The sequence below is a fragment of the Petromyzon marinus genome, assembly GCF_048934315.1.
Source record: "Petromyzon marinus isolate PM22_M1 ecotype Great Lakes invasive population chromosome 68 unlocalized genomic scaffold, UKy_Petmar_22M1.pri1.0 chr68_unloc.1, whole genome shotgun sequence".
Lineage (NCBI taxonomy): Eukaryota > Metazoa > Chordata > Hyperoartia > Petromyzontiformes > Petromyzontidae > Petromyzon > Petromyzon marinus.
The window spans coordinates 685,692-748,372 of NW_027422597.1; the positions used below are offsets into that span (position 1 = coordinate 685,692).

Below are 62,681 nucleotides of genomic sequence, written 5' to 3' on the forward strand. Positions count from 1 at the left end.
ATGTAAATACAATGAAACACTATTAGACATTATTGTTAAAAATAAAAAAAAAATGTCCATCCCGTGTGTTAGTGAATTTTTTTAAAATATATTTTAGGAAGGAAATGAATTTTTTAATGTCGATATTTCTCTGGGTTGGGACCCCCTCCCCCTCCCAATGTTGACTCCATGGCTACGGCCTTGATCTGCGCAGAGACTAAAACTAACTAACATTCGTGTTCATTTGACCAGGTGTAAGGCCCCACCCGAGCTACTGTGTAGCCATTTTATCGGAAGTGACCTGGCCATCACCTTCGGGCTACTATCAAAGGTTTGTTCATGAAGCCATCCAGATATATAAACGTAACTTCAACCCGTGAAGATGGATACAAATTAAGCAATCATTGGAAGGACGTCATTAACCAGGTAAAAACCCTGGACGGTTTCATGGCTGTTGCCTTCATATCCGCGTCTCCAGTTTCTTCATCCTCCCACTCCCAGCCACGCCCACTTCCAGCCCCGCCCACTTCCCCAGCCCCGCCCACTCCCCTCCCGCTGTCTCTCCTCCCTGGCTCCTCCCCCCCCTCTCTCTGACCTATAAAGCCTCTTGTCACGTCAGCCCTTTTGCCCACTTCAGCAAATTGTTTATTGCTGCGGTCGTCCCACCCGGCGACGGACGCTTGTGTTGCACCCGAAACGTCGTGATTTGGTTTATTTTATTTATTTTCTACCCAACTACGTGATGACTTCACCCGAAAAAAAAAACAAAAAAACACAAAGAGTATGGATCCCTGCAGTCACGAAAACTTCAAATCACAAATGGTATGAGCTCAACAAAGTGGCTGATATCATCAGCACGTGGAAAATGTATGGCGGGCAGCCAAATAACTCTAAATGCGTGGTGATGTTGGTTCTGAATGTGGATGGGAGAACCGGAGGACCCGGATAAAGATCCACGCGACCACGGGGAGAAAGAGAGAGTGACATGCAAACTCCAAATATGCAGTAGGCGTCATGGCCGGGATCGAACCCATGACCTCCTGTATACCGGGCGAGGCAGATGACATCTTGCCACGTAATTATTTTATTCATGAATGTGTTTTTTTACGTTATGTGGAGTGTTGTCATGAACTTAGCAATGTCGTTCTTTAATGCAGTCGATGTTCGGTAAATAACGCGTCTCATTTTCATAGGCCTAACTGAGGCGTGGCGGTCCGATTGAGTTTGGCACCCCTGCTCGTAACGCATGACGATGATTTTAAATGTAGAGGGAAAAACCCGGAGGCATTCTCAGAGTCGCTATCGGACCCATACCAGACGAGGAAGTTGATGTCTGCCTCACCGCCTTGGCAACAAATGAACGAATGTGATTGGCAATGTTGGTTCAATACAAGCGAAACTCTGGACTGGTTTAGACATCGAGTGTCTGGGCAATATAGTCAGGTGCGGTTTTTTTAACCATTGTGTAGGGGACTGAATAGGGAATAAAACGTTCCATGGAGCTACTAAAGATTTATAAAAAAATACTAGCAGGAAGTACCCGGCTTTTCACGGGGTAAAAAAATGTATTTCAAAACTTCTCTTCTCTTAAAAAAACATCGGTTATACATACACAAATACTAAGCTGTTGTGAAAGCCCGGTGTTCCGTTTGTCTATCCATTTGTCCGTCAGAAGAATTGTAAGAGCCTTTCCGAAGTCCTGAATCAAAAAGTAATAGATGGTGGTGGGGGGGGGGGGGGGTAAATAGTTGATCTAAAATGTTTCCAAAAATTGTCAACCCCCACCCAAAATCATTTTACCGCCCCCAGGAAATTTGTATCTTGTAGACATGTATACCTTACACGACCTACATACAATAGAGTCAGCAGTATCTAGTGACTCTGTAGTAGTAGTACCTATTGATAATACAGTAGTATATACTGACTCTACAGTAGTATATACTGACTATCGTAGTAACCACCGATGGTATTGTCGTAAAATACTGACTGAAATCTAGATTTGAAGTTTCCGTGGCTGCAGGGATCCATGACTTTTGGTTCTTTCGGTAAAGTCACGTGGGGGGGCATAAAATAAAATCAGCTAAATCACGATGTTTCGGGCGCAACACAAGCGTCCATCATCAGGTGGGGACAGCCACAGCAATCAACTTATTGCTGAAGTGGGCAAAAAGGGGGTTTGCTTGTAACAAGAGGCTTTATAAGTAAGAGAGGGGGGATGGGGGGGAGGAGGAGCCAGGGTGGAGAGATAGAGAGAGTTGGGGACGTGGGGTAGGGGGAGTGGAGAGGTGCGAGCTCCAACACCGAGTAGAACACAATGCCGGGGCTGGTGGGTAGGAGGCTGAAGAACTGGAGATGCGGATAGGTATTGAGGCAAACTATGAAGCAGTTAAGGTTGTACCTATATATCTTAGTTTTTTCGGTAAAGTCACCACGTTGAAGAGAAACAACAAAATAATATATAAATATATATAAAACAATAAAAAAAATTCTCACGACGTTTCGACCATAACTCAAACGGTCATCTTCAGGTGTGTTGGTTTGCATAAATTTATTTTTAAACGGCGCATTTATTTATTTATAAAAAACGTTAGCGCCACGCGCAACGATTTGGCAGATTATTTAGGACTAGTCCATCTATATTCTGAAAAGAGGAGGGGGGAGACGAATTTTTTTTATAATGTATGCTGTCTGAAAGCCACTGTAAGCGCGAACAATCAATTAAGACCTGAAATGGTTTATCAAATCTTTCCAATGATTGCTAAGATAGAATCCATCTTCTCGGTTGAAATTGTCTCTGTGCTTGTATATGTGGATAGCCTCATGAACGAATCTCTCATGTACCTGTGAAAACCTTAACACCCCCACTCGCTCTATCCCTCCTCCTTGGCTCCTCCCCCCCCCCTCCCCCCCTCCCCCTTACTTATATAGCTCTCGCTGCGATTTTGGACGATCACATGACGTCACAAAAAGTCAGACCCCCCCCTCAAATATGACGTCACAAAGCTCTGCCTCCCACCCCCCCCCCCACCCCCGCCCAAAAAAATATATGAAACATGCTTCAAATGGCTTTAAACTATTGTCACATTGTAGTGCGTATTTAATGCGGCGCTGCACCTTGATGTTGTAGGTAGATAACATTTATTTAAAAAGTCTATTTAATTAAGTAGAACGTGTTCTTAGTTCTTTCGGTAAAGTCACGTTGAAGGGAAACAATAAAATAATAATAATATATAAAACAATATATATGTAATATATTTTATTATTTTATTGTTTCCCTTCAACGTGACTTTGCCGAAAGAACCAAGAATAATAATTTTATTGTTTTACAATAATTTTATTGTTTTATATTTTTTATTATTTTATCGCTTCCCTTCTACTATGTTCGTGGTTGTGACTTTACCGAAAGAACCAAGAATAATAATTTTATTGTTTTAATAATAATTTTATTGTTTTATATTTTTATTATTTCATTGTTTTCCCTTCAACGTGGTGGTGACTTTACCGAAAGAACCAAGAATAATAATTGTATTGTTTAACAATAATTTTAATGTTTTATATTTTTATTATTTTATTGTTTCCCTTCTACGTGGTGGTGACTTTACCGAAAGAACCAAGAATAATAATTTTATTGTTTTACAATAATTTTATTGTTTTATATTTTTATTATTTTATTGTTTCCCTTCTACGTGGTGGTGACTTTACCGAAAGAACCAAGAATATTAATTTTATTGTTTTACAATAATTTTATTGTTTTATATTTTTATTATTTTATTGTTTCCCTTCTACGTGGTGGTGACTTTACCGAAAGAACCAAGAATATGCTTCAAATCGCTTTAAACTATTGTCATTGTAGTGCGTATTTAATGCGGCGCTGCACCTTGATGTTGTAGGTAGATAACATTTATTTAAAAAGTCTATTTAATTAAGATAGAACGCATTCTTAGTTCTTTCAGTAAAGTCACGTTGAAGGGAAACAATAAAATAATAAAATACATATAAAACAATATATATGTAATATATTTTATTATTTTATTGTTTCCCTTCAACGTGACTTTGCCGAAAGAACCAAGAATAATAATTTTATTGTTTTACAATAATTTTATTGTTTTATATTTTTTATTATTTTATCGCTTCCCTTCTACTATGTTCGTGGTTGTGACTTTACCGAAAGAACCAAGAATAATAATTTTATTGTTTTAATAATAATTTTATTGTTTTATATTTTTATTATTTCATTGTTTTCCCTTCAACGTGGTGGTGACTTTACCGAAAGAACCAAGAATAATAATTGTATTGTTTAACAATAATTTAATGTTTTATATTTTTATTATTTTATTGTTTCCCTTCTACGTGGTGGTGACTTTACCGAAAGAACCAAGAATAATAATTTTATTGTTTTACAATAATTTTATTGTTTTATATTTTTATTATTTTATTGTTTCCCTTCTACGTGGTGGTGACTTTACCGAAAGAACCAAGAATATTAATTTTATTGTTTTACAATAATTTTATTGTTTTATATTTTTATTATTTTATTGTTTCCCTTCTACGTGGTGGTGACTTTACCGAAAGAACCAAGAATATGCTTCAAATCGCTTTAAACTATTGTCATTGTAGTGCGTATTTAATGCGGCGCTGCACCTTGATGTTGTAGGTAGATAACATTTATTTAAAAAGTCTATTTAATTAAGATAGAACGCATTCTTAGTTCTTTCAGTAAAGTCACGTTGAAGGGAAACAATAAAATAATAAAATACATATAAAACAATATATATGTAATATATTTTATTATTTTATTGTTTCCCTTCAACGTGACTTTGCCGAAAGAACCAAGAATAATAATTTTATTGTTTTACAATAATTTTATTGTTTTATATTTTTTTATTATTTTATCGCTTCCCTTCTACTATGTTCGTGGTGGTGACTTTACCGAAAGAACCAAGAATAATAATTTTATTGTTTTAATAATAATTGTATTGTTTTATATTTTTATTATTTCATTGTTTTCCCTTCAACGTGGTGGTGACTTTACCGAAAGAACCAAGAATATGAATCACTGCAGTCACGAAAGCTTTAAATCAAACTTTAAATAGAACGTGTCGTCTGTATTTATTTATAAAGTTGCGCAATTTGATGTGACGTCACATTTCTCAAACCCCCCCCCATCCCCTCCCCCCCTTCGTCACAAACGTCTGACCCCCCACCGCCCCTCCCCCAGGTGCGTGACGTCATTTATGGACGGCCCTTAATGGTCATCAGTGACACGATACTAAAACCCACTTGGCCGCATTCCAGGTGACCGTTTACCGGAAGTACTGAAGCGATCTCCGTATATGGCCAGGCCAATGTGATTCGTTTGTTCGAAGTGAAATTTGTTCCAATGAGGCGCTTTGTGAAGACCCGCAATCGATCACCGCCAACGATGTTCGACAAAGATTGGTGACAAGAGACAGACTGACTGAGACACTCGTTCATACTCACACACACACACACAACCCCCCAATCTCACACACACACAGACATCCATACTCTAAAATCACACTTCTTACAGAGACACTCTCAAACCCACACACACACTCACTCACCCACTGTGAAATACAACACACTCACCCACTCACTCACCAACCCCCAAATACACACACTCACCCACTCACTCATCCACCCTCACATACACACACTCACCCACTCACTCACCCACTCACAAATACACACACTCACCCACTCACTCACCAACCCCTAAATACACACACTCACCCACTCACTCATCCACCCTCACATACACACACTCACCCACTCACTCACCAACTCCCAAATACACACACTCACTCACTCATTCTCAAATACACACACTCACCCACTCACTCACCCACCCCCAAATACACACACTCACCCACTCACTCATCCACCCTCACATACACACAATCACTCATCCACTCTCAAATACACACACTCACCCACCCACTCATTCTGAAATACACACACTCACCCACTCACTCATTCTCAAATACACACAATCACCCACTCACTCACCCACCCCCCAAAAACACACACTCACCCACTCACTCACCCGCTCTCAAATACACACATTCACCCACTGTCAAATACAGACACCCACTCACTCATCCACCCTCACATACACTCCCTCACATACACTCACCCACTCAATCTCTCACACCCACACTGAATCCTTCACACGCTCATCCAATCTCAAATACACACACTCACTCATTCACTATCAAATACACACACACACTCACCCACTCACTAATTCACTATCAAATACACACACTCACCCACTCACTCATTCACTATCAAATACACACACTCACCCACTCATTCATCCACACTCAAATACACGCACTCACCTACTCACTCATCTACCCTCACATACACATACACACACTCACCCACTCAATCTCTCAAACAAACACACCCACACTGAATCCTTCACACGCTCAAACACACACACACACACCGGTCCACGCTCGTCCAGCCTGAATCTCACACGCACATTCATACTCACACTCAATCACACACACACACAACAGCCTCACCAACCCACTCGACATCTCACACACTCAAATGCACCCCGCACATATCGATCCACTCACTCGTCCACACTAAAGCCTCTCTCACACACACACAACACAACACAAACACACTTCCACTCAATCGCAAGACCGACGGTCAACGCGTTAACGAGAGACTGTGACGAGGAGTCTGTGACGAGGAGAGGAGAGCGTCATGACCCCGGGGACAGAGACGCTGCTCTTATCACAACTACTGGTGAGGACGAACGCTCATCGTTCATTCACCACCATCATCATGGGCGTCGCGGTGGCTAGGAGATGTTGACTACCTCGCCCGGTGTACAGGGATGCTGTGTGGGTTCGCCTGCTGCTGGAATATTTTCAGTCTGCGTCTTTCTCTACCTTTAGGTGGTCGCGTGGATCGTTCTTACCGGGTCCTCCACATTTAGAAACACGCGATTGGAGTGATTGGCTGCTTCTATACATTCCCGCGTGATAAGCCACTCCGTTGAGCTATCATTTGTACCTGTTAACATAACAAGATTTTTTTTAAATTTTGATTTCAAGCTTTCGTGACTGCAGGGATTCGTATTCGTGGTTCTTTCGGTAAAGTCACCACGTAGAAGGGAAACAATAAATTAAAAAAATATATAAAACATTAAAATTCTCACCACTTTTCGACTGCAACACAAGCAATCATCATCAGGTGTGAAAACCACAGCAAAAATAATTGAAAAAAGTGGCGTTTTTTTTATAACGTTAGCACCACGGACAGCGATTTGGCAGTTATTCAGATCGACGAGTCCATCTATATTCGGAAAAGAGGAGGGGGGAGACTAAAATAATGGATGCGGTCTGAAAGCCAACCTTAGCGTGAACAATCAATTAAGACCCGAAATGGTTTATTAAATCCTTCCAATGATTGCTAAGCCAGAATCCATCTTCTCGGTTGAAATAGTCTCTGTGTATATATGTGGATTGCCTCATGAACGAATCTCTCATGCTGGCCAGATGGCTTGCAAATAACCTCTGTCTTGGAGAAGTCAATGGCATGTGAGCCTACTGAATTATAACAGTGATCTGCCACGGCCGAGGTGTTGGTCCTACCGTGTTTTAGGTCTGCTTTGTGTTCACGGATGCGGTCCGAGACATGGCGTTTGGTTTCTCCAATGTAACTACTACCACAGAGGCAACTTAGTTTGTAGACGCCAGGGTACTGTATGTCCGGAATCACATCTTTTACAGACGGAACCAGATCACGGATTTTATGTAATGTGTTGAATCGGACCTGGATCTTGTGTTTATTCAAGATTTTGGATATATTTTTTTGTGATCCCCGCAATGTAGGGTAAAGTGATGGTTTTGAATGGCTCCTCAAGAGGGTCCTTCTTCATGGTTGGAGTGATGGCTTTGCGGATTGTATAGTCGGAGTAATCATTAGCCTTAAGAGCTTGGTGTACGTGCTTGAGTTCACTGGCTATGTGTTCCTGGTCGGATATGCATTGGGCTCTATGATACAGAGTCTTGATGAGTTAATTCTTCTGGGATGGATGGTGGTGGGAATCCGGTTTCAGGTAAGCATCCGTATGGATAGCTTTCCTGTAGACAGAGTGGCTCATTGAACCATCAGGTCTCTTTTTTTATTAGGACATTCAAAAAAAGGTGGCTTGCCATCTTTTTCGACTTCCATGGTAAATCTGATGGCTGGGTGTATGGAATTGATGTGGTCGAGGAATTGGTCTAGAGCAGGCCGGCCATGTGGCCAGATGACAAAAGTGTCATCCACGTACCTCTTCCATAAGGTTGGGCGCAGAGTGGCAGTCTGGATGGCGTCAGTCTCAAATTTCTCCCTGACAATGTTGGCTACAACCGGAGATATGGGGGAGCCCATTGGGGTGCCCTCAGTTTGTTTGTAGAAAGTTCCATTCCAAGTGAAGTATGTATTGGTTAAACAGTGTCTCACCAGGGGAGGTACCTCAGTGTTTAGTCCTTGATGAACCAAGTCTTCAATGATTGCGATGGTGTCAGGTACAGGAACTTTGGTGAATAAGGAAACTACATCAAAACTGACAAGCAGGTCGTCTGGGGACAGGAAAATACCCGTGATTGTCGATACCAGGTGAGTGTAATTTTGTACCGCAGAGGTGTTTTTTCCAGTGAAAGGCCGCAGGATTTCAGACAAAAAACGAGCCAGTTTGTAGGTGGGGGAGTTGATAGTAGAGACGATGGGACGATGGGGTGTATCTACTCTATGTATTTTTGGTAAGCCGTATAATCTTGGTGGCCTGGCAGCAGAAGGATTCAACGAGAACTGTTTGGTTTGATCAATTCATGCGGTTGGTAGCTATGCAAAAATAAAAAAAGAGATCCCACCAACAGCCTCGTCATACAAACCAACAAAATCATTTCTGCTGTAAAAATGTTCGCGTGATGATGATAGCAGCCACTCCGTTGAGCTGCTATCATTTGTGATGGCGGGTAAAATAAAAGTTAGTTGGAGTTGACACAGGTGGCCGTGGGTGAAATTTAGGTGGCTGTATTTTTGTTGAGTTATTGATCAAAGTTAGTTGGTGTTGACACAGGCGGTCGTGGGTGAAATGTAGGTGGCTGTATTTTTGTTGTGTTATTGATCAAAGTTAGTTGGTGTTGACATACGCGGTCGTGGGTGAAATTTAGGTGGCTGTATTTTTGTTGAGTTATTGATCAAAGTTAGTTGGAGTTGACACACGATGTCGTGGGTGAAATGTAAGTGGCTGTATTTTTGTTGAGTTATTGATCAAAGTTAGTTGGAGTTGACACAGGCGGCCGTGGGTGAAACGTAGGTGGCTGTATTTTTGTTGTTCTTATTGATCAAAGTTAGTTGGAGTTGACACAGGCGGCCGTGGGTGAAATGTAGGTGGCTGTATTTTTGTTGAGTTATTGATCAAATTTAGTTGGAGTTGACACACGTGGCCGTGGGTGAAACGTAGGTGGCTGTATTTTTGTTGAGTTATTGATCAAAGTTAGTTGGAGTCGACACAGGCGGTAGTGGATGAAATGTAGGTGGCTGTATTTTTGTTGTGTTATTGATCAAAGTTAGTTGGAGTTGACACAGGCGGTAGTGGATGAAATGTAGGTGGCTGTTTTTTTGTTGAGTTATTGATCAAAGTTAGTTGGAGTTGACACACGTGGCCGTGGGTGAAATGTAGGTGGCTGTTTTTTTGTTGAGTTATTGATCAAAGTTAGTTGGAGTCGACACAGGCGGCCGTGGGTGAAATGTAGGTGGCTGTATTTTTGTTGAGTTATTGATCAAAGTTAGTTGGAGTTGACACACGCGGCCGTGGGTGAAATGTAGGTGGCTGTATTTTTGTTGTGTTATTGATCAAAGTTAGTTGGTGTTGACATACGCGGTCGTGGGTGAAATTTAGGTGGCTGTATTTTTGTTGAGTTATTGATCAAAGTTAGTTGGAGTTGACACACGATGTCGTGGGTGAAATGTAAGTGGCTGTATTTTTGTTGAGTTATTGATCAAAGTTAGTTGGAGTTGACACAGGCGGCCGTGGGTGAAACGTAGGTGGCTGTATTTTTGTTGTTCTTATTGATCAAAGTTAGTTGAAGTTGACACAGGCGGCCGTGGGTGAAATGTAGGTGGCTGTATTTTTGTTGAGTTATTGATCAAAGTTAGTTGGAGTCGACACAGGCGGTAGTGGATGAAATGTAGGTGGCTGTATTTTTGTTGTGTTATTGATCAAAGTTAGTTGGAGTTGACACAGGCGGTAGTGGATGAAATGTAGGTGGCTGTTTTTTTGTTGAGTTATTGATCAAAGTTAGTTGGAGTTGACACACGTGGCCGTGGGTGAAATGTAGGTGGCTGTTTTTTTGTTGAGTTATTGATCAAAGTTAGTTGGAGTCGACACAGGCGGCCGTGGGTGAAATGTAGGTGGCTGTATTTTTGTTGAGTTATTGATCAAAGTTAGTTGGAGTTGACACACGCGGCCGTGGGTGAAACGAAGGTGGCTGTATTTTTCTTGAGTTATTGATCAAAGTTAGTTGGTGTTGACACACGTGGTCATTGATGAAATGTAGGTGGGTGTATTTTTGTTGAGTTATTGATCAAAGTTAGTTGGTGTTGACACAGGAGGCCGTGGGTGAAATGTAAGTGGCTGTATTTTTGTTGAATTATTGATCAAAGTTAGTTGGAGTTGACACAGGTGGCCGTGGATGAAATGTAGGTGGCTGTATTTTTGTTGTGTTATTGATCAAAGTTAGTTGGAATTGACACAGGAGGCTGTGGGTGAAACGTAGGTGGCTGTATTTTTGTTGAATTATTGATCAAAGTTAGTTGGAGTTGACACAGGCGGTCGTGGGTGAAATGTAGGTGGCTGTATTTTTATTGAGTTATTGATCAAAGTTAGTTGGTGTTGACACAGGCGGTCGTGGGTGAAATGTAGGTGGCTGTATTTTTGTTGTGTTATTGATCAAAGTTAGTTGGAGTTGACACAGGTGGCCGTGGGTGAAATGCAGGTGGCTGTATTTTTGTTTGTTCTTATTGATCAAAGTTAGTTGGAGTTGACCCACGCGGCCGTGGGTGAAATGTAGGTGGCTGTATTTTTATTGAGTTATTGATCAAAGTTAGTTGGTGTTGACACAGGCGGTCGTGGGTGAAATGTAGGTGGCTGTATTTTTGTTGAGTTATTGATCAAAGTTAGTTGGAGTTGACACAGGTGGCCGTGGGTGAAATGTAGGTGGCTGTATTTTCGTTTGTTCTTATTGATCAAAGTTAGTTGGAGTTGACACACGGCCGTGGGTGAAATGTAGGTGGCTGTATTTTTGTTGAGTTATTGATCAAAGTTAGTTGGAGTTGACACAGGAGGCCGTGGGTGAAATGTAGGTGGCTGTATTTTTGTTGTGTTATTGATCAAAGTTAGTTGGAGTTGACACACGCGGCCGTGGGTGAAATGTAGGTGGCTGTATTTTTGTTTGTTCTTATTGATCAAAGTTAGTTGGAGTTGACACAGGAGGCCGTGGGTGAAATGTAGGTGGCTGTATTTTTGTTGAGTTATTGATCAAAGTTAGTTGGAGTTGACACAGGCGGCCGTGGGTGAAATGTAGGTGGCTGTATTTTTGTTGAGTTATTGATCAAAGTTAGTTGGAGTTGACACAGGTGGTCGTGGGTGAAATGTAGGTGGCTGTATTTTTGTTGAGTTATTGATCAAAGTTAGTTGGAGTTGACACAGGCGGTCGTGGGTGAAATGTAGGTGGCTGTATTTTTGTTTGTTCTTATTGATCAAAGTTAGTTGGAGTCGACACAGGCGGCCGTGGGTGAAATGTAGGTGGCTGTATTTTTGTTGAGTTATTGATCAAAGTTAGTTGGAGTCGATACAGGCGGCCGTGGGTGAAATGTAGGTGGCTGTATTTTTGTTGAGTTATTGATCAAAGTTAGTTGGAGTTGACACAGCTGGCCGTGGGTGAAATGTAGGTGGCTGTATTTTTTGAGTTATTGATCAAAGTTAGTTGGAGTTGACACACGCGGTCGTGGATGAAATGTAGGTGGCTGTATTTTTGTTGAGTTATTGATCAAAGTTAGTTAGAGTTGACACAGGTGGCCGTGGGTGAAATGTAGGTGGCTGTATTTAGGTGTGTTATTGATCAAAGTTAGTTGGAGTTGACACAGGCGGCCGTGGGTGAAACGTAGGTGGCTGTATTTTTGTTGAGTTATTGATCAAAGTTAGTTGGTGTTGACACAGGCGGCCGTGGGTGAAACGTAGGTGGCTGTATTTTTGTTGAGTTATTGATCTAAGTTAGTTGGAGTTGACACAGGAGGCTGTGGGTGAAATGTAGGTGGCTGTATTTTTGTTGAGTTATTGATCAAAGTTAGTTGGTGTTGACACAGGCGGTCGTGGGTGAAATGTAGGTGGCTGTATTTTTGTTGAGTTATTGATCAAAGTTAGTTGGAGTTGACACACGCGGTCGTGGGTGAAATGTAGGTGGCTGTATTTTTTTTGTGTTATTGATCTAAGTTAGTTGGAGTTGACACAGGCGGCCGTGGGTGAAATGTAGGTGGTTGTATTTTTGTTGTGTTATTGATCTAAGTTAGTTGGAGTTGACACAAGAGGCTGTGGGTGAAATGTAGGTTTCTGTATTTTTGTTGACTTATTGATCAAAGTTAGTTGGAGTCGACACAGGTGGCCGTGGGTGAAATGTAGGTGGCTGTATTTTTGTTGAGTTATTGATCAAAGTTAGTTGGAGTTGACACACGCGGTCGTGGCTGAAATGTAGGTGGCTGTATTTTCGTTTGTTCTTATTGATCAAAGTTAGTTGGAGTTGACACAGGCGGCCGTGGGTGAAATGTAGGTGGCTGTATTTTTGTTGTGTTATTGATCAAAGTTAGTTGGAGTTGACACAGGCGGCCGTGGGTGTAATGTAGGTGGCTGTATTTTTGTTGTGTTATTGATCAAAGTTAGTTGGTGTTGACACAGGCGGTCGTGTGTGAAATGTAGGTGGCTGTATTTTTGTTGTGTTATTGATCAAAGTTAGTTGGAGTTGACACACGTGGCCGTGGGTGAAATGTAGGTGGCTGTATTTTTGTTGTGTTATTGATCAAAGTTAGTTGGAGTTGACACACGTGGCCGTGGGTGAAATGTAGGTGTCTGTATTTTTGTTGTTCTTATTGATCAAAGTTAGTTGGAGTTGACACAGGCGGCCGTGGGTGAAATGTAGGTAGCTGTATTTTTGTTGTGTTATTGATCAAAGTTAGTTGGAGTTGACACAGGCGGCCGTGGGTGAAACGTAGGTGGCTGTATTTTTGTTGAGTTATTGATCAAAGTTAGTTGGAGTTGACACAAGCGGCCGTGGGTGAAATGTAGGTGGCTGTATTTTTGTTGAGTTATTGATCAAAGTTAGTTGGAGTTGACACAGGCGGCCGTGGGTGAAATGTAGGTGGCTGTATTTTTGTTGAGTTATTGATCAAAGTTAGTTGGAGTTGACACAGGTGGCCGTGGGTGAAATGTAGGTGGCTGTATTTTTGTTGAGTTATTGATCAAAGTTAGTTGGAGTTGACACACGCGGTCGTGGGTGAAATGTAGGTGGCTGTATTTTTGTTGTTCTTATTGATCAAAGTTAGTTGGAGTTGACACGCGGCCGTGGGTGAAATGTAGGTGGCTGTATTTTTGTTGTGTTATTGATCAAAGTTGGTTGGTGTTGACATACGCGGTCGTGGGTGAAATTTAGGTGGCTGTATTTTTGTTGAGTTATTGATCAAAGTTCGTTGGAGTTGACAAACGATGTCGTGGGTGAAATGTAAGTCGCTGTATTTTTGTTGTGTTATTGATCAAAGTTAGTTGGAGTTAACACACGTGGCCGTGGGTGAAATGTAGGTGGCTGTATTTTTGTTGAGTTATTGATCAAAGTTAGTTGGAGTTGACACAGGTGGCCGTGGGTGAAATGTAGGTGGCTGTATTTTTGTTGTTCTTATTGATCAAAGTTAGTTGGAGTTGACACAGGCGGCCGTGGGTGAAATGTAGGTGGCTGTATTTTTGTTGAGTTATTGATCAAAGTTAGTTGGAGTTGACACAGGTGGCCGTGGGTGAAATGTAGGTGGCTGTATTTTTGTTGTTCTTATAGATCAAAGTTAGTTGGAGTTGACACGCGGCCGTGGGTGAAATGTAGGTGGCTGTATTTTTGTTGAGTTATTGATCAAAGTTAGTTGGAGTCGACACAGGTGGCCGTGGGTGAAATGTAGGTGGCTGTATTTTTGTTGTGTTATTGATCAAAGTTAGTTGGAGTTGACACAGGCGGTCGTGGGTGAAATGTAGGTGGCTGTATTTTTGTTGTGTTATTGATCAAAGTTAGTTGGAGTTGACACAGGCGGTCGTGGGTGAAATGTAGGTGGCTGTATTTTTGTTGAGTTATTGATCAAAGTTAGTTGGAGTCGACACACGCGGCCGTGGCTGAAACGTAGGTGGCTGTATTTTTGTTGAGTTATTGATCAAAGTTAGTTGGAGTCGACACACGCGGCCGTGGGTGAAATGTAGGTGGCTGTATTTTTGTTGTGTTATTGATCAAAGTTAGTTGGAGTCGACACAGGCGGCCGTGGGTGAAATGTAGGTGGCTGTATTTTTGTTGAGTTATTGATCAAAGTTAGTTGGAGTTGACACAGGCGGCCGTGGGTGAAATGTAGGTGGCTGTATTTTTGTTGAGTTATTGATCAAAGTTAGTTGGAGTTGACACACGCGGCCGTGGGTGAAATGTAGGTGGCTGTATTTTTGTTGAGTTATTGATCAAAGTTAGTTGGAGTTGACACCGGCGGCCGTGGGTGAAATGTAGGTGGCTGTATTTTTATTGAGTTATTGATCAAAGTTAGTTGGTGTTGACACAGGTGGTCGTGGGTGAAATGTAGGTGGCTGTATTTTTGTTGAGTTATTGATCAAAGTTAGTTGAAGTTGACACAGGCGGTAGTGGATGAAATGTAGGTGGCTGTATTTTTGTTGAGTTATTGATCAAAGTTAGTTGGAGTTGACACACGCGGCCGTGGGTGAAATGTACGTGGCAGTATTTTTTTTGAGTTATTGATCAAAGTTAGTTGGAGTTGACACAGGTGGCCGTGGGTGAAATGTAGCTGGCTGTATTTTTGTTGAGTTATTGATCAAAGTTAGTTGGAGTTGACACAGGCGGTCGTGGATGAAATGTAGGTGGCTGTATTTTTGTTGAGTTATTGATCAAAGTTAGTTGGAGTTGACACAGGTGGCCGTGGGTGAAATGCAGGTGGCTGTATTTTTGTTTGTTCTTATTGATCAAAGTTAGTTGGAGTTGACACAGGCGGCCGTGGGTGAAATTTAGGTGGCTGTATTTTTGTTGAGTTATTGATCAAAGTTAGTTGGAGTCGACACAGGCGGCCGTGGGTGAAATGTAGGTGGCTGTATTTTTGTTGAGTTATTGATCAAAGTTAGTTGGAGTTGACACACGCGGCCGTGGGTGAAATGTAGGTGGCTGTATTTTTGTTTGTTCTTATTGATCAAAGTTAGTTGGAGTTGACACACGCGGCCGTGGGTGAAATGTAGGTGGCTGTATTTTTGTTGAGTTATTGATCAAAGTTAGTTGGAGTCGACACAGGCGGCCGTGGGTGAAATGTAGGTGGCTGTATTTTTGTTTGTTCTTATTGATCAAAGTTAGTTGGAGTTGACACAGGCGGCCGTGGGTGAAATGTAGGTGGCTGTATTTTTGTTTGTTCTTATTGATCAAAGTTAGTTGGTGTTGACACAGGCGGCCGTGGGTGAAATTTAGGTGGCTGTTATTTTGTTGAGTTATTGATCAAAGTTAGTTGGAGTCGACACAGGCGGTCGTGGGTGAAATGTAGGTGGCTGTATTTTTGTTGAGTTATTGATCAAAGTTAGTTGGAGTTGACACAGGCGATCGTGGGTGAAACGTAGCTGGCTGTATTTTTGTTGAGTTATTGATCAAAGTTAGTTGGAGTCGACACACGCGGCCGTGGGTGAAATGTAGGTGGCTGTATTTTTGTTGTGTTAATGATCAAAGTTAGTTGGAGTTGACACGGGCGGCCGTGGGTGAAATGTAGGTGGCTGTATTTTTGTTGAGTTATTGATCAAAGTTAGTTGGAGTTGACACAGGCGGCCGTGGGTGAAATGTAGGTGGCTGTATTTTTGTTTGTTCTTATTGATCAAAGTTAGTTGGTGTTGCTCATCCCATCTTGAAAACATTAAAAAACCCAACGTCGGAATGTGACAAGATGGAAAACCATCACGTTACCAATTCCCCTTGCCGTGGTGTCTGTCGCCTCTGCATTTTGGCACACCACCAGTTGTTATTTCTCCGCGGCTAATGCTGTTTTACCCTTCCCTCGATTACCATCTCCGCTTTCTCTCCGCGTATGCTGGCCCCGGGGAGCTCGTTCCTCGCGGCGCTTCGCTCTGATACCGGCATGCTTGGCTAAGCCAATTTGAAACCTTTAAAACATCCTGCTTTCAGTGCCCCCCCCCAACCTCACCCCCCTTATTTTCCACATGATGACGGTCAAATTAAAATTAAAATACTCGACAGCAACAACACGTTGAGATTGTACTCAGGCTTACACTCACATGCGAAAGACCCACGAAATTTGATTTGCCTGCAAGTCACGAAACGCTTTAAATCGAAATCAAAATCTGCAATACAAGTTTAACATTTTTTGTTTTACACAAATGTAAAAAAATAATAATACAAACGGCCACCTGGAATGCGGCCAGGTGAGTTCTGGCGTCCTGTCACTGTTTAACTAATTCATAGTCAAGGTTTATCGATGATAGTCACTTGGTGTTGACATAGTTAGCCGTGGCTGTCGTTGAGCATCGAATTGAGTGAGAAGTTGGGGCGACCGTCTGCGATCGGAGTAAATGTTCACGTGACATTAGGGGCAGTCCGTAAATGACGTCACGCGATTTTGGACGATTTTTGACCTCCCCCCCCTCAAATATGACGTCACAAAGCTCTAGCCCACCCCTCTCCCCCCAGAAAAAAAAATGCTTCAAATCTCTTTAAACTATCGTCATTGTAGTAGCGTGTGTTTAATGTGGCGCCGCACTCTGATGTTGTAGGAGAAAACATTTATTTAAAAATGTAATTAAGTAGAACGTGTTGTCCGTGTTTACTTATTTATAAAGTTGCCGCATTTTGATGTGACGTCACATTTCTCAAACCCCCTCCCCCCCCCCCCCCCCGCATGGTCACACATCGTCACAAATGTCTGACCATCACCACCCAAGGTGCGTGACGTCATTTATGGACGGCCCCTTATTACGCAGACGTGCGTACAAAAACACACTGCGCGTGCTCCACTTGAAGTCTGGCAAGGAATGTGAAATGAGGTCACCTGTCACCTGCCCCGAAGGGTTTCCGAACGTCACGAAACCACCGTCGGGATGAGTGACGTGTCGCACGTGATTTACAGGAATCTGAACGTGCCCCGATCACAGAGGAGCGTTTGTGCTCAACAGGCTCTTGTGTAGGACACAGCGGGACCAGAAACGTCAACAACAACAACAACAGCAGCCACAACAACTGGGGGTGGGCGAGTGAATGAAACGTCGCGACTTCGGCTATCTTGGGGTTGCAAGTGTGAACTGGGCAAGAGCTGGACTGGGTAGGAGTCGTGGGGAGTTGGTGGTGAGGAGAGACGGGGCAGCGTCATGCACCAGTGGAGGAGCATTCTGGTGCTGGGTGGAATGATCCTCGTGGTGAGTTACCTCTCATTATCATATATTACTTCTCATTAGCCCTATTAATTATTATTACTCCTATTAATTCTTGTTACTCCTATTACTTCTCATTAGCCCTATTAATTCTTATTACTCCTATTACTTGTTATTACTCCTATTACTTCTCATTACTCCTATTACTTCTCATTAGCCCTATTAATTAGTATTACTCCTATTACTTCTTGTTACTCCTATTACTTCTTATTATCATATATTACTTCTCATTACTCCTATTACTTCTCATTAGCCCTATTAATTCTTATTACTCCTATTACTTCTCATTATCATATATTACTTCTCATTACCCCTATTAATTCTTATTACTCCTATTACTTCTCATTACTCCTATTAATTCTTATTATCATATATTACTTTTCATTAGCCCTATTACTTCTCATTACTCCTATTACTTCTCATTAGCCCTATTACTTCTCATTACCCCTCAATTTCCCTATTACTTCTCATTACCCCTATTAATTCTTATTACTCCTATTACTTCTCATTACTCCTATTACTTTTCATTATCATATATTACTTCTCATTACTCCTATTAATTATTATTACTCCTATTACTACTCATTAGCCCTATTACTTCTCATTACCCCTATTACTTCTCATTATCATATATTACTTCTCATTAGCCCTATTAATTATTATTACCCCTTTTACTTCTCATTATCATATATTACTTCTCATTACTCCTATTACCTCTCACTACCCCTATTACCTCTCATTTCCCCTATTACCTCTCACTACCCCTATTACCTCTCATTTCCCCTATTACCTCACCACCCCTATTACCTCTCATTTCCCCTATTACCTCTCACTACCCCTATTACCTCTCATTTCCCCTATTACCTCTCATTACTCCTATTACCTCTCACTACCCCTATTACCTCTCACCACCCCTATTACCTCTCATTTCCCCTATTACCTCTCACTACCCCTATTACCCCTCTTTGTGGGGGGTTGGTGGAGCAGTGGTGGGGGATCCTGGAGGGGTGGACTCGGTAAGATGGATGAATATTTATATATACATGGTTCTTTTTAAGACTTTGTGGAATAGCCCAGGGTGCTGTTGCTGCTTCTGCGATGACAATACAACATTGCACCAAGACCTTAACAGCGAACTCAGCCTCCTGAACTTCCTCATGGCAGCCTGTTAAGGTAATGGCAATGCCTTTGTAGAGGCGACATTGGGGTTTCGTGTGATTAAGCTCGGGACGAGTCAACTTCTAAACTGCGAGGTTTAACTCGCGAGCTGAAAACGTGCCGAGCGGATGTCTGAATTCGCCGCTAAATGGTTTGCTTGTGCAAACAGGGTCCCTGCAGGGTGGGCCGGTAGGAACATTGGAATTTTGCGCAATTTTAATTTTTACACCCCAACAGCACGAGATTTCACTTCGTTAAAGTATTGAATGGGGACGGACGGACGGACACATTAATCTATTGCAGGCTGGGACACTCAGTTTACAATCTTCGTGCCTACCAGTATAAAGGATGTCAGTGACAAGAGTGACTCTCAATGACGTCACTCACGTGGTTAAATAAAGGATGTCAGTCACACGAGATTTCACTTCGTTAAAGTATTGAAAGGGGACGGACGGACGGACACATTAATCTATTGCAGGCTGAGACACTCAGTTTACAATCTTCGTGCCTACCAGTATAAAGGATGTCAGTGACAAGAGAGTGACTCCCAATGACGTCACTCACGTGGTTAAATAAAGGATGACAGTGACAAGAGAGTGACTCTCAATGACGTCGCTCACGTGGTTAAATAAAGAATGACAGTGACAAGAGAGTGACTCTCAATGACGTCACTCACGTGGTTAAATAAAGGATGACAGTGACAAGAGAGTGACTCTCAATGACGTCACTCACGTGGTTAAATAAAGGATGACACTGACAAAGAGAGTGAATCTCAATAACGTCACTCACGTGGTTAAACAAAGGATGTCAGTCACACGAGATTTCACTTCGTTAAAGTATTGAAAGGGGACGGACGGACGGACACATTAATCTATTGCAGGCTGGTACACTCAGTTCACAACCTCGTGCCTACCGGTATAGGCGAGCGCCATCTCCAGCATTATTGTGGGGTCACATTCACACACCGTCAAGCAGTCCACGCATCATGAGCAGTCGGAGATTCTATCCCGGGGGGGGCGGGGGGGGGGAAAGGTGAATGGGCGGAGCTAGCATGGAAGCTTCCGGAACATTCTCCAAGGCTTCCAGAGGGGGCGTGGCCAGGGGCGGGGCTTAGCCTGAGGATCAAAGAGGGGCTCCCCCGTCACTGCCGGTCCTGCCATCTCCACCTGCTCCACCTGCTCCACCACCTCCTGCTCCACCTGCCACCAGCTCCACCTCCCACCAGCTCCACCTGCCACCTGCTCCACCTGCTCCACCTCCACCTGCTCCACCTGCCACCAGCTCCACCTCCCACCAGCTCCACCTGCCACCTGCTCCACCTGCTCCACCTCCACCTGCTCCACCTGCTCCACCTGCCACTTGCTCCACCTGCCACCTGCTCCACCTGCTCCACCTGCTCCACCCCCACCTGCTCCACCTGCCACCTCCACCTGCTCCACCTCCACCTGCTCCACCTGCTCCACCTGCTCCACCTCCCACCAGCTCCACCTGCCACCTGCCACCTGCCACCTGCTCCACCTCCTACCTGCTCCACCTCCCACCTGCTCCACCTGCTCCACCTGCTCCACCTCCACCTGCCACCACCTCCACCTGCTCCACCTGCTCCACCTGCTCCACCCCCACCTGCTCCACCTGCTCCACCTGCTCCACCCCCACCTGCTCCACCTGCTCCACCACCTGCCACCTGCTCCACCTCCACCTGCTCCACGTGCTCCACCTGCCACCACCCCCACCTGCTCCACCTGCTCCACCTGCTCCACCTGCTCCACCTGCTCCACCCCCTTCAGCTCGAGCCGCTCCACAACGCTTGCCGCTCGCCGGCGGTGCGGTTCAGAGCGGGGTCGAGCACCAGCAGCACCACCACCAGCACCATGACAGCGGGTCGGCGTCAGCGGAACGAGAGGAGTGGCTGTGCCAGAGACTTTGAAAATAATAATAATAATAATAATGACCAAATTTTGACTTAAAGCTTTCGTGACTGCAGTAATTCATATTCTTAGTTGAGGACATTCAAAAAAAGGTAGCTTGCCATCTTTTTCGACTTCCATGGTAAATCTGGTGGCTGGGTGTATGGAATTGATGTGGTCGAGGAATTGGTCTAGAGCAGGCCGGCCATGTGGCCAGATGACAAAAGTGTCATCCAAGTACCTCTTCCATAAGGTTGGGCGCAGAGTGGCAGTCTGGATGGCGTCAGTCTCAAATTTCTCCATGAAAATGTTGGCTACAACCGGAGATATGGGGGAGCCCTTTGGGGTGTCCTCAGTTTGTTTGTAGAAAGTTCCATTCCAAGTGAAGTATGTATTGGTTAAGCAGTGTCTCACCAGGGGGGGTACCTCAGTGTTTAGTCCTTGATGAACCAAGTATTCAATGATTGCGATGGTGTCAGGTACAGGAACTTTGGTGAATAAGGAAACTACATCAAAACGTTTGATTTAAAGCTTTCGTGACTGCAGTAATTCATATTCTTAGTTTTTTCGGTAAAGTCACGTTGAAGAGAAACAACAAAATAACAAAATATATATAAAACAATAAAAAATTCTCACGACGTTTCGACCATAACTCAAACGGTCATCATCAAACCGACACACCTGATGATGACCGTTTGAGTTATGGTCGAAACGTCGTGAGAATTTTTTATTGTTTTATATATATTTTGTTATTTTGTTGTTTCTCTTCAACGTGACTTTACCGAAAAAACTAAGAATAATAATGACCAAGTTAAATTTTGACTTAAAGCTTTCGTGACTGCAGTAATTCATATTCTTAGCTCTTTCGGTAAAGTCACCACGTTGAAGGGAAACAATAAAATAAAAATAATAATAAATCTTCTTTGGTTCTTTCGGTAAAGTCACGTAGAATGAGAATAAAGTAATAAATTGATTTATTATTTAATTTATTATTTTATTCTCATTCTACGTGGGTGGTGACTTTACCGAAAGAACCAAAGAAGATGAATCATTGCAGTCACGAAAGCTTTAAATCGAAATAATAATATATATAAAACAGTAAAAATTCTCACGTCGTTTCGACCATAACACCTGATGACGACCGTTTGTGTTATGGTCGAAACGTCGTGAGAATTTTTTTATTGTTTTACATGTATTTTATTATTTTATTGTTTCCCTTCAACGTGGTGACTTTACCGAAAGAGCTAAGAATATGAAATACCGAAGTTATTTACCGTCTCGGAGCCACTTATTGCACTAGGGCTGATCTTTCCATCGGAATGTGCTTTTATTTCTACCCATTAATCATCAAATCATTCCGGCAGGGTGATGATCGGTTCGACATACAAGGCGTGAGTATGTGCCTTGTCTGAAGACAATTCTCCGCCCAATTTTTATTTTATTTTTTTACCCGAGTTGGTGAACACCAGGTATGGATGGATTCGGGACACAAAGTGGCAATACTCACAAACTCATCGCGGGAACAACAGCGGCAAAGCCTTCCTGAAAGCACCGGCACTGTCGCAGCTGGCAGAGTGGAGACGTCTCGCGACGTCGCCCGCGGTGACTCCATTCTGCGTGGATGTTCTCTGCAGGTGTGTTATGCACTGCAGGAGCTGTCAGCCGGTGACTCCATTCTGCGTGGATGTTCTCTGCAGGTGTGTTATGCACTGCAGGAGCTGTCAGCCGGTGACTCCATTCTGCGTGGATGTTCCCTGCAGGTGTGTTATGCACTGCAGGAGCTGTCAGCCGGTGACTCCATTCTGCGTGGATGTTCTCTGCAGGTGTGTTATGCACTGGAGGAGCTGTCAGCCGGTGACTCCATTCTGCGTGGATGTTCTCTGCAGGTGTGTTATGCACTGCAGGAGCTGTCAGCCGGTGACTCCATTCTGCGTGGATGTTCTCTGCAGGTGTGTTATGCACTGCAGGAGCTGTCAGCCGGTGACTCCATTCTGCGTGGATGTTCTCTGCAGGTGTGTTATGCACTGCAGGAGCTGTCAGCCGGTGACTCCATTCTGCGTGGATGTTCTCTGCAGGTGTGTTATGCACTGCAGGAGCTGTCAGCCGGTGACTCCATTCTGCGTGGATGTTCTCTGCAGGTGTGTTATGCACTGCAGGAGCTGTCAGCCGGTGACTCCATTCTGCGTGGATGTTCTCTGCAGGTGTGTTATGCACTGCAGGAGCTGTCAGCCGCCACAGAGTGTGGAAATGGATTCTACAAATCGCCACAAGGAGTCTGCTGTGAGCTGTGCCGTGCAGGTAAAGCGACGCCAAGACACGGAGACCCACAATCCCTGTGGTGACCGGTTGCTTCCGTTAAACCACCAAGTCACGGCTCAGCTCCTGTGGAAAGGAAACTAAAATGGAATTAACTTTTCCCCCCCCCCGTGACCTGGCAACAATTTGGATGTCAATGGTGGATACTGAAAGAATGAAACGTGTTTTCAGTCGGGGCATTGTGCTCTTGATCACACCTGAGACATGTTGACTTGCCAGTGCAGCTCGATCTCACCAACTTGTGGCCGTGTGTTTGTGTTTGCAACAACTCCGTTGCTTGCTCACACCTCTTTGCCTTTCAGGGATGCACAAAGTGGCGGACTGCATCGGTGATGGAATGGGCGCCTTGTGTGAGCCGTGCCCGAGAGGCAGATTCATGGACAGGGACAGCCAGGAGGAGGTGTGCTCGCAATGCAGCAGCTGTGGACCAGGTAGATGACAGCACAGCAAGTGGGTTGCTGCCGTAGATGTGAATTGTGTTTGACATTTGTAGTTTTTCAATGCGTGGCAGGTTTGGTCTGCATACTCCCAATTCAACCAGCATTAAAAAAAAAACACGGGGAAAACTTAACAAGGAACCTGAACGAATATTCCAAGCAAGACAATCCCACCTCAAATTATATTCCAATTGTTGTAATCAGAAATCTTGAAAATAGAGCTGGGCTCATAGTCTTGATCGGACGAGACACAATTCGCCTCCTTCTAATGAAATTAAGTGGAGGATCACGCCCCGCAGTGAATCGCTCAGCCAGACGGTCAGAAAGGCGAGGACCAACAGGCTGCACATCTAAAAACGCCAATCCCAAAGGGAATTACAGGGTGGAGGGTGTGACCATGTCTGCGAGTGGGTACATTCACATGGTGGGTGAGACCAAAGCAATCAAGTGGAGCCAAGATGCCCCCCGCAGACAAGGAGCAATTCCTGGTGTCGACACGGATGTTGAAGTCACGTGGGTAAAAAATAAAACAACAAAAATCACGACGTTTCGGCCACAACACAAGTGGCCTTTATCAGGTGAAGGGACCAGACTGTCTCTTCACCTGATGAAGGCCGCTTGTGTTGTGGCCGAAACGTCGTGATTTGTGTTGTTTTATTTTTTTACCCACTACGTGACTTTAGCGAATAGAACCAGAGGGTATGGATCCTTGCAGTCACGAAAGCTTCAAATCTAGAACGGATGTTGAAGTCGTCCAGAATGAGCATCCTGTCATAGGTTGGGCACATCACGGTGATGAGCTCGGCAAACTCGTGGAGGAGCAGAGTGGTTGACTTTGGAGGACGATATCTCGGTATCAGAAGCACGGCACCGGGATACTTATCCATGCAAAAACAAAAAACACTCAAACTCTCGGCTAGGAGGGATAGTAGTGTAGCACATAGCCTAATGTATATTATTGTAGTGTATAGTGCAGTGTATAGTGTGGTTTGTAGTACTGAAGTGTAGTATATAGGAGTGTATAATTTAGTATATGGTGTAGTGTATAGCGTAGTGTATAGTGTAGTGTATAGTGTCGTTTGTAGTACTGAAGTGTGGTATATAGGAGTGTATAATTTAGTATATGGTGTAGTGTATAGCGTAGTGTATAGTGGAGTGTATAGTGTAGTTTGTAGTAGTGAAGAGTAGTATATAGGAGTGTATAATTTAGCATATGGTGTAGTGTATAGCGTGGTTTATAATCGTGTAGTGTATAGTGCAGTGTATAGTGATGTCTGTAGTACCCAAGTGTAGTATATAGGAGTGTATAATTAAGTATATGGTGTAGTGTATAGCGTGGTTTATAATCGTGTAGTGTATAGTGTAGTGTATAGTGTAGTTTGTAGTACTGAAGTGTGGTATATAGGAGTGTATAATTAAGTATATGGTGTCGTGTATAGCGTGGTTTATAATCGTGTAGTGTATAGTGTAGTGTATAGTGTAGTTTGTAATACTGAAGTGTAGTATATAGGAGTGTATAATTAAGTATATGGTGTAGTATATAGGAGTGTATAATTAAGTATATGGTGTAGTGTATAGCGTGGTTTATAATCGTGTAGTGTATAGTGTAGTGTATAGTGTAGTTTGTAGTACTGAAGTGTGGTATATAGGAGTGTATAATTTAGTATATGGTGTAGTGTATAGCATGGTTTATAATCGTGTAGTGTATAGTGGAGTGTATAGTGTAGTTTGTAGTACTGAAGTGTGGTATATAGGAGTGTATAATTTAGTATATGGTGTCGTGTATAGCGTGGTTTATAATCGTGTAGTGTATAGTGTAGTGTATAGTGTAGTTTGTAGTACTGAAGTGTGGTATATAGGAGTGTATAATTTAGTATATGGTGTAGTGTATAGCGTGGTTTATAATCGTGTAGTGTATAGTGTAGTGTATAGTGTCGTTTGTAGTACTACGTGTATAATATAGGAGTGTATAATTTAGTATATGGTGTAGTGTATAGCGTGGTTTATAATCGTGTAGTGTATAGTGCAGTGTATAGTGATGTCTGTAGTACCCAAGTGTAGTATATAGGAGTGTATAATTAAGTATATGGTGTAGTGTATAGCATAGTGTATAGTGTAGTGTATAGTGTAGTTTGTAGTACTGAAGTGTAGTATATAGGAGTGTATAATTTAGTATATGGTGTAGTGTATAGCGTGGTTTATAATCGTGTAGTGTATAGTGCAGTGCATCATCATCATCATCACGATCCATGGGCAGATAACCCGTACATATCGTCATTGGTTTCCACTTGCCCTTGTCTTGTACCAATTTGCTGGTGGCCACATCGTCCTGGCACCAATCTCTTTCAATGTCGTCAAGCCATTTACTCTGATAGCTCTTAGTCTCTTTCCGGTTACTTCTATTTTTCCAAACAACAACAACAACAACACTTTTATTTTTTTTATTATGAGACCTCTTTTGCCAGTAACAAGATATAGTAATAGGTTTTTACCCTTTTAACTGGCACAAAAAACTGACACCTTTATTCAAGGCGTCATGTTTGCAATAACCACAACACAAGCATTTTGACTGCTTGTGTTGTGGTTATTGCAGACATGATGCCTCGAATAAAGGTGTCAGTTTTTGTGCCAGTTAAAAGGGTAAAAACCTATTACTACTACAACACTTTAAATATTCCTGCTGTTGTCCATCCTATATATTATTATTATGGGTTCAGTAATAATGTCCTGCCCATGACAATAACTCAGAATGGACCCAATCTCCTGAGTTCTCAGAAGCGAGACAGGGTTAAGCCTGGACAGTGCCCTGATTGGTAATCACCGTGCATATGAATTATATATATATAAAAAATAAATAAATCTTGCTTTCTATTCAACATTCGCCAAATTTTCTGCAAAAAAACCCTCCCAAATCAATCGGCACATGTGCCTACGTTACAACTTGATTTTATTTCATTTCTTGGGCGGTGGAGGGTTATAGTTGTCTAAAATCTACGTACAAAATCTACCCCCAAAAATCTTCTTCATGAAAGCCTACGTAATGAAAACAAAACAGATTCTATAGCCTGGCGCGGCACCACATTACAGGGCACTGCGGCGACAACCATTGTTGTAGTGTACTATGCAGCCACGTCTATGGGCCTTTCCTGCATCAGGACGCTTCGACCAGTGTGGAGACGTGTGGAGCCAAATAACCCCGAAAAGGGACGAAATGGCTGTGCAACTTGTGAAACGACACCGATACAACTCTAGTCCCGGCTTCTATCTCGCTTACCCACCCCCCCCCTTGTGCTCCCTCATTGTATCCCTCTCGAGCCCTTTCCCTCCAACCTTCTGCTCAGCAAATCTGCAAACCTGTTCCTGGGGGGGTCGGAGATTGGATCACCGTTTTTTTTCCCCCTAATGATGGCAATAGGAGAAACACACACACACACACAGTGAGACACGTATAGAGAGAGACACACCTAGAGAGACACAGAGAGAGAGAGAGACACGCAGAGAGAGACACACAGAGACACACACAGAGACACACAGAGGGACACACACAGAGGGAGAGACACACAACAACATCACAGCCAGTTATAGTCTTCTAAAAAAACGAGAGCCACCGTCACATCAAGGGAAAAGGGACAACATTGGCTTTGTTAGTGAGACATTTAGCCCGTTAATGCAAATACATTTAACTTGGCAATGTAAATTGGTAATGTAACTCAAAGAGTCGGAAATAACTGCTGACGATGACAGGTAGAATGGAAACATCAACAACCAGTTAAGGCCCTCTCCCACCTGAAGACGATTACTTGTGTGGCGATCGAAACGTCGTGATTGATTTTATTTCTACCTACTGGACTTTACGTGAAAGAACCAAAGAGGATGGATTCCTGCAGTCACGAAAGCTTCAAATCAAGATTGCAAAAAAATCCATGTTGAACTTTTTTCACACCGTACGTAGCCAACCATCTGCGTTGAAACTGATCAACTTTCTCATTGCAGGCGAGGAGGTGGCTGTGAACTGCTCCGTGGCCCAGGACACGGTGTGTCGGTGCACGGAGGGGCTCCAGAGAGACGACGATTCGGGAATTTGCCTGCCAGAGGATCCACGATCAGGTAGTAGTCGGCTTACAAAGCCGCTCAAGTCAACCACAATAAGCTGTTTTGTTTCTCAGCTGACAGTGGGGGCAAGGGGACAGCCTGGCAACTGAAACGGCACAAGCTGTCCGCAGTAGAAGCACGAATTGAAACTCAACCTCATGTCTATTGCAGGCTTCAGGGACTGCGTGGCATGATTTAAAGCTTTCGTGACTGCAAGGATTTATCTTCTTTGGTTCTTTCGGTAAAGTCACGTAGAATGAGAATAAAATAATGAATTAATAAAATAAAATAACACAATAATATTCTCACGACGTTTCGGCCACAACACAAGCGGCCTTTATCAGGTGAAGGGACGTGGCTGTGTTTGCTCCAGCGCTGTCCTCCAGACATTCTCGTCCCTTCACCTGATGAAGGCCGCTTGTGTTGTGGCCGAAACGTCGTGGGAATTTTATTGTGTTATTTTATTAATTTATTATTCTATTCTCATTCTACGTGACTTTACCGAGAGAACCAAAGAAGACTGCATGCATGGTCAAGCACAGCCACGTGTGATGTTATCAGCTCACTACCCTGTGCAATACTGAACACCAAATCTGTATTTTCCCTACACAGAAGTTTTAGGCTGGAGTCCCCTTGCATCGAAATCTGCACACTGGCTAAGAAAGCGTATTTACTTCTCATTTCAGAGGTTTGTGGTTCAAGCCAAACGGATACGCTAGTTAATTCTACTGGTGCATTCAACAAAATTAAATGCGCCACCTGCTTTTATGGTGAATGATAGAGGTCGTTCTTGGGGAAAGGCGAATGATCAAAAAACGTGAAACTGCTGCAAATGATCATCTTTGAAAAAGCGCCTTCACGATATTTTTCGTGATAAAAAAAAATGATAGAAATGATGCAAAGGGCACCGATTTAATGGTTTGATTTTGCTACAGGTTGTGTTAATGCAACGTACTGGATTCCCGTGCAGTTCAATGCACCGAATAGACCGGAAAAGTAGGCGTAGAGGGGACTGTTGTTGACAGCTTGTGCTTTTATCTCCTTCATAAAATTTCAGACGCCACGTCAGTCGTGTTGGCAACAATCCTCGGCTTCGTCCTGACTGGACTCCTGCTGTACATATTGTGCTTAAAGATGAAACTGAAGGGGTCGACTTTTAAGAAGATGTTGAAGCGTCCCGGTAAGTGGTCATGTTCCGTGATTAATCTAAATATAAAATCTTGGTATTGTGGATAAAATTATACGTCGACTAAAAATATATTTTTACTCTCATTACTCTCATTATAATTAAGATGCGTGGAGAAATCACGTCTCGGCACGAGCCACCTCTGAATGCTCTCTGCAGACACCACTGCACAGAATGATGAAAATGAGTTACATCCCTTTTGAGAGCTTTGGCTTCGGTGTCATTTGAAATAGTCCCTTGGAGAGTGTTGCTACTGGTGACAGTCACCTCTGCCGTGCCTCAACTCATCCGACAATATTTCACACCCGAGTAAAGTCGTGTTGGACAGGACGCTCAATTGAAGCGTCGTCGTTACTTCGTTCTGTGCTTACCGCTCTTGTGACAAAGGGAGGAAGTTGACAATTGTCGAGGTCCCGAGGGGCATCGAGGTAGGATTTGGACTGATTCAAAAACGACCGCAAAACTGTCTGTTCATGGTCTTTAGCCGCAGGTGATGACATCTTCATCTTGGCTATGCAATTATGCAACTTTACATTCCAGTTAAGGTCTATCCAATCTTAAAATTATAGGAAACATTTAAAGGTTGTCCCTGACTCCAAGATCGCCATGTTTAGTTTTCTGTGTCGAACAATATAACCGCATCGACTGTGCTATGAATCAGTGATTAACTAACTTTATCGGATTTCTTGCAGACACTACTCATACAAATAATGAGCATGATGAAAATCTACCGATTGTTATCGTGCAAAATGAACACGAGGTGACACAAGGAGTTCAGGTAAACTCAACGCAGCATAATGGCATGATGACCCTACTCTACATTGTTTCAGTGTGTCGGCATGCACCAGTACACTGAAAACTCCATCCCAGATAGACAGAAATAATCGTGACCGTGTCTTCTCCACACGCTACAGAGGAGCAATGAGAGCAGCGAGACAATGCAACAGATCCAAGAGAACAAAGAGAATCTCAAGTCCTGGATCGGAGCGGATCCCTCGGCTTTCCTGGAGCATCTCAACGGCTTCAAATTGATTCCACGACGAGTGCACCAAGCGGCCGTCGACAAGGGCGGAGAGGAGAGTGTGGAGCTCGTTCTGGACCACTTCATCAGCCAGGGAGAGGCACGCTGTGAGACGCTGTGGGACGCCCTCTACTCTGTGAGGAAGCAATACGTGCAGCTGTGGAAGTGGATTCAGACACACGGTACGACCCACGTGAACGCACCGGTGTATTGATATCGAATGCCATTTTGTGAGAGTCGAGGAAGAAAAACCATGCATATGCGTGGCTTCCGTAATTGCTTTCCAACACGTAGTTCGTCCTCGGGGAAGTGATCGGAGACTACGACGCTACGTTTAAAGCCGCACAGGAATGATGTCATGCTGTGCGTGACTGAACGACTTCACGTCACACTTGACTGTTTAAGTACCAGTATGAACCTGAATATGTTATACGTTGTGCGTTGGTTCACAATCGTGGCCTAATTTCATACAAAATCAAATAAATCTGTGTAGAACGATACTTGTGGAATTCATATGAACCTCTGTCGATCGCAGGCGAGGCGTTGAGGGCCATTCGAGATAAGGAGTCGGATCTGAAGCTCTGGATCGCCAGAGACCCCAAGCATCTTCTGCTGCAGCTGATGAGCCGGGGACGGATCCCGAACGAGCTCTTCACCGAGGCCAAGGGCATCCGGGATGGCGCGGAGTGCACGGAGCTGCTGCTCAACTTCTTCAAAGAGAGAGGGAATGACGACTGCCTCAAGCTGCTCTTTGCTCTGCAGGCCGTGCAGAACGAGTATCCTGGACTCAAGGAGTGGCTGGGAGGCCTTGGTAACAAAACAATACATTTATAATCAACGTTTAATTTCAGACACAATCCACATTTGTCGCATTAACCGGCCATCATTCCTTCTGGTGACCTGTCCTGCCCAGACGCAATTAATTAACAAAGCAATGTCCTATAACCCATGCACTGTCGTTCTGTTTTTCTACGTAACTTGAAACCGTGTACTATTTCATGCTCTTGCAGTGCTGTTCCTTTTAATTGTCAGTGTCCACGCGTCTGATCCGTACGTCATAGCAGGTAATGCGGGCCGATTAAAACTTTACTCTTCAGGCACATTGGTTACGTTACATTTAATTAAGAATAAGGGGGATTTCACATTTTTTTCTGACAACAAAACTGAACCCTTTCTTTACAAGGAATCACGTGGTCCATTAACCACAATACTTGTGGTCAAAATGCCAACAAAAAACACACCGACGATATATGATGCATCGTCCTTGAAACTGATTGGTCCACAACCATAGACAGCTTTCTTTCGAGCCTCGTCTCCATTGGGGCTAGACCAGAGGATGCCACAAGTATTGTGGTTAATGCACCACGTGATTCCTCGTAAAAAAAGGTTTCAGTTTTGTTGCGAGAAAAAAAGGGGAAAACCCCTATTCTCATATTTTGGTACTGGCAAAAGGAGGTCTAATGATGTAGTTACCATTCATTATTTTGTTCAAATTTTCCAAAAGCACTCCAACCTGCTCTCATCCACCTTTGAAGGCTGAAACGGCGCCAATTGCCGCTGCGTTTCCCCCCCCCTTCTGTGGTGCCGCAGACTTCCTCCGGAGACTCTCCAACAAGTCCCCCCTGGTTCTGAACAAGTACAGCGACTTTGTCCTCCGAGACAAAATCCGCTTCAAGACGAGGGAGCTCCTCGTGGCGCTGCGCGACGACCTGACGCCTCTGCTCTCCCAACTGCAGATCAGGAACATCCTCACCGACAACAGCGTGCGGGTAAAGTCCAACTAAGATCACCGTCATCACAATCACGCGTAGCCTCATGAATAAGGACGTTTGGTGTTTGGCCAGTCCTTTTGGCACAAAGGCTATCACGACGGACCTACTTTCTAGGCTGCACAGAACATTTGCATCTTGAGTCTGCCGCGGGATTGGTTGACAGTGAGCAATCACAATGAGGTCCATGCCGACGTTAGGGTTGGACAAGCTGAAATAAGTGCCGAGAGCACGAACAGATGTAAGAAGCACAATTGAACAGAGCATTAGACATAGGTCATAGCACACATAGGTAGTGGCACACGTGATCTTATAATGATGACGTTTCTAAGACGACCGTTACCCCTGTTTGCATCGGACTGTATAGTAACATAATAGTATTTTTAACATATACTTAGTATCTTTTTTTTTCATGATACTCATGATAGAGATGTGGTTTTATGCCAACTGGTGACACAACTGCCTTCTCAATGCTTAATTCGAGAGACATTTTCTACAGCCATAATACCGCAGTACGTAAAGTTCGTTTGTGAATGTTGCCGCAAGCTCATTGCACGAGTCGTTATTTTGATGTGCACTTCATCAGCATGCAGGGATACTCTTGACCCATTGGCTTCTAAATGTCACGCGGTAGCACTCGGTATATATTAAACAAAGAAAGGTCTCTGGACAGATCCCTGCAGGACACATACAAAAGTGACACGTTCCTCTATTTTAGCATCTTGACAAAAAAAACGATGTTTTTTCATTGGTAAGATAATCACACAGCCAAGCAAGTGGCGATCCAGATCCTCAAATACGCTGGTGCAATGTGTCATTAATAATGCTCATTTTTTAAAAAAATATTGAATGCAATTGAAGGACCCAAAAGCAGCACGTGTAAGTGTATGTAATGGACAGTGTGAATGTACAGCTAATCCCTCGCCTACCGCGGGGATTAGATTCCCGGAAAAGGCCGCGGTTGTCAAATCCTTGGTTGGTTACAAATACCGGGGGCCTATGGGAAATAGGGAGTTAGGGGGAACTACTCGCCATGGTCTGACTCAGTTGCCTGTTTATTATCGAAACACCGAATAAGATCCAGTATATTACACAGCACAATAAAAACGTAACCACGCATTACGTAAACTTGACACACCTTTAATGTTAACGACGGTGATCATGATCGATGGCAATGAGATAATGGGGGGGGGGGGGAAGGGTTTGTTAGAAGGTGGAGGGGACTCGATCCACCCTCTAACTCGTCCGTGCTGAAGACACAACTCTCTGTCACCTCCACCACGCGCTACCACGCTTCGGGTCCATGGTTAAGCCATGCAGAGCGTCTTTCAATTGCATTCAGTATTTAAAAACAAAATGAGCATTATTAATGACACTTTGCACCAGCGTATTTGAGGATCTGGATCGCCACTTGTTTGGGCTGTGTGATTATCTTACCAATGAAAAAACATCGTTTTTTTGTCAAGATGCTAAAATAGAGGAACGTGGGAATAGGTTTTTACCCTTTTAACTGGCACAAAAACTGACACCTTTATTCAAGGCATCATGTTTGCAAAAACCACAACACAAGCAGTCAGAATGCAAACAAAAAAGACAACTCTGATAATATGCACTGTCCTTGAATTTGATTGGTCCACACCCGAGACAGCTTTTCTTAGAGCCTAGTCTCCATTGGTGTTGGACCAGAAGACGCCAAAAGGCGTACAACTCAAAAACAGCGCACCATCAGAGTATGTGTCCTGCAGGGATCTGTCCAGGGACCTTTCTTTGTTGAATATATACCGAGTGCTACCGCGTGACATTTAGAAGCCAATGGGTCAAGAGTATCCCTGTATGCTGATGACGTGCACATCAAAAGAGCTTGCGGCAACATCCACAAACGAACTTTATGTACTGCGGTATTATGGCTGTAGAAAATGTCTCTCGAATTAAGCATTGACAAGGCAGTTGTGACGGGAAACCCCGCGACATTGGTAACGATGACGCCGCGCGTTACAATGTGATGCAATGACGCCATACCTACGTCACTCGACTTCCTTAACACCGTGCTTAACCGCGGACACTCAAATGCCCAGGCCGCTTTTGGTAAATCGCTATAGAAATAATAAAACCCTGTGCACATTCAGCTTTCGGTTAGCAAATCAGTGGGTGGCAAGGGATTCCTGTACGTAAAAAAAATATTGAGCAAAATTACGGGATGTGGATTTGGGGGAAAATGTTGAAATGAAAAGGTCATGGAGATTACGATAGAGTGTGAAGCATGTCTTACTGATTACACTGTAACAAAAACATTGTCCCTGGGTAGTAAGTGTTATTTTCTTATTGCTTATGCCTCAAAAGTACAGAAAATGGCTATCTATTACCCACAAACTTTGCTTTTGTGACCAGGACAATGATTTTTTTTATTTAAAGCTTTCGTGACTGCAGTAATTCATATTCTTAGTTTTTTTCGTGACTTCACCGAAAAAAAACTAAGAACAGGCCAATGATGTTTTGACATTTACCTATTTTCAATGAGAAAACGTGGCGTGCATTTGTGTCATTCCTTCACGTAAAGTCCTGGTCACAAAAGCAAAGTTTGAGGGGAACAACAACAATAATAATAATAGCAATTTTCTATACTGTTGAGGCATAAGCAATTAAAAAATAACACTTAGCAACCAGAAACAAAAATCGTGTTACATGTCTTACTATCTATACGTACAGGATTCTCCCTATTGTCCTTATAAATAACGTAGCTAAAACAACTCGTGATTGTCCTCGGAAGTATGTAATTACAATAAAACAAAACCTGAACATTCATCAAGAACTCTGTGGCCTTATCTTTACAAAATTTACAGAGCGTTTTTTTTCTAACGCGCTTCACAGCGATGATACAATTGTGCATAAGATGATAGTGGTCTGAGATGAGGAATGTGGTTTTTCAAAATGTTGGTGCTATTTGAGTGACGGAACAGAACAGGCGTGAGTGTTAAGGAGGGGGCTGGGGTAGGTTTGGTTGGAACTGGGGAGGGGGGGAGAGTGATGAGGCATTGCATTGGGAAGACAAAGAGAGTCGGCCGGGGGGGCTGGGTGGGTAGGGGGAAGAGATGGAGTGGACGCTGAGGTGAATACTTTTATTGCTGGGTTTGTCTCCCGAGTTTTAAGAAAACCCTTCGATGAGTTTGGCCAGTGTTCGATAGGGGTAAGTCCCGAATAGGAATACAACTTTACCTGGAAGTGTTGCTCATGTTGGATCATCTTTACAAGAGTCACACTTTGTCATAAACGCTGCTGCTTTACAACGGAAACACAGAGTGCTTCTGGAGTGTTGCAGGCAAGCGGCTCTGAAGAACCGCCATCGCTACAGAAACGTCGTTCCGCTCTGAACTTGACGTCTTTGCGTTCGTGTGTCCACCCGCAGGCCGTGAAGGAGATGCAAGCTCGGCAAGGCAGCGAGAAGGCGACACAGCACATGGTGGAGCTGGTGATGGCGAGGGGGCGACCCAGGGTCAAGCAGTTCTGGGAGGCGCTGTGGGACCTCAGGGAAAGTTACCCAGACCTGGAGAACGTCTTTGAGAAGTTCTAATGGGTGGAACCGGAGAGCGAGAGGGGAAGACCTAACGGAGAATGGCTTGACGATGACCTCATAACGAGATTGGTGCCGGAAAGATGATGCGGCCACTACTTTAGCATATTGGCACGACAAGACAGGGAGAGAGGAAAGTGGAAACAAACCACCACCTACGACTATGGGGATATCTGCCATATGGATCGTGATGATGATGAATGGTGCGTGGGGGGTAGTTGTGGTCCAGTGGTTATTGCACTGCACAAATCACGGTGGCTAGGATATGTTAATTACCCTGCCCCATATACAGGACAGGAGGTCGTGGGTTCGATCGCGACCCAGACGCCTGCTGTTTATTTGGAGTTTGCAACATCTCTCTCCCCGTGGTCACGTGGATTTTCATCCAAGTCGTCCTCTTTTCCCTTCCGCATGAAGAATCAACGTGACGCGTTTAGAATATTTTGCTGCCATAAAATTCCACGTGATGATGTTGACAGGAATTCGTTGAGCTATCGTTTCGGATAGCCATGTCGCTTCTGAATAAGAGCTACTGTATAGCTCATTGGGCCTGTACTGGAAAGATAACTCAAATATATATATTTTTTTTATCATTTATGAACCCAACTGCTCTGTCTGCTTCTTCCCTGGCACCGCTCCGCTTTGTAATTCCCTCCCGTCGTGTCAAGTTTTTGTAACAACCCTTGCCCAATTCAAGAAAGGTATTGTCCATTGACAGCCACGCAGAGGAATGTGCATGATTGCCGTGGGGGGGTGTTTAGTCAACGAGACCAAATTAATCGGTCCTATTCATTAAGATTACAAACATTCATCAATGGTTCATTTAAGTTACGGTCGGCTTATTTTAACTTTGTTTTATTCATTTATAAATAGCATCACGATACATATCATAATTAATTAATCACGGGCCAAGCAAGATGTATTCACTTGCATTAGATCGCTGCCACTTCCAGAGCAGATCGCTTTGCCAGGCTCCCTCACTACCAGGCCGGGGATGCCTGATATGGCCATGGTCGCCATTTAACAAAAAAATGGCCGCGAGTAATCAACTCCGAAAAACATTCGTAGAAGATTACAATTCTTAATTCTATATTTAAAGCTTTTGTGACTGCTAGGATCCATACTCTTTGGTTCTATTGGGTAAAGTCAGGTAGGTGAAAATAAAACAACAAAAAATCACGACGTTTCGGCCACAACACAAGCGGCCCTCATCAGGTGAAGGGACGAGACCGTCTGGAGTGAGGAAATCCGATGAGCTGTGAAGCTCTTTCGTTCACACATTGATTAGCTTGGGGGTCGTGATCTGGGCGTGGCTTTTTTCGCTCCAGCGCTGTCCTCCAGACGGTCTCGTCCCTTCACCTGATGAGGGCCGCTTGTGTTGTGGCAGAAACGTCATGATTTTTTGTTGTTTTATTTTCACCAACGTGACTTTACCCAATAGAACCAAAGAGTATTACAATTCTTAGTTGCATTACTTGATTCATGATCATCATCAGCGATTGTCATCTCCTTGCTCTCTATTCATCATCATCATCGGTGATTATATCACCTTACCATAATCATCATCAGTGACAACATCACCTTATGTATTCATCATCGGTCATGACATCACCCTGCTCTATTCGTCATCATCGGTGATGACATCACCTTATGTATTCATCATCAGTGATAACATCACCTTGCTCTATTCGTCATCATAGGTGATGTCATCAGCTTGCTCTATTCGTCATCTACAGTGGTGAAATTACCTTCACTATTTAAGACCGGAAACAGGAAGACTTCTTCACAATTCTGGCAAATCCTCTGATGAAGCTGCTGGTTGTTGTTGTTGTTGTTGTAATCGCCAGCTAAACATCGCAGCAGTACTGAGGAAGGAAGCTCTCCCTGGCTATTGCGTTTCAAAAGGGGTCGGGGGTAGCAGGGCGTGCTGATATTCTCAGTCGCCACCGTGCCTGGTTACGGTGCAAGTCTTTTGTTTTGCATCTCCCCCGTACCCCTTCTCTGGCCTTTATCCACCCAGAAGTGTCAAAGGAGGTCGCGCGTGGTGGGACAAACAGTGGGTATCTCCGATGTGTTTTTTTTTTTTAAGGCATCCGACCAGCATGGAAGAGAAGGCGAAATATTTTTTCACGGGGGAAGGGGCTTTCTTTTTGGGGCTCCATGGTGGCTAGGAGATGTTGACTACATCGCCTGGTATACAGGAAGTTGTGGGTTCGATCCTGACCCTGACGCCTCCTGTATATTTGGAGTTTGCATCTCCCTCCGCCGTGGTGGCGTGGATTTTTCTCTGGGTCCTCCGGGTTTTACCCTCCACATTTAGGAATCAACATCACACGTTTCGAGTTTTTTTTGGCTACTGCTCTAAATTTCCACACGACTTTGATGATATCAGCCACTTCGTTGGGCGATCATTCATGATAGCCAGGTTCCACTTCTGAAAGAAGAGCTATGTATATAGTGAGAATATTATTGTGTTATTTTATTTTATCAATTTATTATTTTATTCTCATTCTACGTGACTTTACCGAAAGAACCAAAGAAGATGAATCATTGCAGTCACGAAAGCTTTAAATCGAAATTTAAGAGCTATGTAGCTTAGTGGGGCCTTACCTGGTGAAATAGTGCAACATATACTCTGGGGGGAGAGGCTTTCTAGAGACCCCTCTCGTGGAGGCCTTTCCACCAGCAGTGGCCCACGTAAGTCACTTCAAGACTGCCTCTTTAGCTTTCAGAATAGTTGTCTTCATACTGGAGGAATCCGATGAGCTACAAAGCTCTTTTTTTTCACAGATGTCCAGTGTGACCCTTGGTAGTCATACAGTCACGTGACAAATTCCCTTCACTTCTATTCCTTCCACCGAGCCTCGTTCCACGAACGACGTTTCGTTAACGATGCCTGTAGTCGACACATTTTAGAGCCCCTTGGGCCAGACCAGATATCGGTACCACCCAAGTTGGCCAAACTTCATTGGTGCCATTGTATTTGTTACACCAACAGAAGTAAAATAATACGCGATAACCTTTCCAAATGAGCAGCTGTTTAATTTTTCTCCCAGGATAATTGCTTTCGCACCTATCGCATTCACGCCTATTTGCCCGAACGTTGCAAATAAAACATTCCAACACCTCTGCTGTTAATTAAGATAAGAAATAACTAACAAAATGGATGTTTGCCCCCAACGGATGTATTTCTTACACATTCTTGCATCTATTCACGCTTGTTCTTCAATTTCAGTGACTTAGTTAAGTCTGGAATAGATTGGCGCTATCTGTTTTCCTTCTGTTTCCAGCGGCTTGTTTGCTCATGATCATTTACTGGCAGGTGAGGCAAGTACTAGTGGTTGTGTATTATTTCTGGTCATAAAATATATCTAAAGTGCCAACTTTACCCTCAATGTACTGTTAATGTACCTTCTTTGGTTCTTTCGGTAAAGTCACGTAGAATGAAAATAAAATAATAAATGAATAAAATAAAATAACACAATGAAATTCTCACGACGTTTCGGCCACAACACAAGCGACCTTCAGCATGCTAAGTCCGCCAATTAAATGCAAATTTTGTATGCTAATTCATTTGTCAAGGCGCTCTGTTTCTTCTCACACAGCTTAAAGGTCGCGGTCTGAGCTTGGCTCTGTTCGCTACAGCGCTGTCCTCCAGACAGTCTCGTCCCTTCACCTGATGAAGGCCGCTTGTGTTGTGGCCGAAACGTCGTGAGAATTTTATTGTGTAATTTTATTTTATTCATTTATTATTTTATTCTCATTCTACGTGACTTTACCGAAAGAACCAAAGAAGATGAATCCTTGCAGTCATGAAAGCTTTAAATCGACAAGTTAATGTACCTCTTAAGATTATTAGTTAAGGCCAGGTACTACAGGCAAAAGTAATGATTTTTGTTCAGTTTGTCAATGTTGATCTTTTTGATATTTTGCTTCCATAAATTGTAAACTTTCATAACATGCACACAATTATATCCAATAACTTTGTTAGTGGTAACCATTGGCACTTCTTGCCTGGTTCTAGACTGATCTGACTTCTAGCCTGGTTGCTTCAATGAACTCTCTAGGCATTGTCCAAGTCAAGGAATCAACGAAGAAGCACATAAGGCGAAAGCTGGAGAGGGCGTTTGCTGGAGCCTTGCGTATCTTCTCTGATGTGAAAGGAAAACTCCTCCTCTATCCAGCTAACCTGTCCATGAGGGAACTTACCAAATAAAATAAGTCTCTAAAAAGGGAGCTGCAGACCCTGAAAAGTCTCGGTGATGAAGATGTTATAGCCAAAGCAGCCGTCAAATTGAAAGAGGACATCAAGAGTCAAGATGTTCCTCAAGCCTGGCCACCTGAAGTGCAACCAGAAGCAGAATGTCCTACCATTCCAGAGTCGCTCATTGTCTTCCTGAACTATCTACTCACAGGCGCTCATGATCCTGATCATGCATCCCATAGAGTTCAGCGGCTTCTGCAATCATTTGTCCATGACATAGTTTATGCAGTGACATGTGCAACGACCAAGCCTTCCAAACACATTGTTCTGCCATTCAGTGTCAAGTCATTGTCAGGGAATGTAGAGCTGATAAACATCCTCAACCGACTTGGTCACAGTGTGTCCTATCCACGGATGGAAGAGATCGGCACTGCCCTGCGTCTTCTGAACCTCTCATCATCAGGGAGTGACATTGCCCTACCAGCTAACATCCATCCTGGTATATTCACAACTTTAGCCTGGGACAATATCGATCGTCTTGAAGAAACCGTCACTGTCAGCGGTGAGGGATTGCTGTGCAAGCAAAGCGAGCCAGCCCAGGTCCCGTCCAGCCCATTGCCCACTCTTGCCAAAAACAAAGCAGAGAAGCATTAATGCACCCCCGCCAATGGTACCAACTTACAACGCTGGACAACGGGTGGAGGCCACCACAAAGCAACAGTGCAGATGGCGATACCGCAGCCAATACTCAGCTTGCCAGGGAGAAGAACCTTGTTCGGGTCCTAGCACGCACGTCACAACAGGAAGACCAGCCAATCAGCAGCTGGACAGGCTTCTACATCCTGACTCGAGGTGAGACGACGGTCATCCCCGACAATGCAGGCTCTCTGCCCGCCATCAGTGCTCCAGCGACACAAGTGTCTACCGTCAACGAGGTGCTTCACCGGTCACCGAGCGTCGTGAGGTACTTAAGCCTGACAAAGATTGTCCGCCTCTTTGAACCAAGCCGTGCATGCGCCGGCTGTCGAGATCACATGGAAACACCGTGACAGGCTCCATGTTATCGTCGTCAGGCTTGGGGTATTCCACACCATCTGCACACTGCTGGCAATAATTAGGAAAGCGTTTCCAAAATGCTGGACTCCGAGATCTCTGCATTGAGTCTGGCATGATCGCAGAAGGCTCCATTGTTTCTGGTGTTATGGATGGCCGCAAGCACAACAGGGCAGTGCGACTACACAAGCTCCTGTGTGAGGCTCTCGTGTGACTGACATGGAATGGTTTCCTGTCCTGGTTGGAAGCAACTCACATGAACCGCATGGTTCACCTGGATGAGACGCTGAGGACCGTTGACAACCTTGGGAAAGAAGTCTCGCAAGCCGCTTTGAAGGAGGTCCTCGAGAACAGCTCGTGTACACGCGTCGTGGGACTGTTTGAAGTCTACCGCGTGTTCATCAGAGCTTGGAAACGGCAGCCTCTCGACCTTCTGGACGCCCTATTTGGACACGGTTGAAATATTGTCGGGGCTCATCCGAGCATCCAGAGAGGGAGACTGTATGCTACACTTGGCAAGCATTCGAGCAATGATCCCGTGGTGCTTCGCTTATGATAGGATGAATTATGCACGCTACCTCCCCTACTACTACGCCCAGGTGTCTCAGCTGCCCATCACACACGCAGATGTGTACACGGAATTCATGGAAGGAGGCTTTTCGGTTCAACTGAGCTCCGCCAATCCATTTGGCCGAATCCCTGTTGACCAAGCTATAGAAAAAACGGTGAACAAAGACACCCAGACAGCTGGAGGGACAAAGGGATTCAGCTTGAAGCCAGGAGCCGTGACCAAATATTACCTAACAGCTGAGTACAGAAGCATGTACCTGAGACAGCTGAGAGACCTGATAGGTCAAGGCAGGTCCAAACTGTCCCATCCAGATCTACAGGGTCCAGGGGTCAAGAGAGATGAAGCAGATGTCCAGTCTCTCTTTGACCTTATGGAGAATAACTGCATCAATCCTATGTCCCCAGATGAGACAGATCTGGTTAGCCTCTCCACTGGCACCATAGCTCCACCTGATGTGACCAGGGATCTCTTGAGAGCTCTTGAGATAGGAGAAGAGGCCTACCAGATATTCAATCAAGCAAGGTTAGATGAGGACCCACAACCTGTGAAGTTCCACGACAAGGTGACCAAGCAAAGTCTGAAGACATTCTTCAATATCAGTACAAAATACGGCACATGGAAAGAAAACACAGGATGTGGTCCTGAAGGCAGATGGAAACCTGTTCAGCCACATGATCCTAGTGGCTGAAAGCAGGAAGGTGAATTTGAAGGATGTCTTTGCCCACCCACTGGGCCCACTGCCATGGGCACTGGCAAATGCTGACGGGTCCCTACAAAAACAAACAAGGCTGCACTTGCCAGAGAGCTTGAAAAGAATGTGTCTCCTGCAGAAGACATCCCAACCCCATCTACTGCCATCATTGATGGGATGAGCCTGGGCCAAAAAAATGAACGGCAACAACAAAACCTTTACCACAGGTGGCAGAGTCAGCCTTGATCCAGGTCCTCCACGAGAGGGGCCACAGAGTGAGAGGATTGATGTCGTGTTTTACGTCTACCGACAGACTTCGATTAAAAGATGCTGAACGACTGAACCGGGGTGCAGACACCACTCTCCAGTACAAGAACCTTGCAGGGGGACACCACGTCCAGCAGCGGAGAAAATTCCAGTGCGGTCCCTCCAACGAGACCAGTCTCATCAATTTTCTGGTGGAAGAGTGGAAACTCCCACGATACAGAGAGATGCTGCATGGCGAGGTGTTGTTCGTGGCCCGTGAGGAAACCTGCTACAAGTTGACGGAAGACGAGTGTGAGGAAGTAGCAGAGCTGCACTCCACGCACGGAGAAGCTGACAGCCGTCTGCTCCTGCATGCATTGCATGCGGCAAATGTGGTCTCAAAGGCAGTTATCATCACAGCTGAGGACACTGACGTCTTGGTGCTTTGTCTTTGCTTCCATGAGGACATCACCTCTCCCATCTAGCAGAAGTGCGGGACGCAGAACCGCACACGGTTTGTCGATATGTCGAGGTCACTTGGAGACAGCTTCTGTGACGGCCCAATTGGCTTGCACGCCTTCACGGGCTGCGACACTGTCAGTGCATTCGCCGGTCGAGGGGAGCCGAATGCCCTGAAGAAGGTGAGAAAGGACACCGCCTGCCAAGAGACTTTTAGTCGACTGGGGCAGTCATGGAACGTGAAGCGATGAGCTGTCCCAGAAAATTGAGCAGCTCACCTGCCGCATGAACGTCGCTAACAGCTGCACCGGCGAGGTGAACGAACTGCTCTACACCGGCTCTTCAGCACCAAAAGGTGGAGAAGTCGAGTCCAGCCAGCTGCCACCGTGTAGAGAACTCTCTCTCTTCACGCATGTTCAACGAGCCGACTATCAGGCAGCAATATGGAAGTGCTGTCTGCAGGCTAACCCCGTGGTGCAAAGCACGACCGAGTATGGGTGGACAGACGATGATGGCAAGCTGGCCATCTACTGGATGCGCTCCACCACCTGCACCAGATGTGGTCTTGGAACTGCTGGCATGCAAGTGTGTGCGCGTTCATGCAAAAATTCCAAGCTGCACGTGCCTGTCAAATGGACTGACATGCACAGACACGTGCCGGTTGCAGACCTGCAGTAACCAAAAACTGCAGGATGATCCAGAACCTGACTTTGAACTCGGGGAGTCAGATGACGAGATAGACGGGCAGTTTGATGAGTGACAGAGGGTGGTGATTCTGATGGTATTACTGTGGTAGTAGTAGTATACATTGATGCACAGTGTGGTGATTCTGGATTTGGTTACCCTTGTTAGCACCATCTAAGTACTCACAGAGCTTTATAACAATAATGTAACCTTCTTCACATAAACCCATCACTAATGATATATATGAGATTTCATGTATCATTGACTAAGTATATGCGAATGCGAATGTCAATGTTTATAATATCCAAGTAGCTCCTTACCCCACTATGGTGTTCCTTATTATCCTGTATATTCATTGTGTATTTAAACCAATAAAGACCAGTTTGTGACCTAACTGGCTTTGCTCTATGTAGTTTTTCATTAATAATAATAATAATTTCGATTTAAAGCTTTCGTGACTGCAATGATTCATCTTCTTTGGTTCTTTCGGTAAAGTCACGTAGAATGAGAATAAAATAATAAATTGATAAAATAAAATAACACAATAATATTCTCACGACGTTTCGGCCACAACACAAGCGGCCTTCATCAGGTGAAGGGACGAGACTGTCTGGTAGGACAGCGCTGGAGAGAAAGAGCCACGTTCAGATCACGGCCTTTAAGCTGTGTGAGAGGAACAAAGCCCATCGACTACCTGGGCTCTGACCAACGTTCGCCAGCCCCCAAAATCCCTCCTGACTGGCTGACCCCGTTGAGTCCAAACTGTGCCATTGCTACGACAGGCCACGTGAAACTTACAGCCCGATGACTTCCCTTTGGTTGAAGTTACACTACAGGTGGCTGTCTTATTCTTACATTCCCTTCCTGCATCAACTCCTTATCAGTGCCCCTGCCTTATTACAGACAAATTCAGACCTCATTGGTCACCCTGTGCCCCTTAAAACTCAACGTTCATCCCTACAAAGTCCCATCGCAAGGGGGAAACAAAAGCACCAACAGACTCAACACATTTTTTGCAACGTACTGGAACGGCTGTACGCCTGCAGAACAATACGGGTAAACCGTGGTGGGGTTGGCAACTACGACACTGCGTTCAACGGTCCGGTGTTGAAATTCGACGTTAAGTTGGTTGTGACGATGTTGGTAGCACTTGTGCCAGGCGTATTGTCCACCTCATTGGCCACCCTGTGCCCCTTAAAACTCAGCGTTCATCCCTACAAAGTCCCATCGCAAGGGGGAAACAAAAGCACCAACAGACTCAACACATTTTTGCAACGTACTGAAACGGCTGTACGCCGCATGGACTTGAAAACGCAATTTCCCTGCACAACAATGCGGGTAAAACCGTGGTTGTGGGTGGCAACTATGACACTGCGTTCAACGGTCCGGTGTTAAAATTCGACGTTAGGTTGTGCCGATGTTCTCAAGGTCACTTAAGGGAGCTTCCCTCTGGGTTGTGGAGCGAAACGCCGGACACCGTGCACGGATGACGATGACGACAACAACAACAATAACAACACAGGTCGTGGAACCCGAAAACGCATCGGAGGAACTTTTCAGCACAAACTGCGAAAAACCTCCGCTAGTGCAGCATTTCAGAAAATAATTTTCCGCGAGGGGCAAGACAGCGGCACAGAGCGTATGCTGCGATACAGACACACAGCTGATTCGGGAGTGTTTGCAAGTTTATATTTATTGAAACCCTAATACGTTTTAGTTTTTTTACACGATAGATATTCAGTGTCGATTGGAAGCTTTCGTGACTGCAAGGATTCATCTTCTTTGGTTCCGTCGGTAAAGTCGCCACCACGTAGAATGAGAATTAAAATAATAAATTTATTTTATCAATTTATTATCACGTAGAATGAGAATAAAACAATTAATTGATAAAATAAATTTATTATTTTATTCTCATTCTACGTGACTTTACCGAAAGAACCAAAGAAGATATTCAGTCACCGTGGCCAAATAAGCAAGTTACAAAAGAAGACATTCTAGACAGAATCTGAACAAGTGCCAAGGCTTCGCTACTAGGCAAGTTAAGATTCATTGATTCCTAAACAAATTTCTTTTTAAAACTACAAAAAATAAACAATTGTTTTATTTTACCAGGCAATGCCTCCCTAAAGCTGTGTATCTCTTTTTTTCAGAAACGACTTGGCTATCACAAATGATAGCTCAACGAAGTGGCTTATCACGTGGAAATTTACAGCAGCCAAATGCACGTTGATCCTGAACGTGGAAGGGGGGACAAAAAAATCGGAGGCACCCGAAGGAAAAATCCACGCCACCGTGCGGAGAGACACGGACACTCCAAATATACAGCAGCATGCGTCAGGTTCGGGATCGATCCCAACACACCCTGTACACCAGGCGAGGTAGTTAACATCTCGCCACCGTGGCGGCCCTTAACAAAAAACAAAAACTAGATTCCCACGCTTACTATACACGCTTCTAAACTGCCGCTCGTCACAATTCATTGACCGTGCATATGATTCGCCAATGCCGCGTTTAGGCATATGGAGAAAATACACGAGATGACGAAAAGAATCAATGGAGAAGAAACGCATGGGACACACGGAACACTTTCCAGCTTTGCATCTGGCTTCAAAAGAACTCAGGTTAGCGATGATGACGATGTTGGCAGCGCTTGTGCCAGGCGAATTGTCCATAGGCTGGTTCTTTTGGCGCTCCTGACGTGCCACGGCCGCGGAGGTGACTCCGCAAGCGCCGCCACTCCCCCCTGCCCACCACCAAGAGCACGCACACACACAGACACACACACAGCACACACAGACACACAGCACACACACACAGACACAGACACACAGCACACAAGACAAAGAGACAAAGATCCCCCATATAGCCTGTAACAGACTGTAGGGGCAAGTGCTGTTAGCGAGCACCTATGAAGGCCGAAACGGTACACGAGGGGGTGGGTGGCCAGCACCACGCCCGACCGCCTTTGTCTCCCTAGTGGCGATGTTTACACACCGCACCAGGTACTCATTTGAGGCTGAGTCGACCTAGGGGAGGCCCGGGACCGGTTCAGATAATCGTCACTGGTGTTGGCCGTGAGCGGGAATCGAACCCGGGTCGCCAGGTTCATAGCGCAGCGCGCTAACCGCTACACTATCGCTCAGACACACATACACACACAGACACACACACGCAGACACACACACAGACACACACACAGCACACACACATACACAGACACACAGACACACACACAGCACACACACACAGACACACACACAGACACACACACAGCACACACACACACAGACACACACACAGACACACACACACAGCGCACAGACACAACACACACACAGACACACAGCACACACACACAGCACACACAGACACACAGCACACACACACAGACACATACACACACAGCACAAACACACACAGCACACACACACACAGACACACAGCACGCCCACACAGACACACAGCACACACACAGACACACACACACAGCACACACACACACAGTACACACACACAGCACACACACAGACACACACACAGCACACACACAGCACACATACACACACACAGTACACACCACAGCACACACAGCACACACACAGCACACATACACACACACAGCACACACACACACGCACACACAGCACACACAGACACACAGACACACACACAGACACACACACACAGCACAAACACACACAGACACACAGCACACAGACACACGCACACACAGCACACAGCACACACAGACACACAGCACATAGACACATACACACAGCACACAGCACACACAGACACACACACACACAGACACACACACAGACACACACACAGACACACACACATACACACACACAGCACACACACACGCACACACACACAGACACACTCACAGCACACACACAGACACACACACAGACACACACACAGCACACACACAGACACACACACAGCACAAACAGCACACACATACACAGACACACATACACACATACACATACAGCACACACACAGACACACATACACAGACACACACACAGACACACACGCAGCAGACACACACACACACAGCACACACACACAGACACACACACAGCACACACACACACGCAGCACACACACACAGCACACAGACACGCAGCACACACACACACGCAGCACACACACACAGCACAAACACACACAGCACACACACACGCAGCACACACACACACAGCACACACACACACGCAGCACACACACACAGCACACACACACACGCAGCACACACACACAGCACACACACACAGCACACACACACAGCACACACACACGTAGTGTCCCGGCGGGGGATTGCCGGGCACAACGGGTTTTCATCCGAAGGGCCCCTAGGTGGGATGTCCCGCGGTTTCCCGGTGCCAGGAGATTACCTGACCCTCCCAGGACAAATCACATGGTAGCGCCCCTAAATTGGCTTAAACTTGAATGGGCATACAAAGGTTTACCCGGCCAGCCACAATGAATCATGCACGACATCGGGGAGAGGGCTGGTGTGAAATATTAAGCGAGCAGAGCAGACAATTAGGGAGGGGGACCGGCTAGTGTGTATTTGACAGCCGGACGCCCTCCCAGGTTATACCGGCTGAGTCAGGGATGAAGAGTACAGTGAGGGAAAAAAGTATTTGATCCCCTGCTGATTTTGTACGTTTGCCTACTGACAAAGAAATGATCAGTCTATAATTTTAATGGTAGGTTTATTTGAACAGGGAGAGACAGAATAACAACAATATCCAGCAAAACACACGTCAAAAATGTTATAAATTGATTTGCATTTTAATGAGGGAAATAAGTATTTGACCCCTCTGCAAAACATGACTTAGCACTTGGTGGCAAAACCCTTGTTGGCAATCACAGAGGTCAGACGCTTCTTGTAGTTGGCCACCAGGTTTGCACGCATCTCAGGAGGGATTTTGTCCCACTCCTCTTTCGCAGATCTTCTCCCAAGTCGAAGTACCGGGACGCTGCACGGGCATCCCCCCGCAGTCCTCCTGCTGCATCATTCGCAGCTAAAGCGGTGACGGCGGCCAGGAGGTCTCACATAATAATGCCTTTGGTGAGGTTTTCGGTCGTCTCCTTGCATCGCTGGCATAACAGCGTCCCGCTCCATCTCCGGCTCCTGAGCGCCCAGGGTCGATTGTGGGAGAGCCCCGTCGTCGTGGTCGTCCTCGTCCGAAGACTGAACGTGAACTCCACCCCAGGCAGAGTCACGGTACGTGGAAGCAGGAAAGCGGACGCGGCTCGCCTCCGGGGCGAGCCGCGTCTGTCGCTGGGGCGGCACCGAACTGAGCAGGACACCGGGGGGGGGGGGGGTGGCGCGTGCTGAAGCCGAGCGTCGCTGTCACAGGGCGAGAGGCCACGTCTGTCACCCGCGCACGCGACTGAGAACAACCGGGAGCACGGAGTGGCTCAAGAGCGCCTGACGAAAACCCAGGTTCATCCAGTCTGGCGGAGGAACTCGATTTTTTTTTTCCTGTGGAGGGGGTGGGGATGCTGCTGGCAAGACCCCTTGTCGCCCGCCAGGCTAGCAAGAAAGAAGCGGAACGGGGGGAGGGGCCCGAATGTCCGCTCGTGGCGGCCATCGCAGTTATCATGGCAAATGCCTGGTCAACAAACAAACACAAATTCAAGAGGGGTAATAATAACCTTAGTAGCACCTTACCAATCCTTTACAAAACTATCCATAGCTACCAAATCGAATAGCCGTGTGGTACCCATTCATACTGACGATGTCCTAAAGCGTTACTTAAATTGCAGCGCTGGGACATTGAATCAAAAGCGGTGACCTCGAGATAGCAAGTCCAGTGTTCAAATTGACACCACAGCAGCATTCTGGAAGATGCTTAATTTCCCCAGTGTTGTCTCCCATGATAAATGAACAGCACACACGGTGGTTGAACCTTCATTCTTAAAGGTGCTATATGAATGCAACGTTGTTGAATGTTATTGCGGGAAAGTTGGATGTCCTTAAATATGCTTAATAATCATAATGTACAGCCCTTGGTCAAACCACTACTTAGTGCAAGGTCCCTCTATCTGTCTCAGTCGCGGGGGTAGTTTGACCACAGTTCACTTTGGAAGTGGAGCTTCTTGGTCAGGGAGGATGGGGACACAGGACCCGTTCAGATGTCCCTCACTGGCGATGTGGCCCGTGGCTGGGATGAAAAATCTCGCTTGGAAAAGATAAAACATCGGCATCAGGGGTTGCCGAGCACAGGCTCAATATATATTTAAAAAAAAGTAATGTTTGTGTCACAGACAATAATCAGAATCAGAATCAGAAAGGGTTTTATTCGCCATGTAAGTTCACACCGACACGGAATTTACTTTGGCAGGATGGTGCATACATTCAACATATAGGAATCTAAAATCTTAAAATAAGTTTTAAACAAGTCTTACTATAATAAGGGTCAAAAGTCTAACACCAAGGGGCTGAAGTATGTAAAATTAAATAAATATCGAATATAAAATCCGGCAAGGCTATACGAACTTGGGGAAAGCAGCTGATGGGACGGGAATGACAAAGTCAGGCACTGTGCTCGTGCAAACGCCTGTAATCGGGCACTGTAAAGGCAAGGGTTGGTGGATCAGACGAATGCTGAGACCTCCTTCCTGTGGACACCTGCCAACAGAATGCAGTCGAGCAGAGTGTGGACTGATATCTGTCCCTCATCTGTCAGAATTAAAATCTAACTTCATACTGGAGGAATTCAATGAGGTATATGCAATATTCACAGATGCCCGGTAGAGGCAGGTGAGAACGTAAAAACGACAAGCAAACCAAAAACAAATGATAGCAGTACAAAGTATAGGAAAGGGAAACAAATAACTTAAAGAATATACACAAATAAAACTATTTTTTGTGTATATATGTATCTTACGAATGCTCACTGAGCTATGCAGCTCTTTTTCAGAAGCCACCTGGCCACAAATGATGACTCGACAAAGCGTCTTATATCACGTGGAAATGTGTATAGCAAGCCAAATAATCTAAATGCGAAGAACGATGGTCCGACTTACGATATTTCGATCTTACGGTGGCGATAGCGATGCGACAAAATTGCCATCAGCAACCTAAACATCGTTCAGGTATGCAGACGACGGACAGAATCTTGGTCAGTACAGTTACAATACGTTACGATCCGTTCAATGCGTCTATGATACGTAGCTTTAGCGATTTCATTTTAGGGTTACCGCGATACTTTACGTTCAATGCGTGTTAAAAGTTTTTTTTTATAGCGGATAAGGATTGTTTCCTGAAAAAAACTTTCGATGAAATTGCAGTTCACATCGGTAGGCTAAGAATTTACCTTGTTTTTTTACTTTACATTTTGCTGTGCAATGCAGTATTGTATTTAATAAATACATACAGTATATATTGTATATAGTACGGTACTTTAAATTGCTCTGTTTTGCTAAATTATCACCATTCTTTAAGACTCCATGGTAGGCTAGGCCAGGCCATCTTCGACTTACAATATTTTTGACTTACGATGGGGTCGTCCTTACACATCTCCATCGTAAGTAGAGGACTACCTGTACACAGCAGCCGTCAGTCAGGATCGAACCCAAGACCTCCTGCATATCAGCCGAGCGAAATAATTTCTTGCCTCAGCAATTGTGAGATGCAATTGTCGTGAACGCTCGTTAAAATGTGTCGATATAATTTGGGTGTCTCAATGCAGCGGTTATTACACGGTGCTAACCACTCCGCCACCTCTCTCCCAAACGAGATTAGAACTTCTCAAAGACGTACTCCAGGTCTGGGTATCTTTCCCTGAGGTCCCACAGCGCCTCCCAGAACTGCTTGACCCTGGGTCGCCCCCTCGCCATCACCAGCTCCACCATGTGCTGTGTCGCCTTCTCGCTGCCTTGCCGAGCTTGCATCTCCTTCACGGCCTGCGGGTGGACACACGAACGCAAAGACGCGACGTTCAGAGCGGAACGACGTTTCTGTAGCGATGGCGGTTCTTCAGAGCTGCTTGCCTGCAACACTCCAGAAGCACTCTGTGTTTGCGTTGTAAAGCAGCAGCGTTTATGACAAAGTGTGACTTGGTGTGTGACTGTGCACCACAATCGAGAACACATTAAAAAAAATAGTAAGGATATCATTAGACCTCCTTTGCCTGTACCAGAATATAATAATAAGGGTTTTCCCCTTTTTTCTGGCAACAAAACTGAAACCTTTTTTTTACGAGGAATCACGTGGTGCATTAACCACAATACTTGTGGTCAAAATGCAAACAAACAACACTCTGATGATATATGTATTGTCCTTGAAACTGATTGGTCCACACCAGGGACGACTTTCGTTTGAGCCTCGACGCCTTTTGGCGTCCTCTGGTCGAGCACCAATTGGGTCGAGGCTCAAAAGAAAGACGTCCCTTGGTGTGGACCAATCAGTTTCAAGGACAATGCATATATTATAATAGTGTGTGTTTTGTTTGCATTTTGACCACAAGTATTGTGGTTAATGCACCACGTGATTCCTTGTAAAAAGTTTTGTTGCAAGAAAAAAGGGGAAAGCCCTATTATTACTAAGGATATGTTAAAAATACAATTATGTAACTATACAGTCCGATCTTAGAAACGTTCTAATTATAAGATCACGTGTGCCACTACCTATGTGTGCTATGACCTATGTCTAATGCTCTGTTCAATTGTGCTTCTTACATCTGTCTGTGCTCTCGGCACTTATTTCAGCTTGTCCAATCCTAACGTCGGCATGGACCTCATTGTGACTGCTCACTGTCAACCAATCCCGCGGCAGACTCAACATGCAAATGTTCTGTGCAGCCTAGAAAGTAGGTCCGTCGTGATAGCCTTTGTGCCAAAAGGACTGGCCAAACACCAAACGTCCTTATTCATGAGGCTACGCGTGATTGTGATGACGATGATCTTAGTTGGACTTTACCCGCACGCTGTTGTCGGTGAGGATGTTCCTGATCTGCAGTTGGGAGAGCAGAGGCGTCAGGTCGTCGCGCAGCGCCACGAGGAGCTCCCTCGTCTTGAAGCGGATTTTGTCTCGGAGGACAAAGTCGCTGTACTTGTTCAGAACCAGGGGGGACTTGTTGGAGAGTCTCCGGAGGAAGTCTGCGGCACCACAGAAGGGGGGGGGGAAACGCAGCGGCAATTGGCGCCGTTTCAGCCTTCAAAGGTGGATGAGAGCAGGTTGGAGTGCTTTTGGAAAATGTGAACAAAATAATGAAATGTAACGTAACCAATGTGCCTGAAGAATAAAGTTTTAATCGGCCCGCATTACCTGCTATGACGTACGGATCAGACACGTGGACACTGACAATTAAAAGGAACAGCACTGCAAAAGCATGAAATAGTACACGGTTTCAAGTTATGTAGAAAAACAGAACGACAGTGCATGGGTTATAGGACATTGCTTTGTTAATTAATTGCACCTGGGCAGGACATGTCACCAGAAGGAATGATGGCCAGTTAATACGACAAATGTGTAAATTTTGATTTGAAGCTTTCGTGACTGCAAGGATTCATTTCTGTGAACAGTCACAAGCTAATCACTCAGCTATTTCAATACTAAATTCTATGCTAATTCCTTTGTCAAGGGGTGCCTCTGTGGATGTGTATGCTTGGACTTTAACATAGCCATTTCTGTGACCAGTCACAAGCTAATCACTCAGTTATTTCAATGCTAAATTCTCCTGTTTGATTTGTACTAGGTGCCTCTGTGGATGTGTAGGCTTTGACTTTAACGTAGCCATTTCTGTGATCAGTCACAAGCTAATCACTCAGCTATTTCAATGCTAAATTCTCCTGTTTGATTTGTACTAGGTGCCTCTGCGGATGTGTAGGCTTTGACTTTAACATAGCCATTTCTGTGACCAGTCACAAGCTAATCACTCAGCTATTTCAATGCTAAATTATATGCTAATTCCTTTGTCAAGGCACTCTGTATCTTCTCACACAGCTTAAAGGTCGCGGTCTGAGCTTGTGGCTTTGTTTGCTCCAGCGCTGTCCTCCAGACAGTCTCGTCCCTTCACCTGATGAAGGCCGCTTGTGTTGTGGCCGAAACGTCGTAAGAATTTTATTGTGTTATTTTATTTTATCAATTGATTATTTTTTTCTCATTCTACGTGGTGACTTTACCGAAAGAACCAAAGAAGATGAATTTATTGTTTTGTTACCAAGGCCTCCCAGCCACTCCTTGAGTCCAGGATACTCGTCCTGCACGGCCTGCAGAGCAAACAGCAGCTTGAGGCAGTCGTCATTCCCTCTCTCTTTGAAGAAGTTGAGCAGCAGCTCCGTGCACTCCACGCCATCCCGGATGCCCTTGGCCTCGGTGAAGAGCTCGTTCGGGATTTGTCCCCGGCTCATGAGCTGCAGCAGAAGATGCTTGGGGTCTCTGGCGATCCAGAGCTTCAGATCCGACTCCTTATCTCGAATGGCCCTCAATGCCTCACCTGCGATCGACAGAGGTTCATATGAATTCCACAAGTATCGTTCTACACAGACTTATTTGATTTTTTATTAAAATTAGGCCACGATTGTGAACCAAGGCACAACGTATAACATATTTAGGTTCATATTGGTACTTAAACAGTCAAGTGTGACGTGAAGTCGTTCAGTCACGCACAGCATGACATCATTCCTGTGCGGCTTTAAACGTAGCGACGTAGTCTCCGATCACTTCCCCGAGGACGAACTCGTGCTGGAAAGCATTACGGAAGCCACGCATATGCATGGTTCTTCTTCCTCGACTCTCACAAAATGGCATTCGATGTCAATACACCGGTGCGTTCACGTGGGTCGTACCGTGTGTCTGAATCCACTTCCACAGCTGCACGTATTGCTTCCTCACAGAGTAGAGGGCGTCCCACAGCGTCTCACAGCGTGCCTCTCCCTGGCTGATGAAGTGGTCCAGAACGAGCTCCACACTCTCCTCTCCGCCCTTGTCGATGGCCGCTTGGTGCACTCGTCGTGGAATCAATTTGAAGCCGTTGAGATGCTCCAGGAAGGCCGATGGATCCGCTCCGATCCAGGCCTTGAGTTTCTCTTTGTTCTCTCGGATCTGTTGCATTGTCTCGCTGCTCTCATTGCTCCTCTGTAGCGTGTGGAGAAGACACGGTCACGATTATTTCTGTCTATCTGGGATGGAGTTTTCAGTGTACTGGTGCACGTCTACACACTGAAACAATGTAGAGTAGGGTCATCATGCCACTATGCTGCGTTGAGTTTACCTGAACTCCATATGGCACCTTGTGTTCATTTCGCATGATATGAACAAGCGGTAGATTTTCATCATGCTCGTTATTTGTATGAGTAGTGTCTGAAAGAAAACAGATAAAATTAGTTAATCACTGATTCATAGCACAGTCGATGCGGTTCTATCATTTTATTATCGGTCCAAAACGAAAAACTGTTCTATTGTTCGACACAGAAAACTAAACATGGCGATCTTGGAGTCAGGGAGAACCTTTAAATGTTTCCTATAATTTTAAGATTGGAAAAACCTTAACTGGAATGTAAAGTTGCATAATTTCATAGCCAAGATGAAGATGTCATCACCTGCTGCTAAAGACCATGAACAGACAGTTTTGCGGTCGTTTTTGAATCAGTCCAAATCCTACCTCGATGCCCCTCGGGACCTCGACAATTGTCAACTTCCTCCCTTTGTCACAAGAGCGGCAAGCACAGAACGAAGTAACGACGACGCTTCAATTGAGCGTCCTGTCCAACACGACTTCACGCGGGTGTGAAATATTGTCGGATGAGTGGAGGCACGGCAGAGGTGACTGTCACCAGTAGCAACACTCTCCAAGGGACTATTTAAAATGACACCGAAGCCAAAGCTCTCAAAAGGGATGTAACTCATTTTCATCATTCTGTGCAGTGGTGTCTGCAGAGAGCATTCAGAGGCGGCTTTGTGCCGAGACGTGATTTCTCCACGCATCTTAATTCACTGTATAATGAGTAAAACACATTTTGGCAGATGTATAATTGCAGCCCCAATAACAGGATGTGATCTTTGGATTAAGCACAGAACGTTGCCACTTACCTGATTGCTTCACCATCGTTTTTAAAGTCAACCCCTTCTGCTTCATGTTGAAGTAAACTATGAGCAACACGAGTGCAGTCAGGACGAAGATGAGGACTGCCGCCAACACGACTGACGTGGCGTCTGAAAATTTTATGAAGGGAAAAAAAACAACAAGCTGTGAACAACAGTCCCCTCTCCACCAACTTATCAGGTCTATGTGATACATTGCGATGAATACGAATGCAGTACGTTGCATTAACACAACCTCTATCAAAATCAAACCATCAAATCACTGCTCATAATAAAGGTTTTTGGGTTAGATCGCGTTATTTATAAATGTGTCGTAACCCTCCACCACCCGACACGGCCAATCAGCAAAAATAAAAGTGTCACGTTGACAAAAGACACAAATAATTAACTACTTTAGCCCACCGGTGTGTTGAAGAGTGAATCCACAACATTTACAGTTTGAGTTGTACTGTGACGTTTCGCTGGTAAATACATCCAGCATCATCGGGCAATTCGCCAGAATGGTAAAGCCCTCGCTTGCTCCCGGTTTTATATAGAGCAGCAGCAGGGTGACGTCATCATTGAACTCATATCAGGTGCAGTGATTTGAGGCAGAGGGGGGGGGTATTGTAATTATGTAATCGATTAGTAATCAGTCAATGGTTATGATTAGTAATGAGTTGTAGATTAGTAATTAGTTGTAATGTGTGTTATTGTGATTATATGCTACGTTAGTAATCCGTTAATTAGTATGCGTTTCCCCTATAAGGAATTGTAATATGCATTATTTAATAATATGCCTCCAGGCCGCACTAAATCACTGCTCTTTGCATCATTTCTATAGTTTCTTTAAGCACGAAAATTTTCTACGAAGGCGCTTTTTCACAGATTATCATCTGCAGCAGTTTCACAGTTGCGGGTGATGTTATTTTTTTTTTTACGATTTGCCTTCCCCCCATAAACGAACTTTACAGATAATTTCACATTCGAACCGCGATGCAAGAACACATGGCATTCTATTTTCAAAACAGATCCCTGCAGGGTGGGCTGGAAGGAACTATTGGCAAAGTAACGTCACGGTGCCTTCGAACTGCGCCTCGCAAATTGTATTCGGCTGTGGGCTGTCTGTGAATTTGCCACATCCCCAAAAGCGAAGTTCGCAAATGAGATAACGTCACTTCCAAATGTTGGGTGCAATAAGACGTAATATCAAGTATCTGCGCTGTCTATTGCTGATTTTATACACCCCAACAGCACGAGATTTCACTTCGTTAAAGTATTTAAAGGGGACGGACAGACGGACGGACGGAAGGACACATTAATCTATTGCAGGCTGGTACACTCAGTTTACAACCTCGTTCCTACCAGCATAAGGTTACCAGACCACTATAATTCACTGTGAAGCAGATGGCGCATTTTAATTTGTTGAATGCACCAGTCGCATTAACCAGGGTAGCCGATGGGGTTTTGAACTACAAACCTCCGAAACGAGCAGTAAAAGCGCTACTACCCAGTGTGAATATTTGGAGGCAAGGGGACTCCAGTCTAAAACTTGAGCGTAGATAAAATAAATAAAAAATTCGGTGTTCAGTATCTCACAGGGTCGTGAATTGATAACGTCACACGTGGCTGTGTTGACCGTGCATGCAGTTCCTGAAGCTTTCAATAGACGTGAGGTTGAGTTTGAATTTCGTGCTTCTACTGCAGAACGCTTCTGCGGTTTCAGTGGACCAGGCTGTCCCGTGCTCTCCCTGACAGCTGAGAAATCAAACGGCGTGTTGCGGTTGACTTGAGCGGCTTTGTAATCCTACTACTACCTGGGGTTTGCAACTCCTGAGGCACACAAATTCCCAAGTCGTCGTCTCTCTTGAGGCCCTCCGCGCACCGACACACCGTGTCCTGGGCCACGGAGCAGTTCACAGCCGCCTCCTCGCCTGCGATTAGGAAACAACAACAAAAAGCATCCCAAGGGGGGTGAGAGGTGGTGGTTATATCGCCTAAATATGAATGTCGTGTCGTCATTTCAAGTTTTCAAGTTTTCATTTTTTAGGTATAGAGCCCTGTGAGCCACGCGGCTCTTGAGTCGGGTACAACCGCAACAAACAAAACATGAACAGAGAAACATCTTAAAGCGACGACGCGAAACAGAAGCATCCTGGGATGAACCTGCAAATCATCATCGTCATGAAACCTGCCACCACCATCCGACACAGCCAATCAGTGGAGGGGTTTGTCACGTAACACAAAAACGTTGCCAATTAGTTACTAGTTTCAGTACTAACCGGTGGGTCAACTCCGCAAGAGCCACGATTCCCCCCTACCCCTCCCCCTGAGCACGCACACACACACAGCACACACGCAGCACACACACGCGCAGCACACACACAGACACACACACACACACACGCAGCACACACACACAGCACACACACACAACACACACATACGCAGCATACACACAGCACAAGCACACGGCACACACACACACACAGCACACTCACACAGCACACACACACAACACACACACACACACAGCACACACACACACACACGCAGTGTCCCGGCGGGGGATCGCTTGGCGCAACGGGTTTTCATCCGAAGGGCCCCTAGGTGGGAAGTCCCGTGGTTTCCCGGTGCCAGGAGGTTGGCCGACCCTCCCAGGACAAATCACCTTGGTGGCGCCCCTAAACTGAATTCAAATTGTAGGGGCGCACCAAGGTCCACCGGGCCAGCTGCGATGAGTTACGCACGACATCGGCAAAAGGGCTGGGGTGAAATGTTAAGTGAGCAGAGCAGACAGTGAGGGTGGGTGGGGGGGGGGAGGGGATCCTAGTGCCACCGACCAAGTACACACCGGGTGTGTATTTTTGCCAGCCGAACGCCCTCCCAGATATTAAACCGGCTGAGTCAGGGATTAATGGCCACGGGCGCAGAGACAATGGCCTGAACAATAACGTAACGTAACGTGACGCTCCACGTGAGGACGGAGAATTCTTTGAAAATTTACCGGTAGGCCGCACGATCGTCTGCGCAGGCTATAACGTTAACCCCGGATGGGGTTTTTTTTTTTTTTTCCGAAATCAAAGGGCCGTTAAAAAATGGGCGAAACCCGAAACTTGTTCAAGCGAGTTGTCTCATCCCCGAACCGCCTGGGCCGCCCAGACCGACTCCCCGCCCGCCTCCTCCTCCTCGAGCCGCCCGCAGCGCCCGCGCGACGCCGGCAGGGTGCGTCCGCGAGGTCCGCGACAGGGCGTGTGAGTATCTGGGGGGGGGAATTGGGGAGCGATGGGAGAGGCTCTAGCTCAGCGTCGGGGCAGTGTTTGCGACTCGAGTGTGCGGGGTCGTGCATGACCACCCGCCAGCGTTTGTGCAGTCGCCTTGGCGCAGCCGCTGTAGTGTTAACCGTGGGGCGTGCGCGTCGCAGAGTTCGATCACCAGCGGGAGAGTGGGCGTTGCGTGGAATAGCCCCATGCGGCGGTGAGCCAGCCCATTTAGCTGGGGGCCCGGCGGTGAGCCGATCGAGGCCGTGGAGGAGGGAGGGCGGTGGGGTGGAAGCCGGCCCCCGCGGCCACCTCCTTTGAGGCTGTGAAGACGGCAGCGGTTTGCAACGCGGCCGATGGTTTTGGATTGATGGCCGCGATCGCCGGGCCCCACCGAATATTCCACGCGCTTCATTGCGCATCAGGTGGCCGCATTGGCCATGCCCCGTCCTGATTCTGTTGATGGTCGGCCAGCGGCAGCGTGGATGGTTTGAAGCCGGGAGGCCGACGGAAGAATCCTGTACCAGAAGTTTACTTTTGATGTCGGCCTCAGTACAGACTTGCATGCGTCTCTTGGCTTGATTTGTATTCGTGGCATGGAAGTCGTTGCCTGTGAATAAATCCTGCTGCGTCTCTTGGCTTGATGCACGATGCGAGTAGCCAGACTGTTTAGCGTGGCCCTTGGAATCGGCGAGGATGGCCATCATCATAGGCCCTTGTGTCTCGAGAGACAATTCTTTTTTGCGCCTTACGAGGTCAGCTGTAGGTTTTGCAGCGCCTAGAATGACTTAGTAGGCCAATCCTTGAGTGGCAATCCTTGCCAAAGCAATTGCAAGTGAATGCGGTGGCAGCTCCAGAGGCGTTTGTTGCTTTTTCTTGACGTCGCTCCCTCTTGGTCTGCCAAGCGGTGCGTCTCTTCTCCTCGCCTCTCCCGAGGCCCGTCTTCACAGCCTGCTGCCAGCTGAGTCGGTCGCCGGCAGTTTTCTCCCAGTCACTTGGGTTGATGTCGCAGCTCTTCACGTCCCGTTCACAGACATCTTTGAAGCGCGGGACCGGGCGACCAGCGACCCGTTTGCCTGATGCAGGCTCGCCGTACAAGACATCCCCTTGGGTATTCTGCCATCCTGCATGCGGCGCATGTGTCCAAGCCATCTCAGGCGCCTACGACTGAGTAGAGAGTACATGCTGGGAATGTTGGCCAAGTTGAGAACTGAGGTGTTGGGAATGCGATCTTGCCATCTGATATCGAGGATGCGCCTGAGACATCGGAGGTGGAATGTGTTCAGTCGATGTTCTTGATGGGCGTATGTTGTCCAGGACTCAGACCCATAGAGGAGGGTGCTAAGGACGCAGGCCCGGTACACTTGTACTTTGGTGTTGAGCGTTATGGATTTGTTCTCCCACACTCTTTTAGTCAACCTGAACGTAGCTGCTGACGCCTTCCCAATGCGCTCGTCAATCTCTGTGACAAGGGACAAATTGTAGTAGGTGATGGTAGAACCCAAGTAGGTGAAGTCCTGAACGACTTCCAGGGTTTAGCTGCCAACGTTTATGGAAGGGGTGTCTCTGACATCCTGGCCCATGACATTGTATCTTTTTTAGACTGATTGTGTAGGCCAAAGTTGTTGCAGGCATTGGCAAGGTGGTCGATGAGTGTCTGCAAACCTTGTTCCGTGTGAGGATGTACCCTGGAATGTTCAATTGTAGAGTGCCGCTTTTCTCCACACGCGTCTTGGATACATTGAGGATGTGAATGTTTTCTCGCCGGATGATCTTTGTGAGGATGCATGTTTCTGCACGGAATAGGCTCTCAACATTTAGCTGGCATAGACGAACCGATGGGGTTGATGGAACTGCTCGTCTGGCCCCGAGGAGGAGCTTCGTTGCCAGGCTCTGTTCTTTCCGCTGTAACCTCAGAGGTCGACTGGCAACAGACGGCTTCCTTAGTGATGTCGTTCGTTATGAACTTTGGTGTGGACTTCGTTCCACGTGACAGGGTGGGCCGCGAGAAGGCTGACATCACCCGCCCGCCGCTCTTAGAAGCTGCAGAGGTTTGAGTCTGGACAGAGTTTGGATGGGCGACCACCGCGCAAACTGAAAAATGCCAAAAAAGTTTTGCCTACTTTTTGACATTCCTTCGGTTTGCTGAAAAACCAAATCAACCGGTGCTTTTTTTGGCCACCTGACAACTTGAGTTTCTTTGTCGGGTGGTGATGGATTTCAGGTTTTTTTTTTTTAAATTGGCTTCATACCAACACTATGTAACTTCAAAAACAAACTTATTGTGAGTAATAGTGGTAGTAAAAGCGTATGTACACAGGTAAAACAGTCGCTACAGGCTGATGCATGGGCTTCATTATAGGCAGTTCATAATTTTTTTTATCGTACTATGTGCCCACGCCTGCTTCTACCTTTCCCAAACCTGAAGTATGGTCAAATAACCTCAGTTAAAATAAAAAAATAAGATATTGGCACTAGAAATATATCGCTATAGAAGATGACTCTGCTGTGTCTAAGCTGCTGTATCCAAAGGATTCGCTAAACTCTTTTATATATATAAAAAAAAGTATCTGCGCGTGCGTGCTTACGAAGGATTTGTCTCTCAACCGGTGGGGTTCACGTTGAAAAAAAAAATTTGACGGGCAGCACGCCCTAAGCCCCACCATGGGCATAGCCTAATTCCTTTCTCACGTCCGTCACCTTTACATTAGTTGAATTAGCGATGTAGTGGCATTTAGCTTTATCTACTTATTTATGGCGTGACTTCGACCGTACCAACTCACGCCAATTGGGTGGATGGGGGGGGGGGGGGGGTGGGGGTGGACCCTACCAAGTGATGCGTGTTCGGTCGAGCTCACATTTTGTTTGACGCGTTGAACATGCAATAAATATACACATAGCCCTGCGGCTATTTCTTCACAGTGTGATGTCCTCTTTACCCCTCACACCCCCCCAACACAATGCGTGCAGGTTAATACTACAGAGTCCGTAGCTAATACTATTATAGTGTTATAATCTTAGTTCTTTCGGTAAAGTCACGTTGAAGGGAAACAACAAAATAATAAAATATATATAAAGCAATATATAAAATAATATATACATATTTTATTATTTTGTTGTTTCCCTTCAACGTGGTGACTTTATCGAAAGAACTAAGAATATGAATTACTGCAGTCACGAAAGCTTTAAATCAAAACTATTATAGTGCTTAGATAGCAATATTGTTGCACGGGTGGGGGGATGGTGGAGGGGGGGGGGTAGCGGCCCAGCCCCCAGCCTGCCAACGTGCCACCTCCGCCGGCTCGGCAATGTAGGTCAGGACGGGGGCTCCGCACGGGACTAGGCCTCACCACGGCTATGGTAAGTACAAGTTTCCTTGCTTCTTACGCTACAATCACGCACGTACAAAACCGTTGTTTTATTCATCACCTTGGAAGTATTCTATTATTTTTGGTCGTGTGCTCACAACAAGACGATGTATTGCTTACTTTCATCTTCATTATTTGTGTGAACTCACGTTCAAATATCTGATTTATTATTGTGTGAACTCAAGTTCTAATACACCTACTTAAAAAAAAAATATCACCTTTCGATTATTACATTACTTCTCTTCACTTACAGCTTTCGTGACTGCTGGATTTCAACATCTTTGCCTCTTTCTCTTACGTTACATACCTAAAAACATTTCAAGTAATTTTGCATTTATCACAATGCCATACACACCATAGTGTGTGCAAACAACAATTGTTTTTGCTTTGTAATTTGCCCATTCCTTTCATCTTCATTATTGTTTCAACTCACGTTGAAATTCACCTATTTATGCAAATATAACGTTCCCATTATTACATTACATTACCTCTTTATGCAAATATAACCTTCCCATTATTACATTACTTCTCTTCACTACAGCATTCGTGACTGCAGGAATTCATATTCTTTGCCGCCCGGGTAAAACTACATGGCCGGGAGTCGGAGCCATTCCCTCTACACCTTCGACTGCGACAGGGATGTCCTCTGGTTTCCACATTATTTTACATATATTTTTTTACCACGTACTTAGTGAAGCCTTCAATCTGCTACAGATACAATGGGAGGCTGATCGATGCCCGGGTGCCGTCAAGGGATGCCTCCTTATTGCTCAACAATGTTACGTATGCCCATGATCTGGTAACAGCTGCTCACTCAGAGGACGAGTTGGAGGCCCTGCTGCTGAACCTGGAGCTTGCCACTAAGAGGTGGGCCCTTGCCATCAGCCCCACCAAAACTAAGCACC

General features: G+C 45.2%; 2 protein-coding genes across 3 annotated transcripts in view; one reads left to right on the top strand and one right to left on the bottom strand.

Moving 5' to 3' along the window:
- The first annotated feature begins 5,372 nt into the window (after nucleotides 1-5,372).
- On the top strand, nucleotides 5,373-35,791 carry LOC142907988 (uncharacterized). The gene is made up of 11 exons (XM_076058080.1): nucleotides 5,373-6,765; nucleotides 17,477-17,716; nucleotides 22,998-23,094; nucleotides 23,415-23,543; nucleotides 27,543-27,656; nucleotides 28,699-28,821; nucleotides 29,520-29,605; nucleotides 29,742-30,030; nucleotides 30,384-30,659; nucleotides 31,439-31,617; nucleotides 35,021-35,791. The coding sequence occupies exons 2-11, from the start codon at nucleotides 17,669-17,671 to the stop codon at nucleotides 35,183-35,185; spliced, it is 1,506 nt and encodes a 501-aa protein (XP_075914195.1). The 5' UTR covers nucleotides 5,373-6,765; nucleotides 17,477-17,668; the 3' UTR covers nucleotides 35,186-35,791.
- Nucleotides 35,792-51,682: 15,891 nt separating this feature from the next.
- LOC142907989 (uncharacterized) overlaps nucleotides 51,683-62,681 on the bottom strand; it is a 23,727-nt gene continuing 12,728 nt past the window's right edge. Inside the window, exons 4-9 of one of the 2 annotated variants that reach the window (XM_076058082.1) lie at nucleotides 56,966-57,082; nucleotides 55,158-55,280; nucleotides 54,340-54,428; nucleotides 53,915-54,203; nucleotides 53,287-53,562; nucleotides 51,683-52,222 (exon numbers count right to left, since the gene is read on the bottom strand). In XM_076058082.1, the coding sequence (XP_075914197.1) occupies nucleotides 52,029-52,222; nucleotides 53,287-53,562; nucleotides 53,915-54,203; nucleotides 54,340-54,428; nucleotides 55,158-55,280; nucleotides 56,966-57,082 (1,088 nt within the window). In that variant the 3' untranslated portion in view covers nucleotides 51,683-52,028. Of the gene's footprint in view, nucleotides 52,223-53,286; nucleotides 53,563-53,914; nucleotides 54,204-54,339; nucleotides 54,429-55,157; nucleotides 55,281-56,962; nucleotides 57,083-62,681 lie in introns of both variants that reach the window. The other variant, XM_076058081.1, reaches the window with a different exon arrangement.

Excerpts from the sequence above, each read along its gene's own strand:
- LOC142907988 (XM_076058080.1), top strand. The coding sequence starts at position 17,669 with ATGCACCAGTGGAGGAGCATTCTGGTGCTGGGTGGAATGATCCTCGTG. Across the intron at positions 27,657-28,698 it reads GCCAGAGGATCCACGATCAG|ACGCCACGTCAGTCGTGTTG; the intron begins GTAGTAGTCGGC and ends ATAAAATTTCAG. Across the intron at positions 31,618-35,020 it reads TCACCGACAACAGCGTGCGG|GCCGTGAAGGAGATGCAAGC; the intron begins GTAAAGTCCAAC and ends GTCCACCCGCAG.